The sequence below is a fragment of the Phoenix dactylifera genome, chromosome 2 (assembly GCF_051530095.1).
Source record: "Phoenix dactylifera cultivar Ajwa chromosome 2, Ajwa_hap1_PhDact_Kaust_v1.1, whole genome shotgun sequence".
In the NCBI taxonomy this organism is placed as follows: domain Eukaryota; kingdom Viridiplantae; phylum Streptophyta; class Magnoliopsida; order Arecales; family Arecaceae; genus Phoenix; species Phoenix dactylifera.
In genome coordinates, this window is record NC_143191.1 from 3,680,932 (window position 1) to 3,741,879 (window position 60,948).

Here is a 60,948-nt window from a genome sequence, read left to right on the forward strand (position 1 = left end):
AAATATGACTTAAGAAAAATTATTTTAAGAACCATGGCAAAAAAGCTCTTCGATAGCTATGTATGACTCCTAAAAGTATGATCAATCAACATCCAGTTCCATACAACCCTGCCAGTGGGTAAGAGTGGTTTGTATATGTTCTGTTAGCAGGTAATAGTAGTTGGCATCTGACCTTGCTAGCTAGCCCACATTAGCAGGTAATAGTCTGTTGCGGGGACGGCATTCTGCCGGAGCCTCACACAACAGCCTAGCCCACATTAAGCTAGCAGAGAAAGAGGACTGCGTGTCTGCGTTCCTCCCGAGGTATTGTCCGCTTTGGGCGCTCCGGCCCGCGCGTCCAGCGCAGACGGGGGGAGACCACTGCCCTCACGGTTTTGCCCTTCAAAAGGCGCCTCGAGAGGAAAGGTTTTCTAACCCCCATTTAAGGCACAGAACCTTCCCGCTACTAGCCGATGTGGGACTAAATTCAAGGCCCCTCCCCCTCCCGCAACATAACCCCCCCAGCGGGAAGGTTATTGAGCCTCGACAGTCCTGAGGGGTAGTCAACGGTCGGAGGAGGCGCCCCTTCCTGGCGCGCCATCTGTTACGGGGATGGCATTCTGCCGGAGCCTCACACAACAGCCTAGCCCACATTAAGCTAGCAGAGAAAGAGGACTGCGTTCCTCCCGAGGTATTGTCCGCTTTGGGCGCTCCGGCCCGCGCGTCCAGCGCAGACGGGGGGAGACCACTGCCCTCATGGTTTTGCCCTTCAAAAGGCGCCTCGAGAGGAAAGGTTTTCTAACCCCCATTTAAGGCACAGAACCTTTCCGCTACTAGCCGATGTGGGACTAAATTCAAGGCCCCTCCCCCTCCCGCAACATAGCCCCCCCAGCAGGAAGGTTATTGAGCCTCAACAGTCCTGAGGGGTAGTCAACGATCGGAGGAGGCGCCCCTTTCTGGCGCGCCATCTGTTGCGGGGATGGCATTCTGCCGGAGCCTCACACAACAGCCTAGCCCACATTAAGCTAGCAGAGAAAGAGAACTGCGTTCCTCCCGAGGTATTGTCCGCTTTGGGCGCTCCGGCCCGCGCGTCCAGCGCAGACGGGGGGAGACCACTGCCCTCACGGTTTTGCCCTTCAAAAGGCGCCTCGAGAGGAAAGATTTTCCAACCCCCATTTAAGGCACAGAACCTTCCCGCTACTAGCCGATGTGGGACTAAATTCAAGGCCCCTCCCCCTCCCGCAACAATTCGATATTTAAATTGTGATAAGAAATTTCAACAATATCAATATGGTTATCTTTGGTACCAATTTTTTCTTTCATAAATTTTGCAATAATAAGTATTCAATTTGAAAGTCTATGGTAAAATTATATTGCAGGTGAGAGTAAAAAAATGATGCCACCATATATTCTTGATAACGAGATTGTGAGAGTAAATTGGATTTTCAAATCTCAGAATGCAATGTAAATTTTCTAAACTATGATGAATAGAAAATTATCTCTATATCCATAACATAGAGGAGCCAAAGAAAGTATAGATTATTTTTGCAACCGTCTAAGAAAGATCCAATAAAGTGAGATATCTAAATATTCTCATACAAAATTTGTATAAAGAGTGAATTATGGTTCCAGATTTTCTAGAAGATCCAAATAAAGTATAGAATTGGATTAAAAATGAAAATTTAAAGAAGGGAGAACTTGAGATAACATGAGATGTTATCATGATATCATGATATGACGCATGAGATGTTTGGGAGATAGGGAGTTCAACATGTGTGAGCTTATCATCTTAGGCCATTAGCCAACATGCATGCAAGCCTATCACATCACCTTCTTTTATTGTGACAGTGTAATAGCAAACGATTTTGATATACACATATAGAAATCCAATTTTAGCAAAAACTTCCTACCCCAGAAAAAAGGACAAAACTTATATCATGCTTAAATGGATGACCCAATCTACCAATCCTATAGAATTGTGCGCTGTCCAAAGTCACATTGCAATGATCTCAAGCACTAATATAAAGGTTCAGGTTGTCTCCCACGAGAAGGAATGATTGGTCTTCCTCGGCAACGTCAACCATTGGATTGCATCCTCTACAGCTCTCGAAGCACTCCAAACATTTCTTTCATCTATCTGCACATATCTCGAAATGGCCATTGCACTATCCAATGGTTGACATCATAAAAGAAGCTGAATCATTCTTTCATGCGGGAGATACTACCCGAACCCTAATATAACATCCAGCTGAGAACACTCTTCCTTTCTACAGTCTCTTTGAGATGGCCCAGGTTGTATTGCCTGTCGGTCCACAAAGCTCATGGTTGGGCTGTGAGTTGTGGAGCCGAACCTGAGATAACGAGAAACAAAGTTGCTTCCACAAGTTGAGTCAGCACCTTCACTCATCATGGAACTGACTAGGTCTTGCACACGAAAGACACAACCGCCCGATCATGCTTTGAGATGCACGATTACAAGCACGGACATGTACCATCGTGCTCAATCAAGAATGGCTCCGGGGTCATGCACTTACCCTGTTCCAAACACATCATTGATTAGCTCATGATGGCTATGTAAATGTTACTTGGGGGCCCATTCTCACCATCAAATCAGATATCAGGCCCATGTATTTGAGCCCACAGGCCTCTCGTGGTCATGGGTTGGGAGAGTGGACGAGCTCTTCCGGGTCCAAGATTGATGACAAACAGAGGAAACCATCAATGCTTGTGCATGTACCTGTCGAATATTCAGATACTTTTATGACTGCAAGATTGACGCTTTGCGCGTTTATTTACTCTGCCTCATAAAATATGCGTTGGACTGACCCTACTACTTCTGGAAGATCACTAAAGTCAAGTCTTGCAACTCTAATTTTGAGGGTTAGTAAACATCTTAATCCAAAACGCAATTAAAGTCGTCGGTCAGAAGAATTCAATACCCCACTTGTACAAGCTGACTACCCAGAATGCACAGTGCCCTTGTTTCGAGATTGCTCAGAAAGTGTTTATTATGGAGTGATCATTTCAAGAACAAAAATGATACCGGCGGAAATAACATCCAATCCAGTTATGCAAAATCCGTTCTTGCAGTTGGGTATCCAAAATCATCTCTGACAGTAATTTTGAATTAAAATTAAAAAAAAACCCTCAATCCAGCAAAAAAAAAAAAGTATAATATTATATTGATATTACATGTATTATATTTATGATATATATTATATTAAAATATAATTATTAATTATATTATTATTCAATTATAATTTTAAATTATAAAAGAAATTTGTAGTTTATATTTATGTTATGAAATTATTATTAATTCTATAATAGCAATTAACATATTTTACATAGGATTAATAAATATATTTTTATGGAAAATATTAAATTATGATATATTAATAATAGATTAATAATTTATTATAATATATTTTATTTTATTAATAATATATTTTATAGAATATATTAGGGATAGTTTTGAAATTATATAGCCAGTGACCTTGGGTTTCTATGGAACACCAAACAAATTACCTATAGATATCTTAGAATCTTTAGTCACTGCAGCATAACATACCAAATGTGGTGATCTTAAATCATCGAGAATGAGATTATTTCAAGATAAGGATTTTAAGATCATTTTGGTGATTTCAGTTGGGTTTGGAACGCTTAGTGCTTCCATAAACTACTCCCGTATCCTCCATGGTGCATTAGAAGTGAATTCTACTACAAAAATCACCTTATTACTAGAATAAAAATCAATCTGACTGGTATATTTTTTCCTCACAGTTATAAATTATTATACCATAGGACAAGCGATCTGCTGGAAGAAACTGCTGCCCCAGAACTTTGGCAACCGTATTTTTAGAATCCTCAGAAAGCCAAGCTTCTTGAAAGCAACAAAAATCCAACCATAAGATCTTATTAACTGCTTAGCATAGTTATAGGAGGCCTCCGCAGCCCCCATGCAGTTCCAGATTAATATAATCACTGGGAAAGAATGTGGTTAGAAGTAGATTTAGGCCTTACTCTACTTGAATACCACTTGAGGAGATTGCTAAAATTTCTGAACTGAATTTGTAGCTTCTCCATTCCACCATAAACATATTTTGAAGTAATAAGAAGAACAAGCCTTGAGTCATAGCACGCTTCTCCTTACTGCTCTGGGAGTTCCACTCTTAAAAAGCATTTGAGGAAACAGATTGTGAAGTTAAAACAAAATGAAATATAGTGAGAGTTGCTGCCTTAGAAGGTCCGCTTGCAAGCATCAACGAGCGATCTCAGGTCTACCAGACACAAATTTCCAGTGCCAAAATTGTCGAGAGCATTGCGTCATTTGGTATCTTTCACCCTTGAGCTTAATTTTCAGTACGGGATGATCAAGTAATTAAACATGACGCATGAGCCATAGGGAACACTTCGACAAGAAGATGGGGTGGGAGTAGATAGAAATTTGAACATCCGACTAATATCCGTATATGTATCCATATCCATCAAAAAATATATATATATAGATATAGATAGACAACTATCCGATCCGTATTGGATTATCTGATTTTATCATTTACAATTCTATTTAATTTTATATAACACTCATAAATTTTTTTTAAAAATAAATAACTATATTAACATACTATTAATTAAATTTATCATCCACTTAGTAATATTTTTGATTCTGTAATATAAAATTTAATTATTCATATTTATATCCATATTTATTTAAAATAAATATAAATATAATTTTTTTATTCAACTAACATCCGTATGTATATCTAAATTCAGCCTTACTGAGAAATTGCTTTGCTTTCTTTCATGGAAGGTGCCGGCAAAGACGAATTCAAAGTCTTTACCGTCAAACATGAATTCAAAGTCTTTACCGTAACCCGACTTCGAACTCAACCGCCATCCTGAAGAAACTCCGTCGAAGTGAGGCCGATGTAATAAGCATATCTCCATCCGGCTACAACCCCACCGCCCCACTCTTAGTGCTGCTTGTGGCCGCGCCACCTTCTTGCCTCCTCTTCCATCCCAAGGTCTCTCCTGATATAGAGAGATGTGGAGATCGTTATTCTTCTTACTGCTACTAGCGAACAGGCCACTGCCAGAGACGCCAGTGGCGACGGCGGCGGCGGTGGGGGACGAGTGCCTGATGGACCTGAACTACGTCGGGACCTTCCCCTGGGACCGCTCCTACTGCCAGCCTCCCATGTCCAACATGACCAACTGCTGCACGACCTTGCTGAGCCTCTTCGGCATCGCTATTGGCCAACGTCTCCACCTCACCGGCCTCTTCCGCCTACCCAACGCTTCCGCGTCCTCCGCCTGCCTCGCAGACTTCAGCTCCAACCTCTCCGCGCTCTCCCTCCCCTCCGACCTCGTCCACACCTGCTTCCCCTCCCCGCAGCGCTTCGTCATCACCCCCGACTTCTGCGCCGGCATCCTCAATCGCCGGAACTGGACCGCCAAGCTCGGCCCCTCCACCGCCATCGACTCCGCCTGCCGCTCCGACCTATCCATCCCCACCCAGTGCTATGACTGCGCCAACGTCGGCGTCGCCGACGTCACCGCCCAGCTCACTGCCCTCGACGGCAACCCCTCCCACGCCACCCAGTGCTTATACCTCGCCGTCGACTATGCTGCCGGCGTCGCAAACCAGTTTGGCCCCGAGGACCCCCGTTCCGCCGGCTGCATCTTTGGCCTTGCCCTCTCCTCCGCTTCTCCTCCTCCCACTCGCTCCAAATCCCACACCGCCGCCATCATCGCCCCCATCGCCGCCGCCCTTGCCCTCGCTTTTCTCCTCTCCGCCCTCGGACTCTATCTCCGGCTTTCCAAATCAAGGAAAAAGAAGAAGCTTTCCAAGAAACCGGAGCAGAGCCCGAGATCGAGATCCCACGCGCGTCCCAACACCGGATCCATCTTGTACGATATCGAAGAAATGGAGAAGGCCACGGATAACTTCTCTGAGAGGAATATAATTGGGCGAGGCGGATTTGGGGTTGTCTACAAGGGGACGCTCTCCGACGGGAGCTTGGTCGCCGTCAAGAAGGTATTGGAGCTGAACTTGGAAGTTGGCGACGAGAAGTTCCAGAACGAGGTGGAGATCATCAGCCACCTTCGTCACCGGAATCTGGTGCCCTTGAGAGGCTGCTGCATCACCAACGACCACGACGACATGGAGGAACCCAAAGAAAGGTATTTGGTTTATGACTACATGCCTAATGGAAGCCTCGCCGACCATATCTTCGCCTCCCCCGTGGATGGAAACGGCTATTCTGGAAAAAAGAAGTCAACTCTGACCTGGCCCCAGAGGAAAAACATCATACTGGACGTGGCGAAGGGGCTGGGTTATCTCCACTATGGAGTGAAGCCGGCGATCTATCATAGAGATATCAAGCCAACAAACATTCTGCTAGACGGAGAGATGAGGGCAAGGGTGGCCGACTTCGGGCTCGCAAGGCAGAGCCGCGAGGGTCTGTCGCCCCTCACCTCTAGGGTTGCTGGGACTCATGGCTACCTGGCTCCGGAGTATGCGCTCTACGGGCAGCTCACAGAGAAGAGTGATGTTTACAGCTTTGGAGTCTTGGTGCTGGAGATCATGAGCGGACGGAATGCCCTAGATAAGTCGGCGGAGTCAAACTCGGCGTTGATCACCGACTGGGCGTGGACGCTGGTCAAGTTCGGGAGGGCGGAGGAGGTGCTCGATGCGGCGCTGGCGAGGGAAGGTAACCCGAAGGGGATCATGGAGAGGTTTGTGCTGGTGGGGATATTGTGTGCCCATGTGATGGTGGCGCTCAGGCCGATGATCTCGGAGGTGCTGAAGATGCTGGAAGGCGATATCGACGTCCCGGCGATACCCGACCGGCCGATGCCGCTCAGCCATGGGTATCCTTTTAGCGAAGATGGCAGTATCACCGCTTCACCAGCTTTGAGTGCTTGTCTCCATACTCAAGACATGCTCACGTGATTGAAGGCTTTAAGTTGAAGGCTTTAAGTCGGCAAAAATCTTCACACTGATATCGCCGATGCTTATGCAACGCTTTGGTTAGCATCGGCGGAACTTTAACCAACGCTTATAAATGTCGATAAAGGTTATAAATAATGCCGGAAGAGATGTATTTTTTTTGTAGTGTTCCATGTTTGAAATTTAAAATGTCACCGTCTTTTAGTTAGCCGTTTAATATTTAGTCACTGACCCTTGCACACCACGAGTATATATTTATGCAGCAAGAATATAAATGTGTACAATACTAGTATTAGTATGTGCCATGCAAGCACAAATATGGGCAATTTGATGCCAGCAGGATGCATATAAATGTTTGTAGAAATAAATGTATATATGTGTGCAAAATTGCTATAGGTGCATGTAAACAACATGTGAGGGCCCAGTCGATTGACCGGCTTGCACTTGCCTTAGGCCTGAGGGCCGACCCTAAGAGGTCAGGCCCAAGGCCAGTGTGCCCTATGGCAATGCAGGGAGTCCTCCTCCGCTTCCGGCGGAAATCGGGCACTCTCAAAACAACCCGAGTTCTTCTAGAACTCGAAGGCTTCGCATATTTAACTTTCCTCCTCCTTAGATTTCCTTCACCGGAATCATCAAAAATATCCTCCGATTCCAAGCCCTCTTTCCAAGCTTGTTTCCTCAATTCCTCACTAAAAAGGGTTGTTGGAGGCTTCGCCGGACCAAAGTAAATGTTCCTCGTCTTGCTCCTCTTCCTTTCCTAGTGATTTAGCAAACTTTGCTTGAGTTTTAGCCAGCAAATAACCGGAATTGGATCCAAAACAGGATGCCCTATTTCGGCTCCCTTCTTTCGATCATGTCGCCGCTGCTGGCCGCCCTCCGCCTCATGTCTTCATCTCCAGCCGCCACCTCACCGGACCACTAAGTCTACAACCACCAGCCACCTCCTTCTTCCTCTGTTTTAGCAAGAAAGAAAAAAAGAAAGAAAGAAGAGGAGGAGAGAGAGAACCATCCCTCTCTTTCTCTATCTTATTTCCTCTCTCTTCTCTCTCTAATTTCTCTCTCCTCTCTCCACTTTCGCTCTCTAGAATGTCCAAGAAATCTGAAGTCGGATTATGTCGATCTGATCTATGAACCCGAGTTGATCCCTGAAAAGAGACCTAAAACTGTCAAGTTGCTCGGGCTGCTTACTAGACCGATCACCACGTACAGCTCCATTGAATGTTCTTGAAACCTTTATTGATAAACTATGTTGATTAATCTTGGCCCTGATTGAGTCCAATTTATTGAGCTAATCGTATAGACCTGACCCACATGAAACCACCGTACGTCTGGTAAAGACTACTTGTATTATTGTATTAAAGTCATCAATTAAAAATTAATTTCATTGTTAATATTTTGAATAGGTTTTGCAGAGTCGCCTAGCGAAATTTGACCATCTAAGATGAAAGAGGTATGTAAACCTTATACTCCTTACTAGTTTTTAACTTGTAAGTAGATCTTACACTTCTTATTATTTTAAAATTTTTACTTATTTTTTGGTATTATGAAAATATGAAAATAGTGTTAAATATTAATGATATCATATTTTCTTAAAATCAAGGATCAAGCATACAATATTATGAAACTCCTAATTTATTGCGAAATAATAGTTTCATGATTGTTTTACCGTTAAACACTATCGATGAACTCTGAACTTCATATTTATGAAATTTGTATTTATGTTATGCAAAGAATAATTTCATGATTATTCTACTGTTAAATGCTTATTTATGGGCTATGAACTCTATAAAGTCATTTAGTATTTTATTGACGTATGATTCAAGAAAATATGATTCAAGAAATATGACTTAAGAAAAATTATTTTAAGAACCATGGCAAAAAAGCTCTTAGATAGCTATGTATGACTCCTAAAAGTATGATCGATCAACATCCAATTCCATACAACCCTGCCAAGTGGGTAAGAGTAGTTTGTAGACAAACCTACCAGTGGATAAAAGTAGTTGGCATATGACCTTGTAAGTGGGTAATAGTAGTTGGCAGACAAACCTACCAGCGGGTAAAAGTAGTTGGCATACGACCCTACCAATAGGTAATAGTAGTTGGTGTTTGTCGATTATGACCCCGTCACAGGTACAATAGTGACCTTAGCATTTAGTCTGAGAGTAGTAATTTGATCAATGATATTATTAAATAGTAAATAATTTACAGTTTTATTTATGTTGTACACCAGAAATCATATTTATGAAATATGAATGATTTAAGCATGCATGATTGGCTTTATGATTTGTTTTAATATATTGTATTATGAAATGCTTTATTTTGTAATATCTGTTATTTTTTTTAAATATTGCCTTAATATGCAAAAACTTATACTTCATCTGGTAAAATGGTGAAAAGTTTATTTACTAACATACGTCGCTCATATACCTCTATTTTTTTCTCTCTCCAGACGAATAGGGTCGATAAGAATGAAAGATAGTTAAGCTTGGAGTTCGCGCTAGCAAGCTTGGCGATCTACATAGCAGAGCAGAACTTTAGTTCTTTAGTTGATTATGAAATTATAGTTAGTGAATAGTAAAAAATATGGGTTTGGTTTTTATGTTTGAATTTAAACGCTCTGAACCAGTTTAATGGATAATAAAATTGAATTTCTATTTATTCTATTATATTTGTAATGGATTTGAAAGCTAAATGTAATGTTGACTTTAAATTATCGTAGACTGTACCCCTCGGTAGCACGGCCATGTCATGCTCCAGTTTTAGGGCGTGACACAACAAATGTTAAATGTGTGTTGAAACCTGGTCATCATATATTGTCATTTTAGTTATATCTTTATGTTGGAAAATATGTCTTAATGTGATCAGTTGGTTTTAAAACAATTACGATGGCTACCAAGAAGGTCATTCTCTTAGTTCTCCAAATGAGTGGTAAATTCCATATTTGCAATAGCAAATTGTACAAGGCAAATCAATTTGCCTACATAGCCTAAGTTGATATAAATAAAAGAGATAGATGGAGGGTTTAACTTTATCTTTACCTGATTAAAACTTAAATGAACAATATTCTTTCAAGCCAGTAAAATTTCTATACTGTATTTCAAATATTACAATGATCAAAATATATAGAATTTAATGTTATAACGATTAGCAGTTAATTAAAATTATTAGTCATGTCTATAAATCTTCAAGAAGTTCAAATCTTAGAAACTAAAACAAGTAGGAAATCAGTCACTCGACGCTACATAGGAAACTACCTAAAAAAATTATTAAAAAAGTGCCCAGAGCCATTTCCATTTCTCTCTACGCTTCTTCTTCTGTTACTTCGTTTCCATTGGCTAACAATCTCCAACGGGCCAATATCAAAGCTGGAAACCAGTTTTAACAAAAACTTCTCTCTTTACACGTTTTGTTTACAGCAAAAAATTTCGCTCGCTGAAATATTTTTTTTCTAAAAGCTAATATCTGAAAATAAAAATTTTGTATTTTTTACTGACCATAAAAAATAATATATTATAAAGTAGCTAGTATAATTGGTTGAATAACATGTTGACAGAAAAATTATATAAATTATTTATTATGATGTTAATAAAAAAATTCTCTGGAAAAAAATATTCTAATTTTAAATCAGTAAAAATTAAAATTTTTATATTCTACATAAATTTTCTTTCCATAAAATATAAAAATTTATTTCTATAAAAAAATAGTTTTACATTTTTTTTTAATTTTAATCAAATATAAAATATTTCTTCATTTTTAACCAAACAACTCTTTTCGTCCGAGTAAAGGGAAGGGGAAAATTAGAAGAAAAAAAAAGAGTACCCGACCCATCGCGAGACCCCTCCGGCCATCGCCGGGGCCCCGTTGCACGCCGCCTGGGTCCCCACTCCCTGCGTCCAATCAGGGCGTCGTCGGAGTTGAACACTGACCCTCGCCAATGATGAGGGCGATGAGTCCGATCGCCACCATCGGCATCCCCTCCCTCAAATCACGTTCTCTCGTTCATCTCTGCCGCGCCGCCCTCGTCCTCGTGTCTCTCCCGCCACCCCGTGACTGTAAGTGCGATTGCGAGTTGCGACTGCTGACCGGAACCCTTAACCCAAACCCATTCTTTTTGCTTCCCCTGCCTCCGACCCCTCTCCGGCGCTGAACGTCATCGCAAACCATGTTTTTAAACTATTAGTTTGGTGCGGGTTCAAGTTACTTATAATGAGTTTTAGGCTCAATATAACTAGATCATGTCTTCTCGTGTTGTTGTCGAAATCCGGCAAGCAATCTCTGTTGTGGGATTTTGTTAAAAAGAGTGTTTTTCTCTACATTCGGCGTCTTCCATAGTGCCATGACAGCCGAGCCAAGTTTGGTCCTCGGCTTCTATATATTTTATTTTAAACAAAAAAAAATTGTTCTCTTATTTTTTTATTAGTGTTTGTCCTTGTGCTTCTGAGCCGGCTAATCTTGTTTTGCATGCTATCAGAGAATATGTAGGGTTTTCTGCACAATATATGTTGAGCCAGAAGTATCTAGGCGAGATTAACTTGGTGCATGGCCAAACAATGTGCAGCTTCGATTAAATATATTTAGAATATTTTTTTAAAGCAACGGCTTGATTGTTGGTAGTTTTAACTTTTAAAGGTTATTATTTAGCAAGTTTCAGAGTTTGCAATAGTTTGTTGTGTGTGTGTTTGCATGTGCAAATATGTGGATTCTATTATGATTCGATATTTAAAATATGATGGCAAATTTCAGCAACATCAATATGATTATTTTCGATACCACATTTTTCTTTCATAAATTTTGCAATATGACATTTTATGGTATTTACAAGTTCGGCATTGCCAGCACGAAGTTTGCCCTGAGAAGGAGGTGTTGAAAATCATCACAAACTTCAGTACGTTAAATATCTTTTAAAATTATGAAATTAGTGCTAGTCCAAATTAGTTATAATGAGCCCTAGATTCAGCAGAGCTAAGTTTCGTCTTTAATGGGGTTGCCCGAATTAGGTAACTAGTTTTGTCAGGAAATAGAGAATATATCCTACTAAAAAGAGAGTTTTCTTTTTGTCAAATTCTTGTGTGGCGTCCATATATTTTAATTCTCGTGAGGGCTAAGCCAAGTTCAGTCTTCGACATCCATATATTTTCTTTTAAATTAAAAGAAAAATTACTCTCTCCAATATTTTATTCTTCTCTTCCACTATTATCTTTTATTTTTTGATTGGCGTTCGTTCTTATGGCGGAGATGGACATGGTTCTGTGAAACCTGGGCAACAAGCCCCCCACCCCATGAGGGCCGCCCTACAAGGCCGTTGTCGCCCTCCTCCCAGACTTATTCGAGCTACTCGCCAAAACCAAATTCTCAGCTGGTATGGGTTCAAGGTATCTCCCGCATACTTGGGAAAGAGGCCTAGAATTCTCTCTTAGCTGAAACCAAGAGAAGGAATGTGGGTAGAGGAAGAAGGAAGCTATTCAAGAAGGGTTCTTGCTCTCTATTGAAGAGGGGTTCATCATGCTCATAAGCATCAAATCCACTAATCCGGGCTGATTTCTTATGCTCTTAGCTCCGTGAGAATTTTCTCTACGAGCCTCTGTCATCCATCATTGTTGGTGAGGATTTTCTATCCTTTTATTACTTGTTGAGGTGTAGCCTGCCGTCCTACAGTTTGTTTTTCCGTTGATGTTGTTCGCCTCTAGTTGAGAATAAACAAAGACTTCAAAGTTGAGCCAGGTTGAGTCTATGGCGGTCTGTCAAGCCAATTTGGCAAGGATAAATAGGTCGTGCATGTATATATGTATGTATGTATGTGTGTGTGTATGTATATATATAAATTTGTCGGCTTTTTCCAACCCACTGAAGGACGAGCTCGGAAGACTTACCCGCTGGAGGACGCAAGCCTGGCATCACAACACATCACCCACGTGGTACATCTCCTTGCTCCGTGGTTCACTCCATCCTCGCTTCTGGCTCGTCGTTATCCATACAATTAGATCCTTCAAGTAATATAATACGAGTTTTTACTAAGATATTACTATTTTCTAAAATACTGAAGCAAATGACTTTTCTCAAAACTTTAGATATCCCCCGTTGTCGTGAGGTGACGGCCTTGCGCCCATCCATTTGCCATTTCTTTATTTTCTCGGGGGGCACGTCCACCCTGGCGGCTCCATGCCTCCATCTCCCCCTCCAAATTCCTTATCATAACATCATAGATTCCAACCACGAAACCAAACGAATGCACCCCAGCCACCCACACCCGGCCGCCCCCTCTGACCTGCGCGCCCTTCTTCCCCCATTCCACCCCCAAACCCCCCTCCTCCCATCTCAACAATAGCCAACTCCCTAGATATATCCTTCCTGGATTTTGATTAGAGATAGAGAGAGAAAGATGTGGGGATTGGTATTCTTAGGATTCCTGCTGGCCTCGCCGGCGGCGGTGGCCGCAGACGAGTGCCCGCTGGACCTGAACTACGTCGGGACCTTCCCCTGGAACCCCTCCTCCTGCGTCGCCCCGGTCACGAACATGACCGCCTGCTGCATGACGCTGCTGAGCCTCTACGGCATCGGCGTCGCTGAGCGCCTCCGCCTCACCGGCCTCTTCCGCCTCCCCAACTACACCGCCGCCGTTGCCTGCCTCGACGACTTCCGCTCCAACCTCTCCGCGTTCTCCCTCCCCTCCGACCTCGTCCCCACCTGCTTCCCCTCCCCCGAGCGCCTCGTCATCTCCCCCGACTACTGCGACGGCATCCTCTCCGCCCAGAACTGGACCGCCAAGCTCGGCTCCTCCACCGACCTCGACTCCGCTTGCCGCCCCGACCTCTCCGTCTCCACCCAGTGCTACGCCTGCCTCAACGCCGGCTTCGCCGTCGCTTCCCAGCTGACCGCCCTCGACGGCAACGCCTCCCACGCCACTAACTGCTTCTTCCTCGCCACCGTCTACGCCGCCGGCGTCGTCAACCAGTATGGCCCCGAGGACGCCCGCGCCGCCGGCTGCATCTTTGGCCTCGCCCTCTCCTCCTCTTCTTCCCCATCTCGCTCCAAATCCCACGCCGCCGCCATCTTCGCCCCCATAGCCGCCGCCCTCGCCCCCGTTCTCCTCCTCTCCGCCGTCGGGTTCTATCTCCGGCGCTCCAGATCCAAGAAAAGGAGGAGCCTTTCTTCTTTAGACAACCAGGAGCGGAGCTCGAATTCCCGATCCCATCCCCGGCCCAACACCGGATCCATCTCGTTCGATATCAAAGAATTGGAGAAAGCCACAGGCTACTTCTCTCAGAGGAACCTCATCGGGCGCGGTGGATTCGGGGTCGTCTACAAGGGGACGCTCGCGGACGGGAGCTTGGTGGCCATCAAGAGGGTACTGGAGCCGGACTTGGAAGGCGGCGACGAGGAGTTCCGGAACGAGGTGGAGATCATCAGCCACCTCCGGCACCGGAATTTGGTGCCTCTGCGAGGCTGCTGCATCACCGACGACCACGACGACGTGGAGGAAGGGAAGCAAAGGTATTTGGTTTATGATTACATGCCCAGTGGGAGTCTCGCCGACCACATCTTCACCTCCTCCTCTTCTATGAATGGCAATGGCTATTCTGGAAGACAGAAGCCACCTTTAAGCTGGCCGCAGAGGAAGAACATCATACTGGATGTGGCCAAAGGGCTGGCCTATCTCCACTATGGAGTGAAGCCGGCGATCTACCATAGAGATATCAAGGCCACCAATATCCTCCTGGATGGAGAGATGAGAGCGAGGGTGGCGGACTTCGGGCTCGCGAGGCAGAGCAGGGAGGGGCAGTCCCACCTCACCACCAGGGTCGCCGGGACTCATGGGTACCTCGCGCCAGAGTATGCGCTCTATGGGCAGCTCACAGAGAAGAGTGATGTCTATAGCTTTGGCGTGCTGGTGCTGGAGATCATGAGTGGGAGGAATGCTCTGGATACGTCGGCGGAGTCGAACCTGGTGCTCGTCACCGACTGGGCGTGGACGCTGGTCAAGTCCGGGAGGGCGGAGGAGGTGCTCGAAGCGGCGCTGGCGAGGGAAGGTAACCCGAAGGGGATCATGGAGAGGTTTGTGCTGGTGGGGATATTGTGTGCCCATGTGATGGTGGCGCTCAGGCCGACGATCTCGGAGGCACTGAAGATGCTGGAAGGCGACATCGACGTCCCGGCGATACCGGACCGGCCGATGCCGCTCAGCCATGGGTCTCCTTTTGGTGAAGGTGGCGCTTTCACTGCTTCGCCGGCTCTGAGTGGCTTCGGTTTCAACACTGGAGACATGCTCAGGTGATTGAAGGCTCCAAAATGTTGGGAGACATTCAGGTTGAAGGAAGAGGAGATACATCAACTGGTTTTGCTCTCTGATTGTTCCTTTGAGCAATTCAATGATACAGGAAGGAATTGGTCTAAAATGGGAGTTGCAAGTGGGTACAAACTCATGGATCGTCTACAGAGGACAGGCTCCAATTCATCGAAGTCCATGATTTAAACTTCTCATTGTTCTAGTTTATAGTTTATCTTTCTGGTGAACCCTGATGAATTTGGTGGTTGTTCATAGTCTCAAAGATACCTCGTACCTTTATGTATTATAGATATTTGAATGTAAATGTTGGCTGTGGTGGTTCAAATTCGGCCTGAGGGTGACCACGCCAGAGAAGTTGGGAGAGCTGCCGGACGGGACGAAAAAGAGACGTTGCTCTCTACGCGCCGGTAGACCTGCACAAAGCCTCGCCGGTGGGGTTCCGGTGAGCGCCTTCCAATGATAAAATTAGAGTAGATTTTTAGTGGTCCAGCCAAAAGTTCCCATAGAGTTACCTGATGAAGCTATTTATAGTCCTTGTAGAGATGCCTAGGAGGCTGAGGTATAGCCCGTCCACATTATAGAAGAGATGGATTTTAGACAGATGGCGCGCAGCTAGTGCTTGCTTGGGGCGCACGGCGTGGGCCGTTCCTGTAAATGGTAAAACGTTGATAGGTGTGATAGGGTATAGTTGGAGCAGCATGGCGCAGTAAAAATATAATGTACGGCCACGTAAGTGGGTGTGGGCACACACGTGGATACGGTCATGGGCGAGGCCAAGCTTGATAAGAGGTCATGTCATATATTCGGCGAGGTCGGCTTGGCGGGTGCTGAAATTGCCCTACCTTCCTCGATTCCGAGGTTTGCTCGGTAGAGCACCTCGAGCTCGAGGGTTGGGGGGCGTTGTTGGATGGGGTGCTCCAAACATGGCCGGAGTGTGTTGTCGAACATAAAGGCCGCCCCAAGCTCGGTCGGGGCGCATCGGCGAACATAAGGGCGCCCCGAGCTTGGTCGGGGCACATCAGCGAGTATAAGGGCGCCCCAAGCTCGATCGGGGTCCGTCGGCGAATATAGGGGCGGCCCGAGCTCGGCCGGGGTGCGTCGTCGCATAGTCCTGCGATCGAAGGAGCTCTTTGGCTCGTAGTTGATACAGCAGGGCGTTCCGAGCTCGGGCCCAAGACGTCATTATAAGCATCAAAGGAGATTGTTGCAGGTCGTGGCTGTGGAGAAATTCGGCCGAGGTCAAATGAGCCTTCGGTGAAGTCCGAGATCGGGCTGATTTTGAGCAGAATCGTGTTTCTATCTGGTCGGTGTTGTGGTCTGCTCGAGCGAGATGGAACGATCCCTTGCCCTAAGTAGGACGATTCATTTTGCCCCCCATCATCTGCAAATTTAAATTATTGGGACATTACTATATATTCATGGCTCTCCTCTTTTTTTCTCACTTATTCTACCTTTCTCTTCCTTTAGTAAGCCTGGGTTACTTCACTGCCTGTGTTTTATCTTGCATTTGAACATGAAACTTTTACTAAATTTACTAATTTGAGACTCAGAAGCTACAACAGCGAATCCTTTAAATAGTGAAACAAGTTCTGCATGTGGTGCACTAGTGCAGCAGCAGTACTGATGTCCATACAAGGAAGAAATTGCTACACGTCACAAACTAAACAAGGCGATGCAACCTAAGACTCCCTACCTGAGTGTGATCCTTTCAGAACAGTTTTACAGATGATGGAAAAGGTATTCACCACACACACACACACACACACACACACACACACACTCTCTCTCTCTCTCTCTCTCTCTCTCTCTCTCTCTCTCTCTCTCTCTCTCTTACTGAAGCCAATGAAGCATCCGGTTGTAGTACGAATATATACAGTATGGTCGGAAAAAATCAAATCTCAGAGCGCTCTAGACAGTTCCCTCTCTCGAACCCACAAGGTACCTCCGGAGTGACTGACTATATAGGAAGCCACCCAGTTCGCGGCCCCATTTAGCTCTCTAAAAATTTGCTTGACCTAGAGGGCCACGCCTCCACTTAACATAGTCTGAATGTTTCGAAGCAGTGAGTGGATCCCTCTACCATTGCTGGTACTATTCTGAATCTATCCAATCACAGTAGCCAAGTCTCCCTCGAGTATCACAGAGGAGGCCCGCAATACACATCGAGCATAGCCCATGCTGCCACAAGGTACCAACATAACTCTGGCAAGAAGCTCTGGGATGCCAGGCACGAGGTAGGCCTCGGATTTAACCCATGCTGTTTTTTATGTTCAGAAAAAAAAACGTTTTTTATGAATGGAAGTGATAAAAATAGAGAAATTTTGCAACTTGGTGCCGAATCTATGAATGCCTCTCTTTTAATTCAGGCACCGAGTAAATGTAGCCTTTGATTGTATTTCCTGTAGGACCTTGCTATCGTAACGAAGAACTTTGTTGCCATCAGTGGCCAGATTACTCCATAACAGCTCCACTCCTATCTACCTCGTTGATATTTCTTCTACAACGGTTATCTAAAGTCTACATTATTTAACCTCAATCCAAGTAGAATCGACACCCTCCAATGGCTCATTATAACACCATTAGTAATGCTTATCTATATTCTTGGAATATGAACTACCAAACGCCTAACTTTTAGGTTTTGATTTTGATTAATCCATGATATAAGATTTTTTTTGGAGCTCATTTCCACCAGAGCTATCGTCATTGTTTCAGTTGGACTTTAAAGCTCTTTTATCAAGAAATTGTTCAGGGTGTTGGCCATCACACTTGGATAGAGCCACAAATTCCAAACTACTTCATTGAATTTCCAAGTTTCAGTACACATCTTGTGAGATAATCAGCCCATGAAAAAATGTCTAAAGCCTTGTTACTTGAGTCAAGTGAACACCGTACCATTTCAATTAGAATTTGTTGTTGAGAATGCTGAGAGAACAAATGCACAAGTAACGTCCCTAAATATGAAAAGAAAAGCATATTAGCATCTGAAACCCAGAGTACCCAGCAAGTACCCAGAGTAAAATGGACACTACAGCTATTCATGAACCACCTACATTCAAATACCCTATATGCGTTAGTTGTCAAACAGATAAAAGGATACATTGTTGGAAAGACACCATTCTCCCATGTAAAAATGATGAACATACTAATTATGCATGAGTCGTTAAAATCATGAACTTTCAGCAATAATCATTGCAGTGATGCAAGATGGTATGAAGAAGCACACATTAAGTAATGCCAACAAGATTTTTGAAGTTTGCTGGTCCTACTTAGAAGGAGATTGTGTAATCAAGGACCTGGTCTGAAAAACTAGTGCCAAACCTGAACTCTCACAGAATCTCATAGAATGTGAAAGGAAACTCTCCAGACACCACCACTCTGCTCATGGCTCCAAGCGCACCTTTACAGAGCACTGTTTCAGGTGGGGATGGGGGCATCCAAGAAATAATGGCAAATGTGGGCGCTAAAACAGGAGATTGAGTGCCTAGATGTCCCTGGCCATCCCAGAAGTAAATACGGCAGTAGCTGAGGTGACCTCTCCCACATGAAGAACAGCTTTCTCCACCACCATCCTCGGGGGCAACCTCCTGCCCTCAAACAGACCGGCATTCCTATCCAGCCACATGTAATAAGCCAAGTAAGCCCATAGTATCCCAGCCTCCACAGTACTAGGACTCTGCCTGAAAGGTCTCGGTCGATGAATCAAATCTTATGCCGACTCCACCGAGTGGGGAAGAGAAACATGTGACCTACACCATTTGTCCCTGGCCCTGGGACACTGCAAGAGGATGTGGTCAATGGTCTCCTCGGAATCAATACACACCTGCAACACTGAGTGATCCTCACCCCCCCGCCAGACTAACAGAGACCTGGTCGGTAAGCAACCCCATGCCACCTTTCGGAGAAAGAGAGCCACACGCGGGTGAATCCTCAACCTCAAATCCAACCTCCCTCTATCCTCCGAGCTGGCTCTCTACTCCTCAATGCCTGAAGATCTCTGGCTCGCACCTGCGACTGCCCCGTCGGCACCCAAACCAGCCTATCCGACCTCTCCCTAGAAGGAGCCGGTAAGGCCAAGATCATCTCTGCCAACTGCTCTCCAAAAGCCTTCTGGATCAGCCCCTCCCGCCAGCGACCCCCACCGGGCTCCATCAAGTCGCTAACCCTGTAGCCAACGAGCCTTGCAGTATCTACCATAATCGACAATCGACCGATCGGCTGCTCATTCATCATTGTATCCTCCAGTACATCAATGGACTGACTATCTCCAATGGTCCATCTAATCTCCGATACTACTAGCGCGGCTCTAGCATAGATCTTCTTCCACGCCGGTGAGTGGTGCCGGCCAGCTCGAGCTCCAAGGACCAAGGCACCATACTTGGCCCTCAGCAGGGAAGACTACATACCATCAGGCTCTAACACGAATCTTGCAGTGTGTCGAGCCGCTAAAGCCTTCCATCTCGCCACCAATGACGGCACTCCCTATCCCCCATACCTGATCGACTGACAGACAATCTCCCACGCCAACAGACGGATGCTTCCTCTACCTCTGCCCTGCCCCCAGATAAAGTCCCTAAAAAGCTGCTCCAGATTCCTCACCAGCGCAACTGGAATGAAGGAGTTAGATAGTAAGTGGATAGGGATCGAGGAGAGGACAGACCGCACCAGGGTGATCCTACCCATCATGGACAGCAAATGCATCTGCCAACCCTCCAACCTGTGCCTGATACTAAGCTCAAGGGAAGAGCAGTCCCTGCTCCTCAAGCGGCGCCCAGAGAGCGGAACCCCCAACACCTCAGCAAACCCTCCTGCTCTCCCACACCCAAAATCTCCAATATAGAGGTCTTCACATCTGGTCCGGTCTTCGGGCTGAAGTAGACTACTGACTTAGTTACATTGACTCGTTGACCAGATACTGTGCAATAATCTCGAAGAGTCCACCAAATTACCCGAGCAGCCTGCCTAGTCGACCGAGCCAGCAATAAACAGTCATCAACGTAGAGCAAGTGGAAAATCGCAGTGGCCCCCGGCGCTAGCCAGTAGACCTCCAACTTCTAGGTGAATACTGCATGCCGAAGGACTCTAGAGAGCACATCTGCACAAATGATGAAGAGCAAAAGAGAGAGGAGGCAACCCTGGCGCAGCCCACCAAAGGACTCAAAGAATCGAGATGGCGTACCGTTCACCAAGATGGCAAAAGAAAGAGCTCTAACACAACCCATCACCGATCTGATCCATATCTCATGAAAACTGAACTCCTGCAAAGACTGCTGCACAAAATCCTATCGCATCCTATCGTAGGTTCTCACCATGTCCAGCTTGATCCCCATCAAACTTCTCCTACTCGAAGCCCTGCCAAGGTCAAACATGAACTCCTGGGCAATCAGAACATTATCTGAAATACTTCGCCCACCCACAAATGCCCCCTTCTCCGGGCTGATAAGTCTAGGAAGAATACCCGCTCAGCCTAGCTGCTAGTATATTCGCTGTAGCCTTGTACAAGGTGGTACAAAGGCTAATCGGACGAAAATGACTCGGCTCAGTAGCGTCCTGCCGCTTCGGTATCAAGGTGAAAAAGGTCCTCTGCCAATCTGTGGACATCACGGCTGTACTAAAATACTGTTGTATGGCTGTTGTCACATCCTGCCCTACTATCGCCCAATACCTCCGAAAAAACAGCGGTGAAAACCCATCCGGCCCCAGAGCCTTGTCCCTCTCAAGGGACCACACCACCTCCCGAATCTCACCCTCCGTAACCAGCCTAATCAATGCTGCAGTATCCTCCTCCGACACCCCAACTGATAGCACCTGTATATCTGCTGGCTTCCACTTCTTGTCTGCTCAGTCCATCTAGCCTTGAAAAGACACTCCAATAACCTCCGTATCGTATCAAGGTTCTCTGACAACTGCCCATCCTCACCCTTAATGTCTCTGATCCTATTCTGATGCCTCCTGATCACTTACCTTCCAAAATCATCTTTTGCTTGCACACATTGAAAACATCAAGTTTACAACCTCCCTGCGCCCACGTACCAATAATGCCTCCCGACAATCCTTAAGATTCCGCTGCGTAGAACCCCCATGACCTCGGCACTGCCCCTCTAGTCTTCTGAAGACTCCTTCCGAAAAGTCGGATCTCAAACAGAATACAAATATCCGGATTATATTGCTGCACTAACCTTCTGAATGCCGGGGCAAAAGAAGGCTTCCCCGCACCACAGCAATTTCATAAAAGGACCTTCATGGTTCACACAGCTGATCCGCACAAACGACACCCCCGGGGCCGCTGCCACAAGTTGCCTCCCCTACCGATGCTCCTCCATTCATTAGTTCACTAGAGTTCACACCCTTCGCCGTAACCATCAATTGGTGCAGAATTTTCATATGCTCCCCAGTGTCACTGTTCCCCTGTGCGAAATGGCACGCAGGGCCCTCGTAGTCCACCCCTGAGACCATTGAACCTCCCTCCTTGTCTTCGTGAATGTGTCCCCTGTCCACATTACCGGAGTCCTCAGACATAGACTTCATCCGGTTTGGTACAGTGGAGGGCGGCCCGTGATCAATTGGGCGTGCCATATGGCACGGTTTGACGTCTAGAAGGGCCACCGTCTCAGCCAAGAGCACCTTCCCCTTGCCAGGGTCCTTGCCATCAGCGGACCCGGATGCGCCACCTTGTCGCTTCGTCGCCACCCCCTCCAGCGTGACCATCGTCGGCACCGCCGCTACCCCATTGCACAAGAGCTCCTCAAACACCTGTAGTGACCCCACATCACAGGGAACCTTGCTCAATTGTTCTGCTCCCACCGCCGTTGGTCCGGATGCTTGCTCCGCCCCAATCGGATCGCCACCCACACCGTCCACCGTAGCCGCCATTGACGTCGTCTGGGAAGGAGCCACCAGTCTGACCCGCCGTGCCATTCCTCCTTGGTTTCTTGCCGGTTCCCCCAAACCTCCGTGGCGGCCATCAGCACCACCGCCTCCCCCGTCGCCCTCCGTCATAGACCGAGGGGCCCCCAGGACCATCGGCGAAAGGCTCCGGCTTCGGAACCTCTGTCGTTCAGCCCCCATCCTCCGGTCGGCCAAGCCTAGCACAGGTGGCACGGAAGGAACCTGTGCCTTACGGACCGTGCCGCGCTCCACAGGCCCTGTGTTCAGCCCTCTTCGGGATGGGCTAAGGGCCCGTTTCAGCGGGCTGGGCCCACTTTCATCTGGGCCTCCTTAGTTAACTGGGCCTGCGGCCCCTTTGGGTCTTGTCCCTGGATCTGGGCCTGCGGCCCGATAGTTGCTTCGCTTCTCCGACAGGATCTGGGCCTGAGCCCAGGGGCTAGTCCAATCCCTTTCCCGGTGGAGGGTGACTCAAAGTCGACTCGGGCCGGACCGGTGGAACCGGTGGACCCTTCGCCGAGTTGGTAGCCGAGCCAGCTTACCCGATGGTCTTCTCCGGTGAGGATCGCCAGGCAATCTTCTTTGGCTTCTGCCACTCCGCGGAGTCCGGCGGAGACCCGGGTACGGCTGGCCCTTCCTTGGCTGGGCTCGACATCAACTGGAGAGGGCCTTTCCCCCGAGTCGCCCCAGTCGATTTCCTCGGACCAAGGGCCGCCCCGGGTCTGGTGGAACCTGGACGTGGCCATCCACGGGCCAAAGACAAACCGGCTCTCCTCCGTAGTTGGATCCTGTCCGGCGCTCCACCAGACGAGCCTGCCGAGCACCCCGGATCCTTCGATCCCATCGTCTTCCTCATGCCGGTCCCGGTCTCCGGAACTTGCAGTCGGCCGCCAAATGACCCATACGGGCGCACCGATAACAGAGTCCCGAGAGATCTTCATAGACGAAGACCTGCCAGTGCGTCGTCTTCCCACCCTGGACAATGGCTCCCGAGACGGCGAGACCAATGGTTGGAGAGCATCAATCTCCACCTTCACCCTCGCAAAGCCGATCCGCTGCCGTTTCCAGGTCACCTCATCCAACTTCAGAGGGCGTCCTGCCGCTGCCACGATCTCCCGGATGGTCGCCGGATCCCAAAATTCAAGGGGGAGCTCGGGCAACCGAATCCAGGTGACCGTGCGGCTCACCGTCTGGGTACCCGGGCTGAAATTGGGCTTCCACTCCTCCATGGCCATAAGTTGACCCGCCACCCGCCACGGACTCGCCGCCAATGCTACCGCTTGGTCCTCTCCAGACATGAATCTGATGGTGAAGAAACCCTTCACCATTGGTAAAACCTCCACCGGACTCTGCAGCTTACCCTTGCTCCGAAGATCACTTGCCACCATCTCAGCGGTAACATGCCTTCCCAAGCTTCGCGCAATCACCGCCGTCGCCTCCCAGATGCCTCTGACTTGTGCCAATCTCTCCGTCAGCACCACCACAACCCGGGAATACCTTTGTTGGAGCTCCTCTAGCTCCGCTTCAGTGAATTGAGGTACGGTATCCTCCGGTCGTCACGAAGTCCCCCTCGCCACCGTCGACCACAGTGGGGCAGACTCGGCCACAGCTGGAAATGGGCCAGGGTGCCGGGCCCGGCTGGGACCTCCCGACGCCCCTGTGCCCGAGGCCGCCATCGGCTGCCCACCAATTGTTCGACGGGGGACCTACCTTCCGCACGACTCTCCTCGCTCCCTAGGTGCTCTCTTAGGAATTCCTCCGTCAACCATTGTTGTCCGCTCGCTCGCTCGCTCGAAGGAAATGATGCGCAAACGGCACTTGTCTTTCTCCTCTTTGAATGATCCGAGATGGACGAGGAGTTGGGATAGTGGGGAGATGGACATGGTTCTGTGAAACCTGGGCAACAAGCCCCCCACCCCATGAGGGCCGCCCTACAAGGCCGTTGTCGCCCTCCACCCAGACTTATTCCAGCTACTTGCCAAAACCAAATTCTCAGCTGGTATGGGTTCAAGGTATCTCCGGCATACTTGGGAAAGAGGCCTAGAGTCCTCTCATAGCTGAAACCAAGAGAAGGAATGTGGGTAGAGGAAGAAGGAAGCTATTTAAGAAGGGTTCTTGCTCTCTATTGAAGAGGGGTTCATCATGTTCATAAGCATCAAATCCACTAATCCGGGCTGATTTCTTATGCTCTCCGTGAGAATTTTCTCTACAAGCCTTTGTGGATTTTCTATCCTTTTATTACTTGTATCCATCTATTGTTGAGGTGTAGCCTGCCGTCCTAGTTGAGAGTAAACAAAGACTTACAAAGTTGAGCCTGGTTGAATCTACGGTGATCTGTCAAGGATAAACAGGTCATGCGCGAATGTTTGTATGTAGGTATGTAAGCGTGGCATCACAACACATCACCCACGTGGCACATCTCCTTCCTTCGTGGTTCACTCTATCCTCGCTTCTTGCTCGTCGTTATCCATACCATTAGATCCTTTAAGTAATATAATACGAGTTTTTACTAAGATATTACTATTTTCTAAAATACTGAAGCAAATGACTTTTCTCAAAACTTTAGATATCCCCCGTTGTCGTGAGGTGACGACCTTGCGCCCATCCATTTGCCATTTCTTGATTTTCTCGCGGGCACGTCCACCCTGGCGGCTCCAGCTCCGCCTCCAAATTCCTTACCGTAACATCATAGATTCGAACCACGGAACCAAACGAAGGCACGCCAGCCACCCACACCCGGCCGCCCCCTCTGACCTGCGCGCCCTTCTTCCCCCATTCCACCCCCAAACCCCCCTCCTCCCATCTCAACAATAGCCAACTCCCTAGATATATCCTTCCTGGATTTTGATTAGAGAGAGAGAGAGAGAGATGTGGAGATTGGTATTCTTAGGATTCCTGCTGGCCTCGCCGGCGGCGGTGGCCGCAGACGAGTGCCCGCTGGACCTAAACTACGTCGGGACCTTCCCCTGGAACCCCTCCTCCTGCGTCGCCCCGGTCACGAACATGACCGCCTGCTGCACGACGCTCCTGAGCCTCTACGGCATCGGCGTCGCTGAGCGCCTCCGCCTCACCGGCCTCTTCCGCCTCCCCAACCACACCGCCGCCGTTGCCTGCCTCGACGACTTCCGCTCCAACCTCTCCGCGCTCTCCCTCCCCTCCGACCTCGTCCCCACCTGCTTCCCCTCCCCCGAGCGCTTCGTCATCTCCCCCGACTACTGCGACGGCATCCTCTCCGCCCAGAACTGGACCGCCAAGCTCGGCTCCTCCACCGACCTCGACTCCGCCTGCCGCCCCGACCTCTCCGTCTCCACCCAGTGCTACGCCTGCCTCACCGCCGGCTTCGCCGTCGCTTCCCAGCTAACCGTCCTCGACGGCAACGCCTCCCACGCCACCAACTGCTTCTACCTCGCCGTCGACTACGCCGCCGGCGTCGCCAACCGGTACGGCCCCGAGGACACCCGCGCCGCCGGCTGCATCTTTGGCCTCGCTCTCTCCTCCCCTTCTTCCCCATCTCACTCCAAATCCCACGCCGCCGCCATCGTCGCCCCCATAGCCGCCGCCCTCGCCCTCGTTCTCTTCCTCTCCGCCGTCGGGTTCTATCTCCGGCGCTCCAGATCCAAGAAAAGGAGGAGCCTTTCTTCTTTAGACAACCACGAGCGGAGCTCGAATTCCAGATCCCATCCCCGGCCCAACACCGGATCCATCACGTTCGATATCAAAGAATTGGAGAAGGCCACGGGCTACTTCTCTCAGAGGAACCTCATCGGGCGCGGTGGATTCGGGGTCGTCTACAAGGGGACGCTCGCGGACGGGAGCTTGGTGGCCATCAAGAGGGTACTGGAGCCGGACTTGGAAGGCGGCGACGAGGAGTTCCGGAACGAGGTGGAGATCATCAGCCACCTCCGGCACCGGAATTTGGTGCCTCTGCGAGGCTGCTGCATCACCGACGACCACGACGACGTGGAGGAAGGGAAGCAAAGGTATTTGGTTTATGATTACATGCCCAGTGGGAGCCTCGCCGACCACATTTTCACCTCCTCCTTTTCTATGAATGGCAATGGCTATTCTGGAAGACAGAAGCCACCTTTAAGCTGGCCGCAGAGGAAGAGCATCATACTGGATGTGGCCAAAGGGCTGGCCTATCTCCACTATGGAGTGAAGCCGGCGATCTACCATAGAGATATCAAGGCCACCAATATCCTCCTGGATGGAGAGATGAGAGCGAGGGTGGCGGACTTCGGGCTCGCGAGGCAGAGCAGGGAGGGGCAGTCCCACCTCACCACCAGGGTCGCCGGGACTCATGGGTACCTCGCGCCAGAGTATGCGCTCTATGGGCAGCTCACAGAGAAGAGTGATGTCTATAGCTTTGGCGTGCTGGTGCTGGAGATCATGAGTGGGAGGAATGCTCTGGATACGTCGGCGGAGTCGAACCTGGTGCTCGTCACCGACTGGGCGTGGACGCTGGTCAAGTCCGGGAGGGCGGAGGAGGTGCTCGAAGCGGCGCTGGCGAGGGAAGGTAACCCGAAGGGGATCATGGAGAGGTTTGTGCTGGTGGGGATATTGTGTGCCCATGTGATGGTGGCGCTCAGGCCGACGATCTCGGAGGCGCTGAAGATGCTGGAAGGCGACATCGACGTCCCGGCGATACCGGACCGGCCGATGCCGCTCAGCCATGGGTCTCCTTTTGGTGAAGGTGGCGCTTTCACTGCTTCGCCGGCTCTGAGTGGCTTCGGTTTCAACACTGGAGACATGCTCAGGTGATTGAAGGCTCCAAAATGTTGGGAGACATTCAGGTTGAAGGAAGAGGAGATACATCAACTGGTTTTGCTCTCTGATTGTTCCTTTGAGCAATTCAATGATACAGGAAGGAATTGGTCTAAAATGGGAGTTGCAAGTGGGTACAAACTCATGGATCGTCTACAGAGGACAGGCTCCAATTCATCGAAGTCCATGATTTTAACTTCTCATTGTTCTAGTTTATAGTTTATCTTTCTGGTGAACTTTGATGAATTTGGTGGTTGTTCATAGTCTCAAAGATACCTTGTACCTTTATGTATTATAGATATTTGAATGTAAATGTTTGCTGTTGTGATTTAAATTCGGCCCGAGGGTGACCACACCAGAGAAGTTGGGGGGAGCTGCCGGACGGGATGAAGAAGAGACGCTGCTTCCTACGCGCCGGCAGATCTGCACAAAGCCTCGCCGGTGGGGTTCCGGTGAGGGCCCTCCAATGATAAAGTTAGAGTAGATTTTTAGTGGTCCGGCCAAAAGTCCCCATATAGTTACCTGATGGGGCTATTTATAGTCCCCGTAGAGGTGCCTAGGTGGCGGAGGTATAGCCCGTCCTCATCATGGGAAGAGATGGATTTTAGACAGATGGCGCTTGCTTGGGGCACACGGCGTGGGCCATTTCTGTAAATGGTTAGATGTTGATAGGTGTGACAAAGCATAGTTGGAGCAGTGTGGTGTCGTCCTTGGTTGTTGTTGGCCAGCATGCAAAGCATGGCGTGGTGAAATAGTAATGTACGGCCACGTAGGTGGGTGTGGGCACACACGTGGATACGGTCGTGGGCGAAGCGGAGCTCGATGAGAGGTCGGCCTATCTTCTCCGATTCTGAGGTTTGCTCGATAGGGCACCCTGAGCTCGAGGGTCAGCGGGCATTGTTGAATCGGGCATCTCAAACTTGGCCGGGGCGCGTTGTCGAACATAAAGGGCGCCTCGAGCTCGGTCGGGGTGCATCGGCGAATATAAGGGTGCTCTGAGCTTTACCAAGTCAGCGGTGTTGTGGTCTGCCCAACTGAGAAGGAACGATCTCTTGCCCTTAGTAGGACGATCCATTTTGCCCCCCATCATCTGCAAATTTAAATTATTGGGTCATTACTGTATATTCATGGCTCTCCTTTTTTTTTTCTCACTTATTCTACCTTTCTCTTCCTTTGGTAAGCCTAAGTTACTTCACTGCCTGTGTTTTATCTTGCATTTGAACATGAAACTTTTACTAAATTTACTAATTTGAGAGTAGAAGCTACAGCAGCGAATCCTTTAAATAGTGAAACAAGTTCTGCATGTGGTGCACTAGTGCAGCAGCAGTACTGATGTCCATACAAGGAAGAAATTGCTACACGTCGCAAACTAAACAAGGGGATGCAACCTAAGACTCCCTGCCTGAGTGTGATCCTTTCATAAGAGTTTTACGGATGATGAAAAAGGTATTCACCACATAAACACACACTCTCCCTCTTTTACTGAAGCTTCCCTCTCCCCAACCCCCAAGCTATCTCCGGAGTGACTGACTACATAGGAAGCCACCCAGTTCGCAGCCCTATTTAGCTCTCTGAAAATTTGCTTGGCCTAGAGGGCCACGCCTCCACTCGACATAGTCTGAATGTTTCCAAGCAGTGAGTGGATCCCTCTACCATTGCTGGTACTATTCTGTATCTATCCAATTACAGTAGCCAAGTCTTCCTTGAGTATCATAGAGGAGGCCCGCAATACACATCGAGCATGGCCCATGCTGCCACAAGGTACCAACATAACTCTGGCAAGAAGCTCTGGGATGCCAGGCACGAGGTAGGCCTCGGATTTAACCCATGCTGTTTTTTATGTTCAGAAAAAAAATCGTTTTTTATGAATGGAAGTGATAAAAATAGAGAAATTTTGCAACTTGGTACCGAATCTATGAATGCCTCTCTTTTAATTCAGGCATCGAGTAAATGTAGCCTTTGATTGTATTTCCTGTAGGACCTTGCTATCGTAACGAAGAACTTTGTTGCCATCAGTGGCCAGATTACACCATAACAGCTCCACTCCTATCTACCTCGTTGATATTTCTTCTACAACGGTTATCTAAAGTCTACATTATTTAACCTCAATCCAAGTAGAATCGACACCCTCCAATGGCTCATTATAACACCATTAGTAATGCTTATCTATAATCTTGGAATATGAACTACCAAACACCTAACTTTTAGGTTTTGATTTTGATTAATCCATGATATAAGATTTTTTTTGGAGCTCCTTTCCACCAGAGCTATCGTCATTGTTTCAGTTGGACTTTAAAGCTCTTTTATCAAGAAATTGTTCAGGGTGCTGGCCATCACACTTGGATAGAACCACAAATTCCAAACTACTTCATTGAATTTCCAAGTTTCAGTACACATCTTGTGAGATAATCAGCCCATGAAAAAATGTCGAAAGCCTTGTTACTTCATTCAAGTGATCGCTGTACCATTTCAATTAGAATTTGGTGTTAAGAATACTGAGAGAACAAATGCACAAGTAACCTCCCTAAATATGAAAAGTAAAACATATTAGCATCTGAAACCCAGAGAACCCAGCAAGTACCCAGAGTAAAATGGACACTACAGCTATTCATGAACCACCTACATTCAAATACCCTATATGCGTTAGTTGTCAAACAGATAAAAGGATACATTGTTGGAAAGAAACCATTCTCCCATGTAAAAATGATGAACATACTAATTATGCATGAGTCGTTAAAATCATGAACTTTCAGCAATAATCATTACAGTGATGCAAGATGGTATGAAGAAGCACCCATTAAGTAATGCCAACAAGATTTTTTGAAGTTTGCTGGTCCTACTTAGGAGCTTGTGTAATCAAGGACCTGGTCTGGAAAACTAGTGCCAAACCTGAACTCTCACAGAATCTCATAGAATGTGAAAGGAAACTCTCCAGACACCACCACTCTGCTCATGGCTCCAAGCACACCTTTACAGAGCACTGTTTCAGGTAAGCCTCAACCCATATAAATTCAAGATCAGATTTTTGAAATATGAAATTGAATCGAAGAGGTATTTCTCAAGACCATCATAGAAAATTGGCTTGCAGGAACTACCTGAGGGGTGAAAATGTTTCACAGAATTGCCTTTCCCTTTATTTTTGACAGCTCTCATTTAAAAGGACCCAATAAGATCCAATGATCTGAAGTAAAACCCAAAATAGCGAAGTTCTAGCTAGTAAATGCAAAGATCATGTATCAAGAAGTTAAAATATTGCAACCTACAGCTAACATCCTAACTTCCCAAGTTGTTTACAGAACAGCCAAATATCAAAGGTCTTTGACTCACAACCACGCACAGACAATTCTTTCAAGGACAATCATAATTCGCAACACCATGTCCATGCCCAGTTTGAGAAAATACCATTTAGAGTTAAATATAGTTTCGATAACACACCAAAACCGCAAGAATGGAATGAGAAAAATAAATATATATCAAAAGTTTCGGTGTTTTTTTCTGATAACCTATGAAAACACTTGCTTTGCCATAGTGTAATTGCTAATTAATATAGCAGCTCACAACCATTTTTGCTATGTCTTTTTTGTTGCATCTAATCATCTACTTTCTTACCTAATTGTCCTTTGGAGCAACATTTATTGAAATATAATGAACTAAGCTGGTACCCCTATGACAACCGCCATCTAAGGTCAGATCTTACACAAGAATGGTCAAAGCCAAAAGCCATGGCAAAATCTTATATCAGTCCACAGCATACAAATAAATTTGAGCAAGGTCACATGCAAAACCAGCATTTCCAATGGTTTATCTTAATCCAGCTTATGACATAATGATCAATAAGTTTCGGGTCTCAAATATCAAATCATATATATGAACACAATCTCCACCAGTAATAGTCCATCATAATAATATTTTCCTCTCACTTACATCAACTTTCAGCAACACATCTTCCAAGTACCAATTAAAGAAATAAAATATGTAACTTTTGAATTTATAAACTAAAACTCCATGCGGTTTAATATCTTCAATATCACAAGAAACCTAGAGGTCATAACATCAAAAGAAACCTAATTGGTCCACTGGTCATAACATCCATATGCATCAAAACTGAACTTTCTATTACATGAAAGTCATGTTATCTGTCGTTTACCTGATCCCCACATAAACATCATGTTGAGATTAACATGCTACGCCTGTATCTTGTTGTCTAGAAGTGAATCTACATTAGCAAATTTAAAGTGAATCTTATATGGATTCCAACAATATGTGATTAGAGTTTCAAGACAAGTATTATTGCTTAGCCTGCAACAAGTGTAGACACAACATGATTTTACACACATAAATACAGGTGACTTCTAAAATGGCATATCGGTAAGATACGATAGAGCTATAAAATTATGCAATCAAATTTCCCTGGTATCAAGAAAATACTCGCACATGGATAATAATTACTTTGACAAACTCTATGACAGTAAAAAAAATATTATCCTTGAGAGTGATCAGTCTGGTGCCATTGGAAAAATATTTGTTTCATCCTCTTCTTTCCTACGCAACAGAAAACATTAAAACTTTGAAGCAGTCGTCAATCAACAAAATATCAGATATAGAAATATTATTCTCGTCTACTTGTAAACAAGAAATTGGCAGAGAAAACATTATATAATATAAGACATGTCATATAAGATAGTGAAATTACCCAAAACTTAATTACAGGTCTTATACATAATGTTCTATATCAGCACAATGATGCTAAGGTCTGTAATATGAATATGAATACCACATGAAAATCATTATACTATAACAACCTCCCGGGTATAATAAAGCTAAACCGGGCATCTATTAGCACATCATAATGAGTTCTTTTGCTGATTCAACAGAGGGGAAACAGAGAGAGTGCAGAAAAATACAAGAGTTAACAGACAATACATGTCTGCAGACAATTTAGCACCAAAAGAGAAGACCAACTAAACATAATGAGAACTTTTATATTAATTGTTCTCTTGCAAATTAGGCTGGATTGGTTGCACATGGAAGGCTAGTGGCATCTGGGATGCAAAATCCCGATCTTTTGGGGGATATCCAAGCTCCAATTCCCTTACATTTGCATCCATTGCCAATTCCTGGTGGCGCTGTGAAAAGAAAGATAATTATTTCAGTTATGAAAAAGAGAAAGACTGCTGAATTGCAAGTAATATCCACAATAAGCAGTAACTGCAATACATGATATGGTAACCAAGATGATGTTAACACTCTGACTGCTGAGTAATCTCACTACATGAAGCAACCTAAGTTATGTGCAGTGTAAGGGAGGCAGATGCAACGGAAACAAAGATGATGCATGCTAAAATGTAAACATGACCTTGATGCATCCATTATCTAAAACTTTCTAAGACAGTCAAATCATGGGCAAGAAATGATAGAATTTTAAAATAGTCATTCAGTTTAAGAATATGTACGTATGTACGTACATACATATGTACAAACGTACGTAGGTACGTTCGTAGGTACGTACATAGATACATTCACATAGGTATGTACGTAAATAGGTAACTTATGTATGTAGGTATGTATGCATGTATTTATGTATGTACAAAAGTATGTATGCACATGTATATACGAAAGCATGTATGTACATGTATGTACAAAAGCATGTATTTGCGAATGTACATACATACATATGTATGTATCTATGTATGTATGTATGTACCTGGCCACGAAAGTGGAGAGGTGGAGAGCCAAATTTCTAATAAGTAAAAAAAACTCAAAGTAGCCCTTTATTATCACTAAATACATATCACAGTTTATCATGATGCATCCAGTTTTGTTGTCCATGCATAAGAAGTGAATCCTTTGCATATAATTTGAAACTTAAAAAGCTCATCTGATTAAGGGATTACCAATAGATAAGTCAGATGTTTGTTCTCCTCTTCCAGCAATCTCTCCTGCAAATTATGAATCCAAACAACCATAGAAGTTTATCTAAATTATTAAAAGGAAAATAACAGACTGGGCAAAATAAGAGAACAGATTCATCCAGTCCTTGAATCATACATTTTTCTTGAGCTTCTTCAAGTACTCCATCTGTGACAATAAAATAACTAATAAATAACAGTCCCGTGCACATAGGAACCTCTCGCAGCATTTACATGATAAATCAAACACACACACACAAACACCTGCTTATCCCGAACTCCGATGAGACCATTCTGGAGGGCATCTTCAATTGGAATGAGTTCCTTTGGGTGCAGTGAGTTCAGATCCTCACCCTTCAAATGCCTAACGATCACCAGGCAGAAATCACCATTAAACACCAAATCAAACAAAATCAGACAGCAGAAAGAGGTAAAATAAATGAAAAAACAGTATTCCAAAATAAACCTCAGCTCGATCTGCATGTTGTCGTTCTCTTTCTTGATCCGGTCGATCTCAGCACTCAGATTCTGTAACAGAATCCCAGAAATTAATCAACAAATAGCTATGGTTCTCTTCTTTATCACTTCTTTCCATCTAAACATGAATTTATAACAACGCAAGAGGAAGAAAGACAAAAGAATAAAGCTTCTGAGAGGAATTTCCAGACGTTCGTAAGCCAGTTGCAAAATTTCTCCTTTTTGTCACTTCCATTCATCAAATTGGTTCTTCTTTTCAAATATACATTCTCTTATCGCTTCGTTTCAGCAATACATGAAACTAACACATTTGGCTCAGGTTCCCCAAGGGCTATTCACAGATTCGGCACCAAGTTGCAAAATTTCTCTTTTTTTATCACTTCCATTCATAAAAAAACGATTTTTTTTCTGAACATAAAAAACAGCAAGCAATAGGGTTAAATCCGAGACCTACCTCGTGCCGGGCATCCCAAAGCTTCTTGCCGGAGTTATGCTGGTACCTCTCCAGCATGTGCGACAGCCTTCAATCCCATCAAATATAACGACAAAATGGTTAAAAGAAAAAGTAGAGAAAGAGAAAGAGACCGAGAGAGATAAAGGGGTGGGGGGAGTATTACGTGGCGGAGGAGCTGCAGTACTCGGACATCTTGCCGGAGCTGGAGAAGATGACGACGGAGACCTGGGAGTCGCAGAGGACGCTGATCTCCCTGGCCTTCTTGATGATCCCATTCCGCCGCTTGGAGAAGGTTACTTGCCGGTTGGTGGAGTTCTCGATCCGCTTGATCTCAATCTTCCCTCGCCCCATTTTGGTCGCCGTCGCCGCCGCCCCCCTCCCTCACCGGAGAACACCGAAGAAGGAGAGCAAGATGGAGAAGAGAGAAAGGATGGATGAAGGCGGTGGTGGTGAGATGGGGAGAAAGATAAAGGCGGAGGGGAGGAGAGGAGAAGGGAAGAGGCTTCCATCTTGGGGAAGGGGAGGACATGGCTTTCGGGGTGGTTCAGAACCGTCCTCTGGAAATGGAGGGTTGTGTACTCGTACAAGTCGAGTTTGATCGCGAAAGAAGAGATATCTAAACCAAAAAAAAAAAAGAGAGAGACAGAAAGGAACGTGCTTGCTTATGCTGCTGTTTAAAAGCCTATGCGTTGTGGAATGATTACATCTGAACCGGAACTCGAATGCTGTGATAAACGTGACAAAATAAATATGTAGTTAATATGTAACTAAATATTATAAGTAAAAGTTATGCAGCAAACAAGCATAACAAAATTATGGATAAAAGTGGAATCCATCGATCTATTTTTATATTCAAATTTATTTAAATATAAATAAAAATTTACACATTCAACTATATTTATATTTATATTTATATTTATATTTATAAAAAAATAGATATGGACATCAATAGACAACTATTCGATTGGTATCTGAATATTAGAAGCAAAAGTAGATATAATAATATCTATTCGATTCGGAAATAGATAGAAATTTGAGCATCCAATTAATGCATGTATCTATATTCATATCCGTAAAAAAAAAAAATATGAATATAAATAGATACTATCCATATCAAAAAATTCAATTCTATATGTAATACTATTTAATTTTATATAGCACTCATAAACTTTTAAGAAAAATAATAACCATATTAATGTGCTATTAACTTAATTTTTCATCTACTTAGTAATATCTTTGATTATAGCCATAAAATTTAATTATCTGATTTATATCTATACTTTAAGTATCTGATTTATATATGTATTCATTTAAAACAAATATTGATATGAATTTTTGCATTCGACTAGCATTCATATCCGTATCTATATTCGTCAAATAAAATAACTATGGATATCCGATCTGATTTCAACCCTACCATATATTCGATTTTATTTGTAATTCTATTTAATTTTATGTAGCATATAATTTTTTAAAAAAAATGACCATATTAACATGCTATTAAGTTATCTTACATTTAGTATTTTTTTTTTATACGCCATGCAATTTAATTATCCAACTTATGTCTATACTTTCAATATCTATTTTATATCTATATTTATTTAAAATAAATATAAATATAAATTTTTCATGAGACTAACCTCCATATCTATATTTATATTTATTAAATAAAATAAATATAAATATAGATATATTGATATTCAATTTATATTCGATCCATTTTTAGCTTTACACAAAACAGCGTACTGCTGTTATGCAATGTTGCTCGCCTAATATTTTTTTTAATTAAAAGGGGTTGTAATATTTACCTTCTACTTAATATATATTTTCTACTATGCGGTTTTGGACCACGTCAAATGTCATTTATGAAACTGATTACACTGATCGATTCTGAAGGATGCATTAAATGTTTACACGTACAATAAAGTAAATTTATTACCACAACAAAATCAAATAGGCGAAAATAACATATTATATCATTATTTAAAATTATATACTTGTTTTCGCATATTTTGTTTTTAAGCTTCAAGGGAAGTATATGATACTACTGGAAGAAGAGGGAAGTGCAAGCATTGACCATCTTCTCACGTGAAAGTAAACACAAGGGAAGAACACTAAACATTGTGAATGAGATTGTTAACTTCCAGTATGACTGGGAAAATATTTTGATATAAGTAATAACTATTATAAGTTCAAGTGGTCCACTAATTGATTGAAGGAAAGAGCGGCGGTAAATTACTGTCATTATTATTATATTATTATTATTATTATTGATTGTAGAAAAAATAGTGTAGGAATTCACCATCCTTCTCTAGGAAAAAAAAAATTACCAATTTGCATGATTGTTGCTAGTCTCAACCAAGCAGGTTAACAAATTACTACAGGGGATACAAATGCTTAGAACCAATAGCTAGTGAAATAAGGTGATGCACCTAAGTTTTCTTTCATAAATATATTGTTACAACTAAATACATCACTTTTGAAATCGTTGTGAAGATTGAAGAGAAGGGAGCATTGCCATTCATCAAATGCTCCTCTAAAAAACCTATGTGCGCACGCATGCAACCCTAAGCAAATATGAATATGATAACAACCTTTTCTTGCAAGTTTATTTAGCAAGAGTGCCACTGTGCTTATAAGATTACCTTTTGGTACATTAATACCTTGCTGATTGCGCCCATTTTTGGGACTCCCACTTAGCTCTTTTATCAACCAGGGTTGCTTTCATCTTCTAGGAGCCCCCGCCTTCTAGTTTTCTTAAGGTGAACTTCGACAACAGTGTTGCTGAGGAAGGATGCAGCGGGGGCGGGGGCTTTGATATCAGAGACCACAATGCCAAACTTGTGGCGGCCGGAGATCGGCGGATCTTTGACACTTCTATCATTGGAGCTAATCTTAGAGGTGCATGGAGGGGCATCTCGTATGCGAGATATGTTCTTAGTGCGGCCTGCATTTACGTTAAAGATGACTCGACTATGGTGATAGAGTGGCTTCAAGGTCGGCATAAAGATGTGGGGTTGGTAGTCGCTGCTCCATGACATACTAAGACTAGCGAGATGGTCTGGCTCTTTTCGAGCTACCCATGTCTACCGAAAGATGAACAGTGCGACCGACTAGGTGTCCTCCTTTACAGCTTATTATGCTGAAAGATTTTTTTGGGAGAACTAAGCGCCAACTTCTTCTCTCTGCTGACTTTTTTTATTTTGTTGATTACACTTATACATGTTGCCAAAAAAAAAAAAAAAAAAGATGAAGAAGATTAGGAGGCTGTAGCTCTTGCTGCAATCCCTGCTTCCAAATGGGCACCGGCAGCGTGATGCTTTAGGAATTGTCGAGGCTCCACGTGAACCCACCTATCCTTATATATTATACTAGCAATTGGGCGCATGGAATGCATTTTCAGCAAATATAAAATTTTAAAATCATATTATACATAAATTGTAAAGAAAATATTTCTTTTCCCTTTTTTTTGTATTGTTAGTTTTAAGAATAGGATTTAGAATTTATTTGGATTTGAATCGAAGAGAGAAATAGGGCATCAAAAACTCCCTTTCCTTCAAGAATTAGTATTAGATTCCCAGTTTCCTTCTTTTATTTAAGAGGTAGGATTTTTTTTTCTAAACAATCATAATTGATGAAAATAATAAATAGAATTAAAATGGAATATTTAATTTAAATTGAGAAATATTTTTGTAATATAGCATACACAAACCTCCAACTGCCACGTATGATTGGAAACAATGAACAAAAATCATATGGAGCGAGCTAGTGTTTATTTTTAAAAAAAAAACTCGAAAGTTGAAATTTTCTCTTGCTAAAGAGGTCAACAAGTTTGTGATTAAAAAATTTATTAAAATATGAAAAAAAAATCGAACGCGAGATCCTCTATCTTTCTCGTCAAACCTCTTCATCCACTCATCTTCTTCTTCATCAAGCCATCGGTCTCATTCATGAGGCCTTTCTTCTCCATTCTAAATCTCTTTTTTCTCCTCCAAATCACTCTCTCTTTTTCAGAATCTTTGCATCTAAGAGTTTATGAAATCTAAGCAATGATATGTACATAATCTTTGCATATCAATTTATCTAGAGATGTATATTGGATCATTGCTGGATGTATATAAAAGAAGCTTATAGTATATATCAAAAAGTCAACGAATATGTATCATCTGGCCCATATAGTATATATCGGTGAACATAATACTCTACAAACTACGTATAAATTTGCTTGAAGATGTGTATTGGACTGGTAGACCACTAATTTACTATATATCGTGTATTCATATACTATATCGATTTACTTAGATATGTATATTGTTTTACTAAATAGCTAATTTATTTGATATACATTATGCAGCTATATACCGTATATCAGTAAAAAAAATATATTTTATAAATGAGGACTCTCTAATTTAGTATACCTTGCCTACCATTACTTCTTAGCTTCTCCCTTCCAGATTATGATGGGATTGTAGCAGAGGACGCCTTAAAAGGACTCTCTAAACCTCGCGGACCGCCGGTTTTTTAGGAGGAGGATATCCACTTTCCAGACCATGAGATGGAATAACAATATAGACCACAAGTAGGTTTTAACGACAGCATGACGTCACTTTCCATTTCTGAGGGCCACGGCGTGCAACGGACGGCAAATACGGCGAAGAGGCCCTGCCATGCTTGACACGTATCCTTCTGCTTTTTAAGGTAGGCTCTGCTCTTTATCAATGAAAAGTAATATTTTTTAAAAAATATATATTTCACAGATCTCCACAGTAAAAAAAATATTTTTTTTTTGATAAATTCAATTACTCATCTCATGTAGCTCGAATGTGAGTACAACCTTCCAAATCATAGAAAAGTAAAAAGTACAACTGTAGAGGAACGTCTGATGCACACGTCCAAAGCAAACCACCGAAATGCCGGGCGACAAAGGAGGCGACCCAGTCTGCTGCCCGGTTCGCCTCCCTAAACACATGTACCGTCTGAAAGTCAGCCATCATCTGAGTCATCCTGCGAGACTCTCGGATGAGGAGGTGGCCATCTCCAAACCGATCCACTCTCCGAATCCAATCAATCACCACCAATGAATCACCCTTGAGGTACATCCGCTCGGCCCTGAGTACCTGCCTCGCATAGGATACATTTTAGTTTTTTCTATAAAATAGAGAGAGAGAATGGAGGGGGGAGGAGGTGAATTTGTACTTTTTTTTTCACAGAAGATTTGAGCTTAGTTTGTATCTTTGGCGATGATTAAATTTTTTTTTAAGATCACATTTGGCATAAATCTTAAATCATTTTGAGCTTATTTATTATTCTATCTATAAAGATTGCAAAGCATTTATTGCGCAACCTAATCGTGAATCCATGTGAAGAAAGAAAAATCTCGAACAATACAACCTAGAAGATGTTGGATTGATACGAGCCAATTTAAATGAATTGCTCAATCCATAAATATAACATAAAATCCAGCCAAATTTTACTCATGGGGGTGTTGAGATAAACATATCGTGGTTGAGCATACCTTATATATATATTTTTTAAAAAGAAAAAGGGTAGAGTTTAAATCTACCGTGCAATTGCGACATTACATCCACCACCAATCTAAGCACAACATGGGATGGATTCATAAATAAAGAGATTAATATGTCTATGAAAAAATTATACTTTCTAGCTCAAGTGTCCAACAAGAATTAGCTTACATTGCAGGCCCTTGATGAATGCTGAGTTTGAGGGGGGGGCTCACCAACCTATAAATGAGAGTACTTGGCATGGTCTAATGTGACAAAAGACTGGGTGCGTTGGACCACACACTGTCTTGTGCCACATGATGTCCTGCACTTTGTATTGGCCTAAAGGTGGCCTTGGGCAATGTCCTTTTCCCCCTACAGGCTACAGTGAGCCACTTACATTAGTAGGTGAGGGCACTAGCTGAACTAATTGATTTCATACTCTCAACTGGTTGGCCCCCTCCTTTTAAAAGCTAGTGGCAGCAAATTACTACCACCAGATTGTGCAAAAAAAAGTTATGCTAATTTTGCAAGAGCCAATTTTTGTAGTGTATTTTATTTTTATGATTTTTTGACATTTTTTTGTCAAGATTTAGGTATTCTAATTTGCTAAACATTCAATAGTTTGTGATGTATTGTTAATTGAGAGTTGGAGCAAACTTCTTGAGCTACTCTACTATTTTTTTTTTGAGAGAAGAAGGTGCTTGCTTCTCCGAGATTGAAAATCAATATTCAGACACTTAAATTGGAGATCTATTATATTGATTATAATCTACACTATTAAAAATGTCTAAAAATAAAAAGTTATGTATTTTAGTATTATCTAACTTATCCATTAAGTGGCTACAGAAATGCAAAATTAAAATAGTACAATACCATGTTTTGTTATTATTTAAGTATTAATGTTAGATTTATACATGTTTTAACATATACAAATCATGATCAATAAGATGGATTGATTTTAATATAAATACTTTATCATATATTCCGGTAAAATTAGCACAATAAAAAGCGTCTTTTGTTTCTACTTGAAGCATAGGTTAATTAGAGGCCACCAAAGTACAAAACTTTTTATTTGTAGGCATTTTTAGTTGTATATATCATGACCTACAATGTGGACCTTTGATATGAACAACTAATTATTTATTTTGGACCAATTTCTGAAATAGTCAATAATCTGTAATGTCCTGCTAGTTGAGAGTTGAAGGCAAACTTCTTGAGGTGCCCTATTGTCTTCTCTTTTAATTTAGTCTATTTTTTCCTCTTTTATGATCACGTAGCAGATACGTCAAACAACCGATAATTAATCTCTAGGGACAAACTACACTCCTTTCAGGAGGAAAGTATATCACCTCCTCTAAGTTTGAAAATCAATAACCGGTCATCCAATTAGAAAATCCATTTCATGGATCATGATGTACTGTTGAAAATATCTAGAAATTAAAATTTATGTAGTTTGGTAATTTCTAACCTATGCATTAAGTGGGTGTAAAAACCTTCATTGTTGATACTTTATAGTTTAATTTTCTGAATACTTCTCCATGGCGTTTTGATATGCTAGTGATAATTATTTTGAAGGATCAAGTACCTTCATTTTATTCATCCTTTGCATAACCTATTGGAAATATATGCTATATTTATTAAAATTATTATATGTAGATACATCGTGGAACAAGAATTATGAAATTGAAAGTCTAACTAAAACCACCCTTATCAAATAATAATTATCTTAATAATACTTTTGAAAACATCAATAGCATCCCACAAAACCAAATTTAAAATGCAAATTGCATTCTTAAAGCAAAAGTCCAAACACTCCATTAAAGTGACAAACCAAAGTACTGAAGCGCCATCTGCAAAACAAAAGCAAATCAAATTTTTGGATCATGATTATATAAATTTGCATATAAAAATAATAAAATGATTTATAAAGTATATTATGTTAACAAGTTTATTATAAAAGTTGAAGGCCATGCAATGTATGCTCTTAACGACATCTCCAATCCTTTTATAACATCCATCAGGTTTTATCAGAGGCTCATTATCCACTTTTACCATCTTAATATATATCTTCCAAAATTGAGCCCCAAGTGCATTCTTTTCCACAACTTTATTTGGGTCCTTACTTAAAAGAGTTTTTAGTGCTATTTTGTGCTATGTCAAGATAAGGCATTTTGGAACTTTTTATCACAACTCTATTTTCTTCCTACAAACAAAAATTCATATGTAATATTACAAAAATCTACAAAAAAAGATAGCTTGGATTATTAGTTTTCAAGATAAATCATGTAAAGTATGATCCATTTACCTTAAGTTAAGAAGCATGCTGTAATTTTGTCCTTTTTGCAATGCTTTCCTCTAACATGAAAATATAATTAGTTTTTATTGCAGCATGTTGTAATTTATAATAATTATAATATTATAAATATTTAATAATTGGTTTTTTTTCTTCGTAATAATAGATATTTTCCCCTATCAAACTACTGAAAATTATCTTTGGATAACTACAAATTGCTGAATGTATGCTGCATCTAGTATCGTTTGCCCTTCTTCGCTGATCGAATCAAAAGATATGCTAAATAATTTATATTTCTTAATGGACTTTTTAATTATATTTTGTGGAACTATGATGAATGGAAAGTTCTGGAAATCAAGATGGGAGCAGGATCACACTAAGATGAGATCATGGCAATTGGAACCCTCTATGGTTATTAGACTTAACAATTCAGTGTTCTTATTTAATCTTTCGGATCATGGCAACTTTCAACATGGTAATGCATTCTCATTCGACCCAAAATTATGAGATCATCTGCCAAAAAATATACACCAATTAATACTATAAACCAGAAGAGCAGGCGACGGTCCATGTACAAACTATAATTGTAATTTGCTATTTCCAAACTATTATATGCCAAGAAGTGACTCATGGGTCGAAGGATTGCAAGTAGAGCTAATTATAGTCCGGATATCGGGTCTAAACTATATTTATTTTTAATCAAATTTTAAGTCAGATTTATTTAAACTTTAATATTTTTTATATCGAAGTCCAGCCTATGGTCAGCTCTAATTGTAAGAAGCAGCTATGGCCGCATGGGTGCCATGATCCTATACAAATATAACACTCACCTTATAACATTATTTTTTGTAGCATTTTGTCATGCAAGCACATGTGTTCATGGATTCATAGGATAAGAATTCTGACTAAGGAGAGAGAAGAGTGGTGCCTCCCAGCTTGAATTGGACGAAGACTGTCCCTCCTAGAAAGCAGGACGGAAGGTGAGGGAAAGGGATCGATCTTCCAAGTTCAGCATTATTCTTTGGAATTCAAAAGGATAAAGTAGGGATCTAAAAGAATTGGTCCCCATGCTGAAATACAGGCAGATTTAGGTCCCACAACCTTTGAATCATGTGCCTAGCTACCACAGCTGCTTCAGTCAAGTTGCATTTTTTTATCACAAATCTTTTCCATTTTGTCTGCATGAACTAATATTTTTATTTGTGAATTTAAGTAATCATCAGTACTCAGCATGTTGGGTTCCATAATTTTTTTTCTTCCCTTTTTATGTGGTGCACATAACTAATTTAGCAATGAGTATTCTGATCTCATTAGTTGATTAACTGGTTGAGATTAGATTTGCTAGTCATTATTATTATTATTAAGGATTAGTCATTATTATTATTATTATTATTTTGTAAGTATTGATATTAGATTGCGCTACCTTGGCAAATGGTCATGACTCATGTATTTCCATACAAGCCAGCTTACCATGCCTGCATTTGCACAAATGTATGCTACTTGGATAGGGTCTGAAAAATTAAGATAGGGTGGAAGTTACAACTTCTCAAGTCTGAATGAGCGTATTGGCATGTAAAGAAAGAAAGAGCAAGCAGTGGATTAGGGTTCCACTAAGGATCACTATGATAAATCAACTTTTTCGAAAAAATCTTTTATAGTTTCTCTCACTTTTATAATTTTATTCAGATACATAACCAAGACAAGTCTACTAATTAAAAAAAAAAAAGAGTGTGACTTTCAAAGGTAACGTTCGCAGATTTATGGGAATGTCATGAGTCGATTTCATCATTTAGGGTAGTAGAGTTGGTAGTTTATAACCAAGCAGCTGCATTTTCTAGCAAGACTAATTTTTATGTGGCAGGCACCACCATATACACCAATCACCTGAAAGATGAGAAGGATTTTCTGATTTTTGATAAAGACCATTTTAACTTATTAAGTTGGAGCATGCATGCAGAGAAATAATATTTGTTAGATTATTATGAGATATGGGACCCTCCATGGGACTGATATGGTAGTTATTTAGTTAATATACCTATCAGCCCTTTTCAAATCATATCAGGCCAAATGTGGAGACAAATTAGTACCATTTTAAAGAAATTCCTACTTCCTGCTGCCTTTTGTTTTATTTGCTTTAACAAAAAAGAAAAATCCTAGTACATATAATGTAGAAAGTTTTAATGTGCAGCATGTTATTTGGACCCAAAATCCTTCCTTTTCTATTTAAATTATAAAAGAAATCCTACATTATTTATCTACAAAATAACCACTAGTTTCATAGAAAATGCTCTTAGAAAATTATGAAAGGGTATCAATGCATAAGACTTTTGTAGAGAAGTTCTAAAATAGAGCTTCTTTAAAGTAGAGCTTTTCAATTTTTTGGCAAAGCCAAAACTGCTTTCCGATTTTTTACCAAACACCATTTAATCATCCAAAATTGCTTCAGAATGAAATGGGGCCTAAGATTTGGAAAAGCCTATTTTGAGAAACACATAAAACCCTGGATCTTCTATAAAATATTATTTACAAAATGTCTAGATTTATTGAAAACCATCAAAAATCTTTCCCAAATAGCTAGTTTCATAAAATTCTAAAAGAAAATTAGAATTTTACCAAAATTATCCATCCAAACAACACCTTAAACTTCTTAGGCCTTGATATATGTATCTAATCAATCAAGAAAAAATGAATCATATCTATGACTATCAGAAGATATACATACTTAAGTTTTACTGATCTTAATTCTTCAACACTAAGTCAAAGCATCATGGCCATACATGTACACAACTTAATTGCTTCATGAGACAGTATTAACTACTAAATAAAACAAACCTCAGCAAGAGTTGCAACTCACAATTCTTGCCTTGGCATTTCAAAATTTAAACTACCCTCATTGTTAGGAGAATCCAAACTAAAACCAGAACAAGAATATTTGTTCACGCTCGGCAGAAGGCCAAAACCGCCGTCACTATTCAGTTCACTTTGGATACCCAACTCTAGTCCTACTGTTCAAAGCGAGAAAAAGGAGAAGGAACAATGATGAAAAGGAGACGTTTAAACAAGACAAGGAGGAATGATGAAAGCATTGGAAAAGTATAAAGGGCACGAGTTCACGTGTTCGTTTCAACTAGAAGAAAAGAATAGTGGGATGATACAAAGAAACCTAAAAGGCCAAGACTAAAATATTATTCCACATCCAGAAGAACACATATTCTTCCATGGTTAAGACCACAACTTCCGTGTTTAAGCTTCTAAGTTAAATTATTGAACCGGAGGTGGAAAAAGTTGACAGGCATCGCTCCGGAAGGCAGCAAAGCCTTCCGTTCCGTCAGACAAGGAGACGCACAGATCCTAACCAACGTTAGTTTCTGAAATATAAAGTTCAAAAGAGATGGGTGCCTAAGAAATTTTGTTAGGAGTCCGTGATACTTAATTGCTTTTCAAAATATCAAAGTTTCTGTAAAATTTTTTTTGAAAATATTTGAATTTTTTCTTCGCGGCGCATCATTTTGGAAGTTTTCTATGGGCGAATCAGACGGATGTTTTCTATTCTCTTCGCTATTTTTTTTTCTAACTTTATTGGTTGTACTCATATAGGTATGCTGTGAAGACCGGTATGCCAAAAAAAAAAAATTGAATTTTGAAATTAGGAGTTGCATATCAAAAAAAAGGAGAGAGTAAATTGGCTTAAAAAAAATATCACTTGAAATTAGTTAATTAAACTAAATTGATATGTCACATAATGGTATTTGTTGAATTACAAAATCAAAAAAATACATGTATCCTTATTTATTTTTTTTGGTGGGTTGATTGCTCAAACTGTTCTCACATAAGCACAACTAGCTACATCTCTATCAAAAAGACTACAAAAAGTAAAAGAAGCTGAAGACTGTTGGGTCTATAGAAATTCTCCGGAATGCTGAGCAGCGAAGGAGGCGACCCAATTAGCCACTTGGTTCGCCTTCCGAAGGACGTGTCTGATCTGGATAGCTCGACACTCTCGTAGCATCCGACGCATGTCATACAAAAGCGGGTGTTCCCCCTCCTCAAGTCTCTCTGTCTGAAGGCGATCCATCAAGACAACGGAATTCTCCTTCAATATAATCCTGTCAGCCTCCAACACATGTCTCGCATGAGATAACTTCTCCCATGCAACCCTGAGCTCCGCCCCAAATACCGAGACCTCACTAGAATGGAACGACATCCCCCCACCGCAAGTAGCCAAACACATGTATCCTTGATAACCAACCACTTGTAGCTTGTTTTAGGAATTTGTGAACACCTTCATCAAATAAGTTACATTACAAGCATAATTTATAAAGTTTATAAGTCAACTTTGAAACTTCTTTAGTTATTTTTCCTTTGTAGATAAATATTGATTTCTTATCCTTAAAATCGAATAGTGTCACGCATGGTATGAAACTTATAAACCCTACAGAACTTAGTTACTACAAAGATGAGCAAAGTACACCTGAATAGATAACTGTACATGTATGTGATAGTTAGAGCTACCAAACAATCTATTTTATCCATTTTACAGTTATATTTTGTCCATAATATTAACAACAAGTACTTAGGTGCGACGCATGTCTAATATAGCTACAGAAAGGAAATATATCATCGCCCGGGCCCATAAGGGGATACAAATGGAATTTAGTAAAAAAATTATATTTTCCCGTTTAATTTATTCAATTAATGACAAAATTAAGTGATGAATTTACTGCAGTAAATATTAATTACAATCCTTCCTCATTAGCCTAATGGTCACCCCACCCCCCGGACCAAGAACAGGATTGAAGAAAAAAGAAAGCCAGGGGAAATGAAAAGGCCTGGTGAAACCAAATTGATCCGTTAGCTGGGGTAAGGAGGAGGAGGAGGAGGAGGAGGCGAAGGACACCTTTGCGTCCACCTCAAAAGCCAAGAATGGTATTGATTCCGCCTGTCACCAAAATGCCATCACCATCACCAATGAGAGAGATCTCAAAGCATTAGAGAGAGAGAGGAGGACACCCAAATATGAAGATGACCAAGGGAGAAGAAACAAAGAAGAACAAAAAGGAGGCACCTTTAATGGGATCGGAGGAAGGCGAAGGAGAGCCAGAAGAAAGCAGAGGAAAAGAAGAAGTGAGGGAGGAGGAGGAGGAGGAGGAGGAGGAGGCGGTGGGCGAGGGGAAGACGGTGGTGGTCGGCGTCAAGATGGACACCCAGAGCCGGGAACTCCTCACCTGGGCCCTCGTCAAGGTGGCCGCCACCGGTGACCGCGTCGTCGCTCTCCACGTCCTCACCTCGCGCTCCTCCTCCACGTCCGAGCCCCAGGGTGAGGGCGAGCCCCCCGCCGTCGTCTCACTTGCCAAAGGCTTCGAGGCCATGCTCACCGTGTACGAGGGCTTCTGCAATCTCAAGCAGGTCCCTTTTCTCCCATTAAAAATCCGATCTTTTCTCCCTCCCCCAATTTGCTCTGTCTCTCATCGAATTTTGTCGTAATCTGTTCCCAGATCGATCTAAAGCTGAAGATTTGCAAGGGGTCTTCGGTCCGGAAGGTTTTAGCCCGGGAGGCGAACGAATTCGCTGCGTCAAAACTCATTCTTGGGGTCGCCAAGCACTCCCGTGCCATTGGGTGAGTCCACGGCTCTGTCCTCTGGTTGTGTTTCTTTCTTTGCCCAATTGTGTAGTTCTTTTTGGCAATTGTTTTAGATTCTGGCAGGTTGTCGTCCCTTTCGATTGCCAAATATTGTGCAAAAAAGCTGCATTTTGATTGTTCGGTGTTCGCTGTTAACAATGGCAAGATTGTTTTCCAGAGGCAAGCAGAAGGTTATTTGGTTCCCATTAGCCTTGATTCGGTCTAATTTGTTCTGATTTGATCTCATTCTTTGCCTGACATATCCTTACTGATAACAGGCAAGAACAAAGCCCACCGGAGGAATTTGAGCAAAGGTTCCACTGGTAGCTCCGGTGGCGATGGCGATTTGTATTGTTTGTTGCCAATTAGAGGTGAGGCAAGGAGGGATGCTGATGATTCCAAAGCTTCACTTTTATTGGAAGATGGGTCGAATCGTGGTCAGATTGCTGCTGATGAGAATGCAACAATGGTGTATGCCTCTTCAAAACAGAATTGTTCAATTTGTGAGTCTGTTTCTGATCCTCCAAGCTTGAATGAATTGAAGGAGGATGAGTCTCTCGCGCTGGTTCCAGTGGAGAATTCTGATGCTCCTGCAAGTTGCTCTGTAGCTCCTGTGGTCAAGGAGATGCCAGGGCCACGACCAGGTTGGCCGCTCATCAGAAGGCCAGTTTTTTCAAGCATAAGGAGTTCTTCTTCCCATGGCCATGAGTGGCCTAAGATCTCCGTAGTTCAATGGGCATTGCGGTTTCCGAGCCGGTATTCAGCAGTCCATCCCTATCGCAAGTCCATAAAGTCGAATGCAAATGTCACCCCTCATGTTGATGAAGACAGCAGTGCCATTGTTCCGATTGGCACTGATTCGACTCCTCCCTCTGTTGCCTTCCATGATGAAGAAGGGTCACTTCCAAAGGAGTTGGAGTCTCTTCAAGAGAAGTATTCATCAGTTTGTAGATTGTTCAGCCACGAGGAACTCGTAAACATCACCTCGAACTTCTCGGCCGGTTGCTTTCCATCTCTCTTCACATTCTTGACCTTTTAATATATTACCTCTGTACATTCATGTTGAATTTGTGCCTGATTCCCATCTGGATTTGCAATGCAGAGAAATTAATTGGGAAGGGAGGCTGCAGCCGAGTTTATAAGGGCTGTCTTTCAGATGACAAGGAAGTGGCAGTGAAAATTTTGAAGCCCTCTGAAGATGTGCTAAGAGATTTTGTTTCAGAGATTGAGATTGTCACCACCTTGCATCATAAGAACATTATTTCTCTGATTGGTTTTTGCTTCGAGAACAACTGTCTCATATTGGTCTCTGACTACCTGTCAAGGGGCAGCTTAGAAGAAGTTCTTCATGGTATACATTTTACAGTCACTTAGACTGAATAGCATTTTTTTTCCTGCTCTTCTTCTCATTCACTGAATATTGTTTCTTATCTGCTGTTTTATTGTCAGGTGAGAAGGAGAACAAGCGTATTCTTAGTTGGGCCACTAGATATAAGGTCGCTTTGGGTGTAGCAGAGGCACTTGATTACTTACATGATGGTAGCGGCACAGAAACTGTGATTCATAGGGATGTGAAGTCTTCAAATATCCTCCTCTCTGAGGATTTCGAGCCACAGGTTTAATGCTGCTTTCTAGTCAATAGAATTGTTGGATTGTATTGTATCACCTTGTCACAATCTTCTTATTGTCATTACTTCAGTTGTCTGATTTTGGACTTGCAAATTGGGCTTCGGCATCAACATCAAATCTAACTGCCAATGATGTTGCAGGAACATTCGGGTTTGTGTCATAGGCTATGCATAAGCTTTGCTTGCATGTTGCTGTTGTATCAAATATAAGGCCTTCTAAGCTGGAATCTCTTCATTGCAGGTATTTGGCTCCTGAGTACTTCATGTATGGGAAAGTCAATGAAAAGGTCGATGTCTATGCTTTTGGTGTCGTGCTTCTCGAGCTTCTTTCAGGAAGGAAGCCCATCAGCATGGGATGCCCGAAGGGTGAAGAGAGCCTGGTCATGTGGGTAAGTCCTTCTTTGGCTTTCTTTAATATTTGCAGCACTCGACTTATTGCATCTTGATTTAAGCAATGCCAGATGAATGGCCAGTTAGCATCCACCATCAAGAATAGAATGTAAAGTTAAAAAAAAAATAAAAATAAATTACAATGCCATTATTCAGATATTTGATGATTGATGCATATAACCTTCTTTTGGAGCTCTTTAATGAAGAGAGTCCAACATTGCTAATTTTTACTGTGATGACAGGCAAAGCCAATCCTTCAAGATGGTGAAATTAAACAGCTGGTGGATCCATGTTTAGAAAATGAATACGATGGCGATCAGATGGAAAGGGTGACTCTAGCCGCTTCCCTTTGCATCAGGAGGGCTCACCAATCCCGGCCCCAAATAGCCTCTGTAAAATCTCGTTTCCCATGTGAATCTACATCTTTATTTCAGGCAGCACTACTTTAAGGCAGTGTTTGGCTGCTTATTATTAGAAGGGCAATGCAGCCAGTACATTTTTCATAAAAGCATTTCTACGTGAACTAACAAAGAGGTGTCGGTGTGGGGCTAGGGGTTCTTTCTGTAACAAAAACTTGAAAGAAACCAAACATCGATTTGCCATAAATGACTTAGTTTCACCAGTTTGGGCTTCTTACAAGTGAACAATCAAATACTCTCCAAAAAGTCTCCTAGGCACTTCGAGTGAGTTGCATGGGGTAGAACATAACATTACGTTGATGACATGTATGCGTCTTTTTAATCTCAGGTTCTGAAGCTACTCCAAGGGGATGATGATGTTGTCAAGTGGGCGAGGTCCCAAGTCAGCACTTCAGAAGGGCTTGATGAGTTGGATGATGAGTTAACAGACATGAAATCTATCATCCAGTCCCATCTTAACCTCGCACTTCTTGATGTGGATGATGACTCGCTCTCGATCAGCAGCACGGAGCAAACTGTTGATTCTATAACCGCGAACGCTTCCATGGAGGATTACTTGAAAGGGAGATGGAGCCGTTCCTCAAGCTTCAACTAACTGGTTTCTTGTAGATTGGATCTACAAGTTTTTCTTTTTCCTTTTTAATGTATAGTGTTTATATTTTCTGATTCCTTTGATTTGATCTATTTGTTTTAAGGTGATATAGGAAGAGAGGTGGTCTGCAGTGCCCACCTCCTTGCCTCTTCACATGCCATCCTTTGTGAGATTTTTTTTGAAGAACAATTTGACTGTTTCACGGGGGAGTTGATGGCTTTTTGTGTAGTTGAAGAGAGATCGTCAGAGTTGTCATGATTCTAGTGAATAATAAAAAGTTCGGCAACGTGTCTCTTCTAACTGTTTGAGCTTGAATTCGATAAGCATTTACAGATTAACTACCAAACTTGGGTTATATTATACCAGGTAATCTTATGTTCAGGTGTTTAGGTGAGGTGGAAGTTGATGCTGAAAGGAACCTGAAGCTTGTTCTTTTTTACTGGCCAACTGGCTTGTTTGTTTAGATGACATACAGTCTTCATGAAAGCTATAATTAGGTCGTTTAAGTTTCGCTTTCATGAAAAAAGTCAGCAGGTCGGACTGTTATTGTATGGAGTTTCTTGGCTCGGCCTTAACTAAAATAGGGTGTGATTAAAACTATGTCGATCGGCTTAAATCGAGAGAACAGGCTATTAAACTCTGGCAGGACTATTAGGGTTCAGAAGGCTGTGTAACAAAAAATACAATATGCATATATTTCTCTCTGTCTCTTATTAGTTTCAGAAATTGAGGAACAAAATGTTTTATATCTACTCCTGCATCGATCGAGAAAAATATTACAAACCAAAAGAGATCTCTCAATGGAGTCAAAAATCGTTTAAGCTGATACCATGAATCATGTAAGAAAAATAATAGATGAAAGAAGGAAGAACTTATCAGTTGAGGCGTGATTTCACTGTCCTTAAGAATAGATCGCGCCCCTCGGAGATTGAATCTCGGTGTAGCAGGTAATGGCGGCCTATCCTCCAGGATACAACAACTGGATCACTCCAAGCGTACACTCGCAGATGAAGTGACGGTCGAACAGCCCAGAACCGCGCTCTTGGAATGACAACAGAGAAGAAAACAGGGAGACTCTTCTCGGGAACGAGAAACAGAGAGGCTTTCGGAAACAGAGAGAGGATAGGTTAGATTAGATTACTCTATCGGATCTGATAGGGTTTAAAAAGAAATGAAGAGGCGTATTTAAAAGACACGTCGTTTTATGAAAGAGGTGTTTTTAAAGCCACACCCGCGGGGGGGGGGGTCCCCCTGCGCGTGATAATAAACGTTTCCGGATCGGATTCGCCAATTTTGGCTTGGACCTCCATTGGGTTCATGCGCGCGTGGGCTACTTTCTTTCTTTGCTTCACCAAGTTAAAATGTTGAATACTATATAAAGATCTTTTGAGTTTTGTTCTTTTCCAATGTGGGACTAAAGAAAGTACACTAGACAAAAAGACAAAAGAGAGAGAAGGGCAGACTCGGAATTTTGAAATATTCCAACAAATCATAACCCTGGAAGAAATTCGATCGAAATGGTTGCAAAAGTAGATGGTAAATTATGAAATGATTGAGAAAATAACTGCAATTGTATCGCCGAGCATATATAGAACATCAATATGTAATGAGGAATATGTTGAGAAACAATCGTTTCACATTTAGAACACTTAACTCAGATTGTTTGAATCTAATCAAAGATAAAAGGATTCACAAAGCTAACCACCCAAAGCGAGACGAGGTTTTGTTAATTAAAATAAATGATAGGCATGCGGCTGTTAGGGTCTGCCATTGAAGGATGTGGAGGGTATTGCTCAAAAAGAATGGACAGAATCAGCTGAACCGAGGGACCGCAAGGTTTTCATGGCCGATGGTCACTTGGGAAAACGGACAGCATCGTTGCCTTCCAATCAGAACAGAGCAATATCCCACTTGATCACAGGTTCTTCTGTAGCCAATGGTCATGACTCTGCCATCAGTCTCATGTGATCTGACGGGCCATAACTCTCGCCAACCACTCTGAAGGCTCGGGTCAATGGGTCAGCACGTGTCCACTGGGACCTCGCAGAAGCTGAACCATCTGAGATACCAATGCAGGCGTTCAGCGCCAGTGGAGTGTCGAGGTCCAAATTATTGAGTTGCTGAAAACAAAACAAATGGTTACAACCAGTTTATACAGGCATTAATTGTGAGGAAATTTAATTTAATTTTTTTATTTCCTAATTTTTAGTTGTTTTAAATATTTTAAAATATTATTTAAAATAGTTGTGATTCTTCCAAAAAAAAAAAATGCTGGTTTTTGAAAAGATAAGATATTTTTGAAATATTAAAGTCTATAAATAGATTTCTCTAAGACTAATTAAAAATAATCTAATCTGATTTTTTTTCCTCACTAGTTATCGATTTTCTGAAGTTTTTTCTACGGAGTGCTTTTTCACCCTTCATCTTTCTGTTTCCGAGAAAAGTTACGAATGGCAGCGCCGGATACAGCCATCTGCGCTTTAAAAAATCAGCTGCTTTGATTGGCCCCCTGAAATCCATGAGAAGCACAAAAAAAATCTATAGAGTCGCTTGCCATCTCATTATGTCCTTCGGCAAAAAGGTCGAGTTCTGTCTCTGTCCATCCGTGGTTGAGTGAACCACATAATAGCAGTTAAAAAATCACCCTCAATCAATATCCGCAATGCTTGAAGACACGCCATTGCTGCATGGGAACCCCATCAAGCTCCCACCAGCTCGGTGAAGGGCACTGAAGAGGGTGTCAAAATGCCTGCCTTCAGCTCTTAGTAGCCTGCCTTCTTGATCCCTGGTTATAAAAGCAGCAGCAGCAGCAGCAGCTGTATATTACCTGATGCTGCTCCATCCAAGTTCATTTTCAGTACTCCATGGGGTGAGGGATGCCATGAAACAAGCTTAGTAGGGGATTGATAAAGCTTAGGAACATTTAGACCGCCCCAGTTCCTTTGACTGAGTACTGAAAGACAGGTCAACCTGGCACTTCGTTACTTTACCCCTTGATCACGAGAAGGAGCATTCTGAAAATGCCATTCATGTCCAGCTTTCCAAATTTGCCGAGCCACGTATGCTAAGTATTGACTGATACCCTTTCTCCACCATGGCCGTGGATGAATATTCCGCTAGGACCGGGAAACGTAGCCCAATTGAGCTATAAAAGTAGCAATCAGGTCAGATCGGATCGAGCACAAATTAGATTGGATATGGATCAAATAAAAAATTCATCAATCCAAACCTAATTTATTTATTAAACAGGTCAAAACTTCCTATCTGAATTCGACATATTTATTAAACCGGTAATCTAACCCAATCCATGTAACCCATTTATTAGATAGGTTAAACGCATTAGACGAATATTTAATGGGTTAAATGGATTTAAATAAATTAAGCAGGTCCAGTTAAATAAATCAGAAATAAGTTAATCATGTTTCAAATAGATTAAATGGATTGGGTCATAGCCGGACCCAATTATTAAACGGATCAAAGATTTAAACCTGAACTTAACCTATTTAATAAACAGGTTTATAAAGGTTGACATATTTACGAGTGTTAAATCTAAATTTGCTTCGAGCGAACTCCTGGAGCTTTCTGCGTTGGGTACCACTTTTTTGTCCCTTTCTACCAGTATTGCGCCTAGTTATTTCAAATTTTATAATCCTCAGATACGTTACCATTTCCCTATTCATATAGTTATTATTTATTTAGCTCCATGCTCTCTTATTTATTATTTGACCATAGAATTCCATTCATTCGAAGGTGCTCAGGATCCCAAAACTGTGTATTTTCGCAAACCAATATGGATGCCCTCGGCATAATAACTACGCCTATGTCAAATAACGCCCTCGGAATAGAGGATAGATACCAACCGCTTGGGTCAAGCCTAGCTGAGTGATTGCTATTCCAAGGTTGTTGTTAAATAATTAACAACAACCTCTTAAATATGAATGTCTAATTAAAACGGTTTATACGGTTCATTGCTTTCTGAAATCTACTTCCCCCCCCCCCCCCCCCCCCCCCTGTTTTCTATAAATATTTGAGTTCCAAATGCAAATTAAATTTTCTGGCACTTTTCTCTATTATTTGTAATATATCTCCCTATTTTCTCTTTCTTATGCACACATGTTTATCAGAGTAATTGACTGTGGTAGTCACTCGATCCGACGAATACTATTTGGTTAAGCCATCCAATTCGAGACTGCATCTTTAATCTAGGTCAAGATCTTAATCAGTTGAAAAAAAACCAATACTACTTGTTGCAAGTTGTTGCGATTAACAACACAACTGGAATTAGGGTGAAATGTAAGGTTTGATTATGGGAACAAATATAATAACCAGCACCAACCATCAAAGCTTTGCCATAATGGAACGATTGCATGGAGATCGAGCACCACCCAACACATTGCATGGAGATCGTATCAATCGAAGATATCAACATTTCACTTCAAGCGAACATAGATGAAATGTACTAAATAATTTTTCGTCCATATCAGATAAAGGTTTAAAAATAAAAAGAGAGTCTCGGTTAAATTTTCATCTATATTAGATGAAAGATTAAGAAAAGAATGCTAGATTCATATGAAATGGGCGTATCTTTTCTTTCAATCGGATGATCTGGATTGAAGGATTAAGAAAATCATACTTCATGTGTTGTATGGATTATAGGCTACTTCGAACGAAAGGTAGGGATCAAGTTAGCACATTTGCAGTTTGGGATATGGATATATTGTAATGTACATTTTTTTCCCATTGCGTTGACTCTTATGGTTACAATTCTCTAATAGAGTTTACTCTGACCGTGAGTATTCTCCTTGTTTATGTTTCAAACTTTCATCTTAAGTCATGCTTGAACTTGAGTTTTATGACTGGTGATACACTTGATCATGGCCCCAAATTTCTGTGTGTTTAAACTGCTTTTCAGATATTGGCTACTCTAATGCTCATGTTATAAATGTTCATTGGAAATGTCATAGAGAAATATCTGTTTCTTTTTAACCATGCATCTCTGTCTTCAAGTAGCTATTAAACTTCAGACAGAAGAAAAATTTATGCAGGTTCTGAATCTCTGCTTATAAATTTAGAAAATTCTTTTATGATGGCTATTGATCTCCTATAATCTATATTTAATAATAAAAAAATATTCAATAATTTTGATGCGAAGTTATGATTTCAGATTCTCTATGATTATTTAAAAAATGGCAGCCTAGTGCACGAGGCTCACACCAGGCCTGAGGAGGGTACGATTATCTAAAACTATCGGAAAACTATGGAAATTGCAAGCTTAAAGTTTCTCCATCGTAAGTATGAAATAGTGAGACTTTTATAGAAGTTGTAAAGTTGGTGAAGAAACATGGAAGACCAGAAGGCATGATCCACATCACGGCTGTTATAGGATTAAAGCGTAGAGCACTTTTATGGGAAAATAAAGCACAGAGCATTGAAACATTATAAGAATGTATTTTCCAAAGCGTTATGAAATTGTCCTTCTGACCTTCATCTGCACCAATATATGCTATTTTGAGCGTATGGGCTTCTCAATTGCATACACCACAGCTGCAAATGCTGCTGGTGTGAATCAGTCAAGCAAGGGTTTCATACTTTCAACATTCCATTATGGCTATGCCTTGTCACAGGTGCCTGGTGATTGGATAGCACAGTGCATAGGGGGAAGACATGTTCTACTGCTGTCGTTTATTGTGTGGTCTCTCATATGTGCTCTAGTTCCACTAGATCCTAACCGAGTATATGTCCTGGTGATAGCCCGCCTCCTTGTTGGGGTGGCACGAGGCTTCATTTTTCCTTCCATTCGCACAGTTTTGGCACAATGGGTACCATCCCCTGAGCGTTCCCTCTCTGTATCTCTCACAATGTCAGGGATGTATCTAGGCGCAGCAAATGCCATGCTTCTTCTGCCAAGTTTGGTGAAATTTAAAGGTCCCCAATCAGTTTTTTTGGCCGAGGCAGCTTTGGGTGCGATATGGTCTTTTCTTTGGTTCAAATTTTTACAAGATCCACCTTGTTCTGATAATCTTAATGCAGCATCTGCTGGTTTCAAGGAGTCCTTATTGCCAGTTATGAAATTGAAAGATGACTCAGGGGCACATCAAAAGATGAAAATGCAAAATGGCGGGAGTTCTCAACATGTCCTAAGATCCCATGGAAGAAAATTATCATCAACTTGCCAATTTGCACTATACTGTTTAATAGTTTCACCTTCCATTATACATTATATGTGCTGATGAACTGGTTGCCAACATATTTTGAACTTGGCCTTCGCCTTAGTCTTCAGGAAATGGGGTCAACTAAGATGCTGCCTTATGTTAATATGTTTATTTTTTCCAGTACAGGTGGAGTGATAGCAGATTATCTGATTACCAAGAGGATCTTGTCTGTGACTAAGACCAGAAAATTTTTGAATACTGTAGGTTTCGTAGGTGCTTCCTTTGCTTTAATGGCCCTCCTATTACTCAGAACTTCCGCAGGAACTGTATTCTGTTCTTCAGCTTCTCTTGGTTTCTTGGCACTAGGAAGAGCTGGGTTTGCTGTGAATCATTTGGATGTTCCTCCAAATTATGCAGGAATTGTGTTGGGATTTTCCAATATAGCTGGGACATTAGCTGGTATTGTTGGTGTTGGGCTCACAGGAAAGGTGCTTGAGGCAGCGCAGAGTGCCAATATGGATCTTATGAGCCCCGAAAGTTGGAAACCTGTATTCTTTATTCCAGGCTTCCTCTGCATATTAAGTTCTTTTGCATTCTTAGTATTCGCAACTGGAGAAAGAATTTTTTAGTAGCAGTGCATTTCCAATAGACAACTAAATCAAAGAACAACCTTGAACTCCTGGTAATTTTTCCAGACTGCTTGTTTCTTAATCTTTCATGTCACTTGGTTTGATTTTGTTTGGAACATAAGACTATGAGTATTTAGATAGAAGTATGATACAGCGAAGACATGGATTGTCAAAGATGGGGAGAATAAGTTGATAACATTGTCTTTCCTATAATCCATATGATTTTCAGTTCTCATGTTTCTCACTCAAGCTCCTTTGCTCTCAATTTGATTTCTGTACTCCTAGTCAGGAGAAATGGGTTCATGCTTCTAGTTTTGGTTACTTCATGGACTGTTGATTTTTAACCTGACCTGAAAATATGATTGTTGATTGAGATGGATTTATGATGCATTGGATGAGACTCCCTCGCAGGTGAACTGCTGCCTAAGCTGTGTTTCAGGTGTTACGAAGGTGCTTGAGTTGCCTGACCATGAGAAAAAATCTGTGCACAAGAAGCACTGTGTGTCGTCTCTTTCGTATTAGTTGATTCTGAATTCTTAATTTACTGGCCATCCAGAATGAGCTCATTTCTTTTCCTTTTTTATTCTCAACCACACCCCCTCTCCTCCTTTTTGGATTCAAACGGATTACAACATCCTTCATAGTTCACTGTTGCACTGAATTCTATTGGCAGTCCTTCAGGCCAAGGTTCCCTGCTAATTTCTCCCTTATCTCTCTGCTTCTACTCAGTCTCTCAGATACCTCCTTTTCTCCCTACACGGTGGCGCCTTAATGCGTCCAAACACAAAAAATTCTTGTACCTTTTCCGCTTCTAATTGAGAGGAGAAGATACAACACACGAAAGAGATGAAAAATTACCGCAAGTTTTATTACCACCACAATCGTAGCATAGGAATGTCATAATCAAGCATTAGCCAACACTAAACCCTTTTTTCTTTCTCGAGCGAGATGTACTACTATGATTACTTAGATTTTTCAGAATTCACCATCCAAGAATCGATCATTGAACTTAGGTTGCTAGTAAGCAAGAGATGTGACCACTATGATAAGCCTCATTTCACAAGGTTACACTTTCTTTATCCGTATATAAAAACAGTGTACTTTCAGTATCAAGCATTAGCCAACATTCTTTTTCACAACAAAAGAAGAGCATTTCTTAACAATAGCTGTACTTTCAGTTTGAAACCTTTCTACAAGGCGCCACCCACCATGGAGCTCACAGCTTCCACTCCTTTAGATGGGAGACTACGACAACATATTTCATTTTAGTATCACTGTGTCTAATATACAAACGAAACCAACATCTTCACCGTCATCTTTCTCTCTTCCTTCACGTATCTCTCGCAGCTTGAAACCTTGGCTCCTTAGGTAAGAACTTCTGCTTTGTGTACACAGTCATGTAATCGCCAAACACAAACTTAGGACATGTAATCGCCAAACACAAACTTAGGATATGTAGTAGCATCTTCTTCTTTAACTTCTTCTTTTCTTTCATTTTTTGGCCTTCGAGCAACTTCTTTGCAGGGTCGATGGCGGCACTGAGAGATGGACTGTAGAAGGATGCAATGCCCAACCTTCTGTTACCATTTCAGCTAGAGAGCGTTGGCTAATGGTTGGACATCGACCCACTGGCCATCCTGGAGGATTTGAAGGCCTCCGACATGGTCATCCTGGAAGAGGAGGATGACATCACCTGCATCAGTGTGGGCACGAAGGCTATTAACCAAGGCAGGGCGTGGGCATGGTTTGGGAAGCATCGTCTGAGTTAGGCTCCCGCTGATGCTTTAAAGAAAGCATAGATATCTCTCAACGTTATTTAAAAGTATCGGTAAATTTTGACACACCAACCAAATTGCCGACGCTTCTCTCTAACACCAGCAGTTGGATATCGAAAATAATTGTTTTTTCTGTAGTGGGGAGTGGCTAACTTTGGTGCTAAAGAACCGTTCGCCATCTTCACTGCTGACTAATTTGTCCTTGGTGTATTCAATTTTTTCTCGGTTTTTTTTCTAAACTTGCTTGAATTTACCTTATCCTAGTGCAATACGTAGTTGTAATTAGTGACACTGTAATTAGGTATTGATGACTTCTTTTTGAAGATAAACAGAAAGTATAGCAGTGCTTTTAACTATAGTGCATGGTCTCACTTTGAAAAGTTTGTCAATGATAAGATATTTCATAAATATTCTAATTTTTTTGAGACATATAGTATAAGAAGATATACCACCTTTGTCTTGTAGTTAAATTTATGATGGGATACCCAAATAAAGAATCTAATGCAAATAAACAATCTATGCCACTCATTGTAAACAAACATATTCAAAGCGTTCGCATCAAAAAAAAAATAATTCAAAGTCTCTTTGCATAAAACCCAATATATTACATAGACTTGTTTAATAAATTATTATCCAATGATCATTTATGGGTAATTGAATAACAGCTTGTATACTTTGATGTAGTTTATTATATTAAAAATATTTTATGAAAATATTTAAGATATAAAAATTTTGATGAGTTGTATGATTTTATAGTTTGACCCCTTGACTTTCCATGACCTTCATGCTAATCCTTCTAAGTTGAGATACTTTAAATTAGACCTTCAAGTTACTCAAGTGTTCCTGCTGTCCGACTCTCTTTATGAAGTGCCTCTGCAGCAAAGCCTGCTAAGTTCGGCAGTAGGGTTAGGGCTAAGGGTGTAAAGGTACAGGCCAACAATGCATTAGAAGCTAAAAAAAAAGGAAATAACAACTCCTTTGGCCAAGTACAAGGTCATGCAGTTGGTGAGACTAAAGCTTCTGGTAAGCCAAATGCCACAAGGAACATAGAGAAAAGTTCCACCCCTCCTCGTATTCTAAATCCTATATATCATCTTCCTAAAAGGCCAAGTGTTGAGCATCATTCTATCTCCCATTATCCTAAAGTCACTAATTAATTTCACCTCTTTTCGCAGCCTGATCAGCATAAGACCTAAGCATGTCACCTTTCTTCTTCTTTTTTTTTTCCTTTTTTTTGGTGAATCGGCGTCTTACCACATGCCATGAGTACACCCAGAATAATCAGAGGATAAAACACGCTTTAGTGCCACCGGCACATGCTCCAAGACCCTCCATGAGACGGTCCCAAAATGATGTGCTGCAAAGGAAGCGATCCAGTCCGCCGCACTGTTCGCCTTCCGAAAGACATACGAGACTCGGAAGGAGTCAAACTGCCTCACAAGATGATAGATATCATGGACTAGAGGGGGCAAGTCTGTCCTGGCATACCCGCTCCAAATTCAGTCGACCACTGTAGCATGTCACCTTCCTTATTGCCACATGATAGTATACTAGGAGCATCACCACTACCACCAGTCCCACAAGACTTGAAAGACCATCTCTAGCAAACGAGGCAATTAACTTTTAGAAAGAAACAAGAAAATGGACCTTGGAAGCAAAAATGCCAATGAGAGAGCCCCAAGAAGATCTTTTTTAATGGAAAAATCAAGGATTTGGATCCCCCAAAAGAAGACTAACATACTTCAAGACTCAAGAAGAGCAATCCAAAATAGTAGAACTTTTGAATTATATCACTCAATAGCTTTAGGAGACTAATGGTCCAAGACATCAACATCCCATTCCAATGCAGCATTCCTCTCTTCAACAAGTTTTTAGCCTCTCAAATGTTCAAGTTGTAACAAAGGCAATGAAAAAGGATATTTAATATATAACTTCAAACTCCGGTTTATTGGCAAACTTATTTGCTCTCCACGCTTTGATGCATTTTCCTTGAAGACCTTCTCCACATCATTGAATCTCCACAATTCCACAAAGCTCCTTGATCAGCCCACTACCATATCTATTGGCCACCCAAGGCTTTCCTTTATGCTAATCAATTCTCCTGGCCACTTAGATTATTTCGTCCAAGCAATACCCATGAATGCTCCAAGTTTAAGCTTTGATAACTTGCAGTAAACTTTCTTCAAGCATTTGATCCACAACCAACACCCCATATTTCCTCATCTTTGCCTCATAAAAGGTCAGC

At 42.3% G+C, this 60,948-nt stretch overlaps 4 protein-coding genes and 2 pseudogenes across 5 annotated transcripts; 5 read left to right on the top strand and 1 right to left on the bottom strand.

Moving 5' to 3' along the window:
- The first annotated feature begins 4,872 nt into the window (after positions 1-4,872).
- Positions 4,873-7,973, top strand: LOC103702728 (putative receptor-like protein kinase At1g11050 pseudogene; annotated as a pseudogene).
- A 5,042-nt stretch (positions 7,974-13,015) lies between these two features.
- Positions 13,016-15,477, top strand: LOC148714505 (putative receptor-like protein kinase At1g11050 pseudogene; annotated as a pseudogene). Its single transcript, XR_015974975.2, has one exon. The product of XR_015974975.2 is annotated as a putative receptor-like protein kinase At1g11050 pseudogene (transcript).
- Positions 15,478-24,677: 9,200 nt separating this feature from the next.
- On the top strand, positions 24,678-27,195 carry LOC103702601 (putative receptor-like protein kinase At1g11050). The gene has a single exon (XM_008785092.6). It carries the CDS (start codon positions 24,966-24,968, stop codon positions 26,856-26,858), a length of 1,893 nt encoding a protein of 630 aa, XP_008783314.3. The 5' UTR covers positions 24,678-24,965; the 3' UTR covers positions 26,859-27,195.
- Positions 27,196-31,537: 4,342 nt separating this feature from the next.
- LOC103702602 (agamous-like MADS-box protein MADS9) lies at positions 31,538-34,357 on the bottom strand. The gene is made up of 7 exons (XM_008785093.6): positions 33,865-34,357; positions 33,702-33,768; positions 33,237-33,298; positions 33,035-33,134; positions 32,910-32,939; positions 32,756-32,800; positions 31,538-31,987 (listed from the first exon to the last, which is right to left on the bottom strand). Exons 1-7 carry the CDS (start codon positions 34,050-34,052, stop codon positions 31,847-31,849), a joined length of 633 nt encoding a protein of 210 aa, XP_008783315.1. The 5' UTR covers positions 34,053-34,357; the 3' UTR covers positions 31,538-31,846.
- Positions 34,358-46,281: 11,924 nt separating this feature from the next.
- Positions 46,282-50,447, top strand: LOC103702603 (protein kinase STUNTED-like). Its single transcript, XM_039133252.3, has 10 exons — positions 46,282-46,904; positions 46,994-47,115; positions 47,203-47,309; positions 47,397-48,119; positions 48,221-48,469; positions 48,568-48,734; positions 48,818-48,897; positions 48,988-49,135; positions 49,379-49,528; positions 49,884-50,447. The coding sequence occupies exons 1-10, from the start codon at positions 46,515-46,517 to the stop codon at positions 50,148-50,150; spliced, it is 2,403 nt and encodes an 800-aa protein (XP_038989180.3). The 5' UTR covers positions 46,282-46,514; the 3' UTR covers positions 50,151-50,447.
- A 5,078-nt stretch (positions 50,448-55,525) lies between these two features.
- LOC103702604 (putative anion transporter 6) lies at positions 55,526-57,317 on the top strand. Its single transcript, XM_088717239.2, has 2 exons — positions 55,526-56,196; positions 56,235-57,317. Exons 1-2 carry the CDS (start codon positions 55,592-55,594, stop codon positions 56,926-56,928), a joined length of 1,299 nt encoding a protein of 432 aa, XP_088573365.2. The 5' UTR covers positions 55,526-55,591; the 3' UTR covers positions 56,929-57,317.
- Positions 57,318-60,948: the final 3,631 nt, after the last annotated feature.

Coding starts and splice junctions, on each gene's coding strand:
- LOC103702604 (XM_088717239.2), top strand. CDS start 55,592: ATGTATTTTCCAAAGCGTTATGAAATTGTCCTTCTGACCTTCATCTGC. Junction 56,197..56,234: donor GCATCTGCTGGTTTCAAGGA/GTCCTTATTGCC, acceptor AAGATGACTCAG/GGGCACATCAAAAGATGAAA.
- LOC103702601 (XM_008785092.6), top strand. CDS start 24,966: ATGTGGAGATTGGTATTCTTAGGATTCCTGCTGGCCTCGCCGGCGGCG.
- LOC103702603 (XM_039133252.3), top strand. CDS start 46,515: ATGAAGATGACCAAGGGAGAAGAAACAAAGAAGAACAAAAAGGAGGCA. Junction 46,905..46,993: donor GCTTCTGCAATCTCAAGCAG/GTCCCTTTTCTC, acceptor ATCTGTTCCCAG/ATCGATCTAAAGCTGAAGAT. Junction 49,529..49,883: donor CCCGGCCCCAAATAGCCTCT/GTAAAATCTCGT, acceptor TTTTAATCTCAG/GTTCTGAAGCTACTCCAAGG.
- LOC103702602 (XM_008785093.6), bottom strand. CDS start 34,052: ATGGGGCGAGGGAAGATTGAGATCAAGCGGATCGAGAACTCCACCAAC. Junction 33,299..33,701: donor TTTGGGATGCCCGGCACGAG/GTAGGTCTCGGA, acceptor ATTCTGTTACAG/AATCTGAGTGCTGAGATCGA. Junction 33,135..33,236: donor AACATGCAGATCGAGCTGAG/GTTTATTTTGGA, acceptor GGTGATCGTTAG/GCATTTGAAGGGTGAGGATC.